We start from the raw sequence: 68,923 nt of genomic DNA, 5'->3' as shown, positions 1-68,923 counted from the left end.
GTCCTGGGGTAGGAATCTGATACTGAGGGGAAACAATACTGTTTGCTTTCTCCCCGTGCCTGCTGCTCTGCAGTAATGCTCCTTGTGTGGAGCTGCAGTCTGAAGCCGGAACATGAGCAGTGACTGTCAGAGAGATGCCCTTCCTGGCCCTGCATGCTGGCGCTGAATTAATGTGCATTACCTGGTGTGCTGCATCGTGTGCCATGTGGCAGTAAGTCACCGAAGGCCAGGGTGTAAATTCCCCAATCCCTGTGGGTTTCTCAAAGGGTAGAGTTTGTTTCGTCTCTTACAGCTTTGGGAGGGGGCATTAGCTTTCAGTCTCATTGAAAATGCCCCAGTTGCCTCCCCTTGGCTGCAGGGGCCTGTTCTGATGCCTTTTCCGTACTGTAACATGGGTTTCGGTGCCGCACACCCTCTTCCCATGACTCCAACCTGGCAACTGTCCTTGCAGACAGCATTTTGCAACACCTCAGTGCGTTTCCCATGGTGATACAGACTTATTTACAGCGTCACTTGTGACCTTGCTGTTGTGGTCCCAGGGCTGTGCAAAACCTTCTAACTCTGTTAAAAAAGCACTTTGGCCAGGCATCTTCAATCCGTGACCGTGCAATGATGCACCTGTACTCCTGATATTAGTAAGCGATCCCTGCAGCCACAAATCTTGCTCACAGTAACAATACACGCCTGTGGCCATGCAGCACAGGGCATTTTACTCTCTGTTAACCCCACTACTCTATTCCCCATTAACCAGCGTGCACAGTGACAGAGGGCTGCTATGTCTTCAGTTACAAGAAACCCTACAGCTCTACTGGGTTAAGGTGCCTCTTGTGACAGGCAGACAGTCTGCCACCTACCCTGAGCCTTCACAGCCTCAGAGCTGCAGTCTCAGGCTGGGACTACTCTACAGACCTCTACTGGCTAAACAGTGCTGGTCAGGGATGCTGTATTTCTGGCTCCTGAGGGACTGTGAGACTGCCTGTGCACGTGCATGTGTGAGGCTTTTGGAACTGGTGCAAATACTTACTCCCTTTTCCTGCTGCTCTCCCTGCCCTCCAGCACAGATGAACGTACTCGGCTTTCCAAAGACAAAATGTGAGTGCAATAGCTGGTACACAGTCCTTCAACAGCAGAGCTCTCACCACTCCCACATGCTGCCAGTTTGGATTTGCGTGGTATGATCTGTTCCTCTCCAGCCTGTTCCCAGCAGCGTGCCCCACAGTTACTCATGGTGGGACAGTCTGTAATGAAGTTAATGTACAGAAAATGCCCTGCTACCATTGCCTGCTCAGATTTCTGACAGCAGCGCTCAAATGGAATAGCCATAAAGCTTTGTACTGGAATTGGACCACTAATAGCGGTACACTCTTATTTCCACGTGTTTTACTAAGAAAACAGCTAGTTCAAAGCATGCATATGTCATGTTCATTTAGGGTCAGCTAGGGAAATCAGCTTTCATTTGTTTTGTTGTAGATCAGTTATTGCTACTTTGATGTCTTCATTCTGCAGTTCAGAATGTCCAGGGTCTTTCCTGTGCTACATCTCAGAAGCACCTGAATATTATGAAAGCTGCAGCAAAGGACAGTTCCTTCCTCAAATAGTTTACAGGTTAAATAGACAGGGCAGGCAAAAGGTGAAGGAACAGGGGTGGGGGTTTTTTTGCCTACTGTAGGTGCCAGCTCACAGTTTCACTGGCATTCTGCTAAGCTTAAATGGGCACGTGCCTCTGGCGTATGTCTGCAAAGGCTATTTATTTTGCTTCATATTTGAAAGGTGGTGACCCGACACAGTAAGTAACTGGTAATATGTATTATCCGGGTTGGGCCCTGAACTGATACTGGACGCTAAAGAGGATTCACTTAATCTAGCTGTGACAGGTCCTTGCTGCTGTGACTGCAGGAGAGCAGGTAAAGGCACAAACCAGAGCTATGTAACTGCTCCTAGGAGGCTCCTCTGTGCTTTAATGTGAACTGGTATTAAATGCAGGTTGTTCTCCCATGTGTCCCTGCCCGCCTGCCCTTAAAAATCAGAACTGCAGAGTGTTTGCTTTCTGCCGGCCTGTAGGCTGCTCCCTGTCTCTGAGAGATCTCCAGGATCCTGTTAGGACTTCGGATACACCATCAGACGATTGGTGAGAAGACAGCAGTCCTCCAGGGGTTTGGGAAAGGGACCCCTTCCGGGGTCCATGTGGACCTTGGGTGCTTAAACAAGGGTGTAGAGAGTAGCAGGAGGAAGGTGTTCTTCCCATCTGAGCCAGGGAGCTCACCTCAGTGTTAGAGACTCTGATGTTCAGGGGGAGACTGAAAGGGCTCAGCTGCCTCAGGTGCCGAAACAGGACTGGGGACATCACTTGATTACAGGTACAGAGAGAAAATACCACATGCCAAAAGGCCCTAAATAGAGCAGAGAAAGACATAACCTGGCTGGATGCTGAAAGCAAATTCAGCTACAGAAGTGGAAGCGTTTCTACCATGGGGGTGATGAGCCACTGAGACTAGCTAGGAGACCACATTAATCCCCTGTAGTTTGATGCCTTAACGTGCTTTCCCGCAGCATTTGCTTTATCCAGCTCAGTGCCACATTGCTGAGTAAACGGAAACCCCTGTGACATACAGGGTGCCCGAAGAGATGAGCCCCGTGAGTCCCTCAGATCACCACCTTCTGCGTCCAGCTCACTGATGCCTTGCAGACACCTTGCTGCCTTGCGCTTACTCGCAATCAAACCCTGGGAGTTAACCAGCACCTCATTTCTTTCTCTCTCACTTTATGGGATGTGTGAGACTTGCTGCTTTAGCCTGGGACTTGGCGCCCAAGCGGGCAGGGAGAGGGAAGGTGCCGGTGAGGGGAGAGAGCTGTGCTTCACACGGCAGCCAGCGGCACCCCCCACCACCAGGCCAGTGTCAACAGTGGTATTTTTGTGTGAGCTGAAAAGGGGGGTGCTGGGAAGCTGGTTCAGGCTTGGGAAAAACAGTTGGCACGGTTGTAATTGGGCAGGAAACAGGAAACGATGTCATGAGGTAACAAACAGGAAGCGATGATGGCAGCACAACGCGGCCGGTTTGGGCTCAAACTCAAGGAAAGCGCTCCTCCGCCGCGAGGGGAGGTGGCGGGAGTGATGTCTGCCTCTGCGCGCCCACATACCACTGTTTGGTTTGCCCAGATGCTGTTTACACTGAGCGGCTATTTAAACAATAAGACGAGACCGGTAAAGGCTTATTTGCACTTCCGCAGCCACAAGGAGTCTGAAGGATATGAATGAGTCCTCGCAACATCCTTCTGAGTCACATTAGCATTAACAACTCCATCTCACATGTCAGGAGAGGGGAATGGGCAGCCGTCGAAAGGGATGCTTTCTCAAGGACATGTAGGGGTTAAGCGTCCACATCCCACTCCCTTCAGAGAAGCATTGCCTGCTCCTCAAATTCACGCCTAAGGATGTCTCTTGCACAGCCCGAACCATCTTAAAGGTAGTTGTCAGGTTTCAGTTAATGGCGTTGACCCTTCCAAGAGTCACCCTTCACTCCCAGTTATTTCAGCTGCCTCTCCAGGTGAAAATGCTGGAAGGGTCTACCTTTCTCCGTGAACCCTAGATAAGCCGCACGGTTGGCTTAAACTAGATGCTTCATGCTTGGATGGCTGCAGTGAGGTGAGATGAACCTGTGTCTGCTGAAGATGTCTGAGAGCAGATTGTGGAGCAACTGCCAGAATGGCAAGGAAATTCTTCCTCCCCATGTATTAAAAATGTGTATCTGATGTAAAGGCTTCTTAACCATGCTGTCTCCATGACAAAGGAGCTTTTTGCAATTATAAGCACGTGGGCATTTCTACCTGTTCCTAGGATGTAAGTGAACTCTGACTCCAGAAGCCTGGCCATGCATTGTGAATTGTATCTAGAGTTTTGGAGAACTTCAAAAATCTCCTCCTAAGCAACTTATGACAAATGTAGATACCATTAACAGAGTGAAAATCAGTGTAGTCTTCATGAAGGGAGGGGGTCTGGAGGAAGAAAAGAGCCTCTGTGATATAAGGAGACGTGAGAGGAGAAGCTATTGATGAAGAAGCTAACACCAGGACCTGGTGGGCTGAACTGAAAGAGGGGATTAGAGCAGGGCCATATCTTTTGTAATTATCACACTTTTATCCTGTGTGGGTTCCCCCCCCAAAAAAAACATTTTGTTCAGATTGTCTTGTGTTTCTTTGCTGACAATCTTCCAGAGAACAAATGAGTTTATGGGCAGGAACAAAAATGCTTTGGCAATGCTTTGGCATTTTCTGCCAAAGCAGAAAATGTAAGGCAAATATTAAACAGTGTTAATAGAAAAGGAATTTAAAATGCACAGTGATTCATATTTGCACCAGGAATTTTGACCCTGCTCACAAACCGTCGTGGGCGCTGTGTGCCTAAGTACAGGGATCGTCAGAGATCTTGCATTATGCCAGGAATGGTCGAATCCTGTTCTGGCTGGTGATGGCCTCTCCAGCTATAAACCCAACTCTCAGCAGATCTGTTTGGATGTTAAATATGAGTTGGTTTAATTTAATTTATAAAAACAAACATGGTGCCGCTGTGACCTTCTAGGCGGTTAGTTAGAAACGTAGTCAACAAAACCACTGTGAAGCCAGCAACAACTCAACAAATAAGTCATAAAGCACAGATAAAAGATGTCATCACCAAACAGCCTCTCCTCAAACTGCATGTTTTCCTCATTTATCTGTGTATTTGCAAAACATGACTACGAACAAGGTGCTGTTTTGCACCTTGGGATGCTCCCTGGGAATGACCTGGTCTTCATGCAGAGCAGCCTGCAAGGGTGGGTTGGCTGCAGGGATAGATGGAGTCTGAGCACTGTCTCCATCTTGGTTGGCAGGAGGAAAGACATGATGCTCACAGGGGAAACGAAGAAGGATTAAGCCCTTCTATGGTAGTTATGTACTACACTGCTACCTATGTGAGAGGCAAGTCTATCACTATTGTACAGTATGTGGAAGAGATAAAGTAATCATGGGATCATCTGTGTTATGCAGGTCACATAACAACCAGGGTTATGTTATCTCCAGATGTGGACCACTCTATGTGCCTTAGCCATTGGGTGTCCCCTCTCACATGACATGTCAGTCAGAAGCCCTGAGTGACCCAGTCAGAGGGGAGGACAATGAGATGGAGACTTGGGGAGCAGGAGTTATTTTCCAGTCCACTCCATGCCCTGCACTTTTAAACTTTACCTGCTCTTCTTCCTGCCCAGGGGTGCACTCCTGCAGCCTGGAGAGCTGCACAGAGCCTGCCACCACCGAGTCCCTCGGGCACATGTGTGGAGGGTTGCTGGAAGGCAGTGAAGACCTCTGGGTGGCAGTGACTGCTGGGTGAGCCTTGTAAGCAGATCAACGTTGTGTCTCTCCCCCCTTGCATCTCCCAAGGGCTGAACAGCTCATTGGGGAGGACGACTGATCTACCTGTGGAGAAGGGAGCACCTATGGGAAGATGATGGTCTGCCATCAGATTAAATCAAGATTTAAAAGGGAAGGGACAAAGGTACATGCTGGTCCCCAGAATCAAATGCTGTGCATGGAACAATTGCTCTAGCACCTGAAATTATTGCTCTGTACACAATCATTTACCTGGTGAATCAGAGAGTTCCGTCCTAACCCTGCAGCATGATAGGCCACTGTGCTGCAGAAATATGCCCCAAAGCTGCACGGGGGAAAGGAGCGAGGATGGCGGTGGTGATAAGACCAGCAGAGGGAGGAGAAAGAGAAAGGGTAGTTTTATGGTGCTGAGTCACGGTGTTGCCCAGGCAAGGTCTGAGAGCAGAGTAGGCAGGGTTAGAGCAGGCGCAAGAGTCATCAAGGAGAAATCTCACTGCTTTGGGCGTCACCGGCCAGCAGGGTCACTACCTGCAAGCTCTGGGAGCTGAGCTGGCAAAACTTAAACAGAGGGAGTGTGGAGGGGGGAAATCTTCATGTTGACTCTCCAGAGAGGCCGTAAAATTGAAGTTATGAAAATAGTGAAGCGTGGCAGAGGGCCACTGAGTTATGTCAATTCTCCACAACTGGAGTTTGGATTGTGAGCAAAATGAGCTGGGAGTGTCATATCTACTGCGTAAAATGAGTATGTATTTATGGATCAGGTATGTGAGATAAGGGAATGACAGGCAAACTTAGATACATAACTGTCGCTTAAGCCACTATAGTACGTTTGTTAGTGACCTGCTGTGCCTTTCTCATTTTAGCATGAACTGATTAAAAAAGACTGAGGAGCAATGAAAATACTTGAAATGCGTTTTTACAGAGATGGTTTCTTCTGTTGGACTAGATGGTTGCAATTGCACAATAACTAATTTAGGCTTTCTCAGCAGCTCTTTCAAGGCTGAGAGCTGTTGCTGGACAAGTATTGTGCATAATAAAATGCATTCTGCATTTTATCCCATTTTAGGCACATCCTGTATCAAGCCTCATTTCTACAAGCATCCCTCATCTACACTCACCTAACCGGACTCGTGCCCTGTGCTGCGCTTGCATCAGCACAGTCCTGCTGCATGTTGTCTCAGCACCAGTGGGTGCTATAGTTACGGGTATATCCCAGCATCTGTTTCCCCTAATCAGCGGACTGTTTAAAGGGGTAAATGGTGAGGGGCTGGAGCCGAACATGGAACAACTCAAGCGAAGCGCTGCACAGAGCAGCACCCCTCTCACTCAATCCAGCTCTGAAATTGTTTAGACTGAAGGGCTCTGCGTGGCTGTGAAATAGTTTCTATCAAGTGCTAATACAAGGAAACGCCAAAGAGTTTCTCAGAGTCAGGAGTCCATTCTTAAAATTGTTGTTTTGTCACATTGCTTTTAAGTGAGTTTGTGCAGTCTTTTAAAACTGAAAGCCAAGTTTAGGTGCAGTCGTCGAGCCAAATCCATAATCTTGCCATAGTTGGTGAAAATTATGCTGAGAGAAGTTAGTCATACAGTTGGGTCTGAGAACTCCATAAGCTTGTTAAGAGAAAAGACTATTTGTCGGTACATTTACAGTCCTGGCATCATCTGTGGCCCTCAAGAGGAATCTTTGAAATTCAGGTTGAGTCTTCACAGCCCAGAAGGATCTCAGAGCTCCTCCTGTTGAGTTCATACACTGTGGCTCTGAGATGCACTCACTTGGCGGGGCAGGCTGGTGAGCAGTCAGTGCACAGCAGCCCTCGGTAAGGAAATTTTTGGCCAAAGATGTGGGTTAAATCCAGGTCATATTATGTGTTCAGCTAATTTGCTTGTAGTTTCTTTGGCAAGGACTTGGGGATGTGCACACGTGCATAGATTCACATACGCTTTCCATCTCCTCCTGTGTGGAAGCAGGCACCGCTCCTGTTTTTCCTGTGTAGGATCTGTGATCTATTGTGGTAGCTGCATAGTGCGGTACTGCCTCCAGTAAATATTCACAGATTTCCTTGTAAGCTGATGCTTTTTTTTCTTTGCTCTCTCCTGTGTGGATACACAAAGGCATGTGTTGTACCTGCTTTACCCTGTGGGATCTACATAATCAGGTCCACGGGTTTTAACGGATTTCAACTCCCTTCTGTCTACGGATACGGTTTCCTGTCTCGTTTTGAGCAGGAAGAGCCGAGTCTTTTTTGGTCTTAGCATTCCTGCTTGCCTAGGCTTTGGGAAGAGTTCTCTGGCTATTTTCCTGTTTGATTTTTGTGCGTGTTTTGTTTTAAGCAGGACAGAGTGCATGTGTGTATGTAATCCATGTGCTCAATTAAGAGAGGCATCTGTTGGGTTTGTTTCACATTGCCGAGGAAGGACTGCAAGCAGGGAGCATCTGCTCGGCTTTTTGTCAATGGCTTGTTTTTCATAATTTGCTCTACGGGGTGAACGTTTGGGGAGGGGGAGGTGGCTTTTTATTTCTGAGTTTCATCTTAAATTTATTTTTATGGTAGCCAGGGAAATTGGCTGGGATTTGAAAGCTAATTTCGCTAAGAAAAGAACTGAAGAGGGAGAAACAAAACCATCCAAAGTAAATAGTATTTATGTAACCTTAATAATACACGAAGAAGGACCCTTATAAACCATTATTTGCAGTATTTTAATGACAAAGTAAAAATAATTTGTTATGGTGCTTTTTTAACACCAGTGGGGATTTTTGCTTTGTGTTTTTTTAAAAACTAGCAAATTTTGGTTAGATTTTATTTTGGGGAAAGATAGGAAAGGCATCCAACACTAAGATGCTTTTTTGGCATTTTGTCAACAACAACAACAAAAAAAGTCTGGTTTTAAAATAGAGTAGCAGTGGTTTCCTGTTCTTACAGTTTTTGCTTTTGTGCATTCAGAGGTCGGCTCTATTGCACCTAGCTGACCTAGTGAGAGATTTAATTGTCTGTAACGTATGTGCTTCAAAGGCTACTAAACCTGCTGGGAGCGTTTTATACGCGTGTGCTTTTTACACTTTTTTTGTGGAAACGTCCTCCAAAAGGGCTGTGGAGGATAATGACTTTGTGATGCCCCGGGAGGACACGGCTGCTGGACTAGCGTGCGGAACTCAGGAGGAGAAAGCCTGAAATTCCCCCTGATCCCACAAGTGAAAGACAAATCTCACCCATCGCAATCAAACAAACAAGGATACAATCTTGCAGGTGTAGATGTAGACGCTGTGCAAGAGTAACCTGACTAGGGCAAGATTTGGGTCTTACTGAAAGTATTTAAAGAAATGGGATTAAAAAAATAGTAATCGTATCTTGCTCTGCAAGTGAACCCCAAGCCAGCACATTTATTAAGCCACAAGCCACTCTGAAATGGTATTAAATCTGTATCTTCCATGCCACAAGTTGTCATGGAAGAGGAAGAGTGAAGCGTTAACAAAAATAACTTTCCTGACAGTTCAGTCCCACTCCATAGCAAGAGAATAATATATATATTATATATAATTATATATAAATATGTAATTTAAATATTATATAATATATCACAATATAAATACGTGTAACTTTTCTGTCAGATGAATGCCACGCAGCTGAACAACTTTGTTGACATCAGTTAATGGTTATAAAAGCAGACGACAGCAGTCGGCGTGAAAAAACCTAAGTGTAGGGCTGACTGCAGGGAGCAGGCAGACAAGCTTACTTCTGGGGCTTCAAGTAACCTTGGCTGTCACAGAATCATGGAACCTGAAGTGTAAAAGGACAAACCACAGTAAACTCCGTAGTAGCAGGAAAGTATTTTCATTGCTTGAAAAAAAAAATAAAATTCAAACTTTGTCATCACATTAAAAACATTACATGAGAAGTAATAAACATATTTACACTTCTGTTTTGATTATAAATATACATTATATACAAAATAATGTTATAAAACGTAGAAAGTTCAGTGCTTCTGATTTTTTTTAAATTACTGAAGTACTAGTCTTCAAAATAAACTACAAACAGACAAACTAAACCCCATATTATTGATTTCTGAAGGTCATCTTCAAAATGGTCCTATGTGGTCAGAGCAGAAGGTCAGTAGTGGACATTATGAAGGGGTCTTGTCTGCACAGTTCAAGGCAGTAGATGGGCTAGTCCAACAACAGGATTTACAAGGGCAGGAATATCGCTGTCCGAGAGATAGCACGGTCCAGGTTTCTTCGAAGAGGTCTTGTTTCCTCCCTCCTCATTCTGCCCCACCCCACGGTCTCATCTCATTAGCGGCACAGCACTTTCCACTGGGGTGTCCAGTATTATTGCTGTAAATACGTATATAAGAAAAGAGTTTCTGCACGCCTCTGCTTTCCAGAGGCAGGCTTCCCCTTTTCCCTGTAGAGGTGGGAGGGTACGAAAGAAACAGGACGAGCCTAGACCCTTCTAACTCTAATCTCCACCTGTCTTGGCAGAGGGCATCTCAGTGGGTGCTTCGCTATCGGGCATTTGGAACCGGGATGAAGGACAGGAGCTGGAGTTTTGCAACCAGATGGAGAAATGGGCGGGGTCACACTGCTGCTTCTTCAGAAAGTAACAGCTGCAATTTTGAGACTATTTGCAGTAGAAGGTGTCACCTAATTCAGAAACATGACATAAACCCCCAAATTTGTGTCAAAATAAGGCAGGAGGGAGAGAATGAGGAAGGAGAAGAAAAAAGTAATGTCTATTCACAATCACTGGTAGTGCAAAGGGCATGAAAACAGCTGAGACAGCTCAGCACATAAAGGTTCTAGGAGCTGATTGATTTTAAACGCATTTGTAAGGCTTTAAATAGAGCTGGGATCACGCCTCCTCCTTATCAATGGGGAAGAGGCAGTACACATTCCTTATCACAACTTTTCCTTCTCCAATGTTTAAATCCACAAAAATCCCGTCCCATATTGTGGCTTGGGTCAATCAGTTCTCCAAAGCATCACCATATGAGATGACATGTAAATTCGATATTCCTCTTTCCTTCCTCGTCTCGCCCCTTACACAGTCCCCAGTACATGCAGCAGGAGAGAGGAGACGCACGTAGATGTGTAGCAGGAAGTATCAACCACCCCTGCCCAATACTGTTCAGGTAACTGCAAAAAGAGCAGTCAAGTCTCTGTTTGGGCTTGTTAGATTCTCTTGACACATTTTAGGCACTTTTAAACCCAGAAAAAAATGGAGACCTCGTTTATACTGTATCCATTATCTGCACAGCAATGTGTCTTTCTTCACACCTTCCGCGGCAACATCTGTGATAGTTAAGTGCCTCCTCATCTACCGGCACCTCCCATAACCAGAGTTCTGGAAAGCCAGGGGTCTGTCCATGAGGAACTGGCCTCAGTATCTTTTGAAAACAAATTGAAACAACAACATTTTTAACGCCTCTCTCTTCCTTCTGCCTCCCCTCTTCTATAGCCAATGAGATTCTGGTATCAAACTTCAAACAAGGGCAGTAAGAACAAAAAGGTGTATTGCATCTTTCAGTAAATTCACAGTCTGTCCAGTTCACCCAGTTCCATCCTCCGCCTGAGAGCAGCAAGTTGCATGTAATTAAAAACAGTCCAATCCAGTTCTGAATTGTAAACAATGCAGCAGGAACGTCCATCTACTGGCATTACCAAATCTGAGGTGCAAATGGGCTGATCTTCAGTCTTATACCTGTCAGGATATAAAATAATACCAGGAATGAGAAGGAAGCACAGCATACAGAGCACTGCAGAACTAACGAATTGTAATTCAAGTATGTGAAACCAAAGCAATTTAAGCCAGACATGACTGCAGTTTAACTATCAGCGTTCAATGTTTTTGCCTGTGTCCAGAGACAAAGAATCACCAGCAAAAAAAGTCATCTGTATGATGAGCAGCCTCTCTACCTGGACTGAGGGGAAGAATGCTTACAAATCTGGGTGCTTAACATTAGGTCTCTGTAAAAAGCATATGGTGTAGTTAAATAGCTTGTGTTCAGAAGCATTAAGCCTGAAGGATGTGGAGAGAGGTTTCAGAGGCTGTCATTCTGAAAATAAAAACACTTCGGAGATGCCTGAGGTAAATCTGGGAGTCTAGCTTTGCTCAGCAAGATCTTCAAAGGAAGATACGGTATTTAGGTCAGTTAATGGGAATGAAGCGTCTAGCTGTCATTTGTATCTTTGAAAATCCTTTCACTTAGTCTTAAACTTTTAATATTGTTGGTTGACTTGCATTCCGGCTTGCCTTCAAGAGGAAATCTGATATCCACCCTGGCAAGGGAGACAGAATCCTGCAGATCTGACTTCACAGATCACTGCTATATGGCACAGCAAGCTTCTCTTTCCTGGAGTCTGAAACTAGTCCTGAAGATGGCTACACTGAAGAAGGCAGGTACTGGTTAATGTCAAATTGCCTTTAACTTCCATTGAGCCTTTTTCCAAAGGGTCAGTAATTCTTCAAAAACTGGTTGGTTCCTCAATAGCTGCTTTTTAAAGTCTTTAAAGTTCAATGCTAGGCCCTTCCTTTTTCGTGTATCTGTCCTCTGACTTTTCAATATAACATCAAAATCTAGATGTGTTTATCAATGACAGCGTTAACTTCTGTTAGAGAATATATAGCTGGAGCTTAAACGCCAAGAGGTTGAAACTACCTTATTACAGGCTTCCTAAATGGCTGTTATGCCTATCCACTAACACACGCAGCTACCTTCCATCTTTTGCTGGAAATCTATAGCTTTGCCTGTTTCCACAGAACACAGATTATCCATTGTAGTCATGAGAAAAAAACGTGGCTTTACATCAATGGGTCTATGAACGATTATTATTTCCATTTTTGCTGACTACCTATTTAAGAGGAAATAATCCTACAGTGTGCTGAATTTTTATGGGCTGATGTTCCATGCTTTCATCTCCCGCTGACTTATCTAAGCTCAAAATCTCTGGTTTAATAAAATCAGAGCTGCTAATTTCTTTATTTTCCCCACTGTATGTTCCGTGTGGGCCACAGGAGAGGAGAGGGGAATGCTGGGAAGCAGTAGGATCCCTGGAAAGAGAGTAACCTTCTCAGATGCAATTCTAAAGGATAATTTACGCCTTTACTTTGTGAATTTATGCCTGTACACCTGTGTACTTACTTACCTCTGTGGCTATGATGCACTCATTCCTTTCTTCTGCTATCACAAAGACAGACTGGTACATCGAATCCCTCGGAGAGCATATCGCTGATATCCTACATTCCGGCTTTTCACTAAGGCAGGGCAGAGAGAAAAGAACATTAGTTGACTACTAACAAGCCTGACTCAAAATCTGCGATGAATATGGAGGGGTGGAATGAGATAGCCGTGAAGGTGTGGGAGGGAAGTGCAGAGGATGAAGTTTCACATGTTCTGTATGATGGCAGGACATTATACTAGAAAAGTGGAAGCAAGGAATAGCTACTGTCTTCCTATGCTTCTGCCATGTCCAACCTAACAGTGTGCTCCTCAGATCCCTCAGTGTAACAGCTGCAAGCAGATCCCAGACAAGACTTTCAGTACATGCATCAGAAGACTGATCAGCCAGTGAACACCTGCCCTTTTCTTTTTTTGAAAAAGAGTAGTTATTTTTACTTTATCGTTCTTCTCAGTAAGCAGATCATTTTGCCTTCTTAATAAGCAAAATACTTATTTTTAATCGCTATAGGCCTTAACTGTTCTTCCTCCAAGATCTACCGAGAAAGACACTTCTTACTTTCACCACTGACCTAGCCACTCCCCTTCCCCTTCACTGTACCCACACTAGCAGCACCCTGCACAAACACTCAATTTAATGGACTTAGCTAAGGATACCACTTGGCCATGACACGCATACTCCAGTATGAAGATTCCTGGCTTTGCTCTGGTTTGTGTTGTATATTATCTGCTCGAGGTTTCTTTTTTCCCCATATTTTCTCATCTGCTTCTAGACCGGTATGAAGATGAGGGGCCTTAAGAAAGACTAGAAGGAAGACTGGATTCTCACCTGTGTAGTCGGAGGGGAGACTTTTCTCCTAAACACTTTTCACTTTTGTAATATTTATCTTCCTGTGTCCCTCTACTTGTCAGGTCTTTTACCAGATTGTAGTCCAGTTTATGATTCTTGGGTTTGTAGTTTGATTTCTCCAGCCCACAGTCCACTTCAAGGTCTTTATTTTTATTGGTGTTTTTGAGCTGGGAAGCTGGAATGAGATTGTCCTTCTGGAAGTCAGACAGGTTGTTCATTGTCTCCAAGTCCTGCTCTGGGTGCATCCTCATCTGCCTGATGACCATTGCTATCATGCAGAACAGTATGAGCAAAGCCACCAGCCCCACCCCCATGGATATAGCAATCCAGGGGACTGGTTTAGGAGGAAGTGTAACGGGCACTGAATAAACTGGCAATTCGCAACGGTTGCCCATGAAGCCAGAAGGACAGTAGCAGACAAAGTTGGCACTATAAAGTCCGCTGTAGCACGTGCCTCCATTCTCACATGGCCCAGAAGCACACTCATCTCTGGTTTTGATGTCACAGTTCCTGCCACTGTAGCCTGGCAAGCACGTGCAGGTGTAATCGTTGATCAGATCATGACAAGTTCCCCCATTGGAACATGGGTTTCTGGCACAATCATTGATGTTTATCTCACATTTCTGACCAGAGAAACCAGCCCGACAACGACACACACGAATCTGACCAAGGTAAAAACAATTACCATCTGAGGAAAAAAAAGTAAAATAAAAAAAATTAGTCTGCAATGCACTTGACTTGGAAACCTAAACCTCTCCCCGGTTAGCATTTTATACTATCTCAAGAAGAGGGAGGTTATTTTACAAAACAACCGCACATCTAAAAGTTCCTTCTAGTTTACCTGATTGTATCACCATGCCTTAAAAATATGCCCCTTCTAAGTATATAATAAAGTTAATTTAATTTACTTAATTCTGCCATCTTCCCCATCACATGATAAACCTTGTGCATTGTTTTGTTGCACAGAAAATGCCAGTGAAAGCGCCCCCCCCAGCAAGAGACTAAAATTAGGGTAGACGTGAAATACAGTGGGGGAGAGAGACTAATGTATTAGAGGAAGAGTAGAGGTCAGATTGGATTTCTATCACTTCTGCACTGAAAAGCACAAACGAGTCAGAGACACGAGATTTTTTTGATAAAAAGACTCACCATTTGCACATGGGTTGCTTGTGCACCTGTCTACTTTTTTTTCACAGTTTGACCCTGTGAAGCCGAAAGGGCAAATGCAAGTGTAGCTGGCCCCTTGTTCTTTTTCCAAGCACGTGCCACCGTTAAAGCACGGCGAATCTACACAGGTCAAAGCGCTGTGCTCACAGTGAGTGCCATAGTAGCCAGGGGGGCACAGGCAGTGATAACCATTCTCCATGTCCTGCAAAACACAACATTAGGCCACTGTTATTTGATGGCACCAAATGATAGCTGCTTGCATGCTTATTTTTGGTCGGCAGCAAGAGCTGTTCAGTCCCTTCTCATCCACACCCTGATGTGGCAAAAGTGACATTTGGAGAGTAAATAACTGCAGGCTGGCCTGTGAGGGATAGAGCGGTGAATCGGCCGTACTTAGCATTGTAGGAGTAATCATGCAGCTACACAAGCAGAGCAGATGCAGTTGTAGGGAGCCTACAGGCAGCTAGACAAAAACATTACTAACACCACTACTGTCTAATGGGATCCCCGAGGTCCTCCCAAAGCAGAATGGCATGTGTAGACCTACACAGCTGTGATCAGGCCATTTATCCTTGGCATAAGAGCCCTTTTTTTCTTTACAAGGGCTTACGTTGCTTTGCCATGGATAAGTCCCACCACTTAGATCATGACAAAACTGTTTCTTCTTTCCAAGTACTGTATGTCCAAGGCCTTGGGAGAAGGGAGCTACGGTCTTGCGCCATTAGCTTTAATCTAAACATGCATCAGATTACATTTGAATCTATAATCGATCAGTCTTTATCAACAGGTAGAATCAATCATTGACTGGGTCCGAAAACACACAGAAACACCAGACTGCAGGAAACTAAAAATGCAGGACCCTGCTTCACAGAAAGTGTTTCAGCTGATTGCCCTCATATTGTCTGACACTACGCTCCCGTAACAGAAAGCGGAAGTTTTCTTTTATTTGCTATTAAAATGCAGACTTAGCGCATTTCTGTATGAAGCTTGGTTTGAGAAGCTTTTTTTTTTTACAGATCTGCTCCCTCACCAACCTTGGATCTTGCCAAGCTCTCATAATGGCTGCCACAGAAACCTAAGGATCAGTTGACTAGTTCTAATCTAGATGATACATCTCCTCCTGTAACAGACTTCCTCCCCTGACACCTCTCGGGAAGGGTTCAGTATGATAGTTGTGAGCGTCAGTAATGAACCTGTGTACTATCGAATTCCCATTATGCTGTTACAGAACCATTTCTGAAAAGGTATACCGGGGCTTGCTTCACACAAAGACTTTACATTTAAAATGCCCTTACCGTGCAACTACCGCCATTCCTACAGGGATTGCTGTCACACTCGCTGATCTCGTGTTCGCAGTCAACACCGGTAAAGCCAGGTTTGCAGGAACACGTATAGCTGCCCTGGCCAGTGTTCATGCACGTTGCTCCGTTTTTGCATGGTCTGTGGTGAGTGCAGTAGTTCAGATCTGCAAAGATACCAGGAGTTAGAGAAAACATCTCTGACAGCTGGGAAAGGACATTCATACAAAAACACTTTAGACAACAAAAAAAGACAGAATTTTCAATGAAGTATTTCATTTTGCTATCAAAAGGAATATTGGAGATGATTATCCAGGCTATTATCAGTAATAATCAGATGTTTCAGATTATCATCGATTTTAGATATTTCTCTACGTCCATCACTGTAATACATGAGCTCTGAATTTTGAGAGACCTGGCAAAAATTTAACTTTCTTAGTGCTTTGGTACACTCTCCATTTTTTGTGTGCACCCGTTAGCTGCAATGGGATTTAAATGCCAAGTTGGAAAACTTACTTCCTAAGTGTGTGTTCTCTGAAAGACACGCCACGGCACTATAGACACTTTGTGCACAACAGAATACATACTAAAACAGTGAGCCCCATCTTTAAAAGGTGTGCTCCGAGGCACATTCTGGGGAGGCAGGAAGGAAATAAAGATGTTTTGGCTTGGAGATTTAAACAAACACTAGAAATCTTTTACTGTTTATTTACCATGCTCTCTTGTTATGAATGTTAGTAGTTTAAACTGTCTAAATGCTCTGCCAAGCTTGGCGGTCCTTTTTTTTTTTTTCCTTTAAATTTGAGACAGAGGTTAAGCACACAAGTTCATAGGACACAAGCAGAAAATCTTTATTATCTCTATAAATACCACAGAGTAATTGGAATACAACTGGTTAATAGATAACTACAAGCAGAAAAAGATCTGCAACTTTACTTTTCCGGCTTAATTCAGACTTCGCCATCTTAATCCTATAACTGTCTCGAAAACACTTAGCTTGCTTTGAGCACTTGATGATCTCAGTGCCAGCAGTGCATATATGGCCTTGAGGACATGACTGCTCAGCTGGCTACGGTTCAGTGATTCAATGGGTTGAATAGGTGGAAGTGGTCTGGTGTACCTTAAAATGGAACCTGTACTTTTCATTCTTGCTTACATGATTTTTCTCTCATGCTCCAGACTTATCACATGAGTTAACTTCCTTGTATGCAAAATAAGGAAGGCCCAAATGATGGTGTTTACTGCTGCTGGAAACTGTTTAGTAAATTGTTATAGTTGTACAGGGAATAAGTTAAACTTGGCTTGAGCAGGCAGAAAACTTGCCTGTTCAACACTCATCCAGGTTGTTGGGTTTTTTTCCAAGAGAAAAACTTTTTTTGCAAGAGAAAAACTGCAGCTACCAAAAACGTTTGCTTGTTTTCAGACAAAATCACTACAAATACAAGAATTGGTATCTAAGACAGCGGTGGTACAAACTGATGCCTATGAACCTTGCAGAAATTTAATTCTAGATGGAATGGGTCAGATTTCTTGGTCCAGTACTGAGGAGTACCCAGCCTAGAGCCATAAGCACAACCTTCAGAACTAACCTTGATCACAGAAGAGGCCACCCCATCCTTCATCACATATGCACTGCCATTGTGTTTTACAAGTCCCATGGCGGCAGCCTATATGGGGAATGCATTCATCACAGTAGCGGCCTTGCCAACCGGGACGACAGCTAAAAGAAAAGTCAAATTAAAACATTAATGACATGGAAAAGAGTTTAAGTTTCTATTACAAGACGACATTTTAACTGAAGTTCAGGTTGCAACTGCCATCTACTCACATGCACTCTCCAGGCTTGTTGCAATATCCATTCTGTTCAGTACATCCAGACAGACAGATGGCTGTAAAGAGAACATAAAAAAGCAGAAATGTTTAGGTAAATACACATGGCACTATGGAATACACTTTTAAAGGGTAAATGCCAGCTTTTAAAAGAATACTTTGAAAAACAGTTTTGCACTTTCACAGCTTTGTTTTAAAAATTCTCGGTACAGGGAGTTCTAGAGCAGGAGGAAATGAACAAGGAGAGCCAACATTTGACAAGTTGTCCTTTAGTTTTTCTGTTTATACAACAAACGTGAACTCTTGCAACTCTTGCTAGAAAAGGAGCAAGAGGAGGCAGCTTTGGCTTGTGCTAATGAAAGACTGAAAAAACCCAACGGGACCCTGAGCCCACAGCAAAGATTTCCACTACTACACCGCAACACCTGTCTCATCTCCTCTGGCAGCAGGAATGGTGGAAGCGTTTGTGTGGGCAAGCTGCTAGCATTTTAACTTGGAATAGATATCGCTGATTCAGGGATATCAGCCAAGATCCTTTCCCTGCTAGCTCTTTCTTTGCTGCTAACGCTCGCAGAGGTGAAGCACAGCATTGGCAGTTGCAGCCAAAGGGGCCAAAGTCCTCAGCGTGGAGCCTTCTCTCCCCAGGCAGGGAGTGGAAAGGTCAGCATGAAAACATGGCCCCAAGGGCCTACCGGGTAACCATACACAGCGCTTTGTTACCGTGCTGTCTCAGCCACCCTATTTTAAGGGCTGACCGCAAAGATGGCTACAACCAGGGTCAGGCCAGCTGGCGGAACCGGGCAAGGGGACGTGCTTTTGGGTCCCAAGTCCCTTCATCAAGTAAGCTCCCCGACGGTCGTGTTTTCTCGAAGGCCTCTTGAGCGTCACCCCTATCCCACGCGAACGCCCTGTCAGCGCAGACGAGGGCCCAGGGAAGCCAGAGCGGGTGATGTTCCTCAGTGCGCCGAGGCCTCCGCGAGCTTGAGGCCGGCCTGAGGCCCACGGAGACCCCGGGGCGACGAGGGCGGCGTAGGGGCGCGCGGGGCGCCCCCTCCCTCCGCCTCGCGCGGCAGCCGTTGCCGGCGGCGCGGCGCCCCGCCCCGCCCCCGCGCGCCCGGCGGCGGCGCGCACAGCTGCCGCCCCCCGGCGGGGCACTTACGCTCGGTGCAGTACTCGCCGGTCCAGCCGGGCAGGCAGGCCAGGCTGCCGTCCGCCTCGCAGACGTAGTGTCCGAAGCGGTCGTCGCGGCGCTTGCAGAGGCGGGAGCAGCTCTCGCCGTAGTAGTTCTCGCTGCAGACCACCCGGTAGGAGTAGCGCAGCTGGGTGAGGGGGCCGCTCTGCACGTCCTGCGACCAGTCCTCGCCCACCGACAGCGACCGCTGGATCGACATCTGACTGATGAGCCAGTCCTCCGAGGGCGGCCGGGAGCCTGCGGGAGAGCGGCCCCCGCGTCAGCGGCCGGCGGACACGGCCCGCGGCGTCCCCCCGCCGCGAAAACCACCCGCCCCGGGCGGCGAGGCACCCCCCGCCCCGCCGGAGAGGAGGGGAGCGGGGTCCCCCCGCTCGCATATACGTACACGTACGGGTGTATATATATGTACGTAAGGGTATGCCCCGCGTACAGAGGTGGCCGCCGGGGTGTGCAGGGCGGGAGCGCTAAGCCCGGCCGAGGGGGGCTCAGCGGAGGGGCCTTTGAAAGCGAGGGCTGCCGTGAAATATCCTTTTCCTCTCCGCTCAGAAAAACATCCCAAAGCCATTATTCCTTTCCAAAGGGCGGAATTCGAGCAAGGTGTAAAATACAGGAAAAGGCGGCCGGGGCTCGCTGGCAGCCTCCCGGCTTTCTCACCGCAGCCCGCCTCGCTTTCCCACGCCAAAAATAAACCGGAGGAAACGCAATTGTGTTGGAGATTAGGCCGGGGCAGAATCAAAGCGGCCCCTGATGGATATCGTTGGGGGACCGGCTCCTGATGGCGGGATAAAGCCGGCCCTGAAGTTATAGTATAAACAGCTGAGCCGGGGGCGGCCGTTAACCGTTTCGGGATGGGGGGGGGGGGGGGAGGTGGGGGTGGGGTGGGCGCGAGGGGCGCTCCCTCCCGCCGCGCGGGCGCCCCCTGCCGGCGGCGCGCGGCCGTAGTCACCTTCCGGCAGGTAGTTGGCGGGCGCGTGCCAGGCCTGGATGATCAGCGAGAAGGTCCCCTGCGGAGGGGGAGAAACCAGCGTCAGCCCAGCGCCCCGCCGCGGCCCGGCCCGGCCCGGCCCGGCCCGGCCCGGCCCTGCCGAGCCGCCCGGCACCCGCCCCGGCCCGCCGGGCCCCGCATCGGCACTCTCCCCGCGGCTACGCGCTTCCCTCTCTCCCTCCTACAGACCGCGGATCCACCCCACCCCACCTTTGCTTTTATTTCTCTTAATAACGTTTATTATCCCAAGTGCTTCTGGGCTGGGTGCGCTTTTTCATAGCTTTTTTTTTTTTTTTTTGCTTTTTTTTTCTTTAAAGGAAGTTCTGGAAATAAGTCTAAAGGCGAAAGTAGTTTGTTTACATTACAGATTAACAGCGCGCTGCGATTAGCCTTCCCTTGCCGCCCTCCTGCCCCACCGTCGCAATCGGGTCTAAAGCGGAATCTCACCGGCCACGTGAAGTTAAAGGGCAACTTAATGGGGCTGTCAAATCTCTCCGTATCTTTGACGCTGAAGGAGTTTATTCCCAGAACCGGGGTGATGATGCTGCCGAAAGTGCAGGAGCCCGGGGAGACCACTGCCTGAAAATGCTTCAAACAAACGCGAAAGAAGGTCCTGCAGTGGGGGGAGCAGGGCTTCCCGCTGGCCAGAGACCCGTGGCTATTCACGAATTCGTGCAGCTCCAGCTGGAAGACGCCAGAGCCGGACACCCTCTGCACAAAGGGGAGACACACAAAATAGCCAAATCAGACCTTACCCCGGCTTTGCCATGCAAACTTGCTTCCATCACCCACTTTACATTTCGCGAACCCTTTTTTTTTTTTTTTTTTGCGACGTGCGATTACCTGCTGCAAAATCATTAACAGAAACGTCAAGCCAAAGATGCGCAAGGCTGTCATCCTTGTGTTATTCAAGCTGCCAGTTCTCAGTGGGTTTAGTTTTCCTCCTGTATTCCTCGAATGGTCCAAGGAAGCGCTTCTCGGTTGAGGGAGAAAAGGGAGGCGTCACGGCGATTCTCCTGCAGCAACCTACTCTTCCAAATATTCCCCGAGCGCCAGCAGAAATCGGAAGGTAAAATCCAGGTGTCGATCCGTCCCCTTCTGGGAATTAATCCTGCAGCCAGCCGCCGACCTCTGATCGCTGTCGTCGCCTTTATAAACTCCAAAGCCGGGTGGGTTTGGTGAGAGACGCGGAGGGGAGTGCTTAGTGTGGAACCGCTCCTCCTTTAACCGGTGCTAACAGCGCTCAGTAAATGGAAAACTTGCTTCCCTTCGAGCTGTTTATATAGTTGCCTCGCATCCTCACAAGCTCATTATGTAAACTGTCAGTCAGACTCACGGGCGATCCCTCCCCTTTTCCATCTTTCCTTTCTGGAAAAAAAGAACCAAATGTTGCGGAGAGCCCTCATATCCAGAATTAATACCCTGCTGCCGCCGCCGCCGCCGCTGCCGCGCTGACCGCCGAGGAGCCGAGCTGATTACGAGCAAGCCAAGCATCTGTTGAGATATTTACGGCGCTCACACTGGGAGAGTTCCCTCGAAAATCAGACGCCTCTCCACAGAGCAGCTTTCCAGAGCGGCCGAACAATAGAGGACGAAATGTTTAAAAAACACGCTTGTTAGTTTGTTTGTTCGCTTCTCTCCCCCCCGATCGCTACGTGTGCGCCCGCCCGCCCTCGCCCCGGCCGCTTCCCGGGGCGGCGGGACGGGGCAGCGCGGCGCGGCGCTGCGCCCCGCGGCCGCGGCCGGGCCGGCGGGCAGAGGCTGCCCTGCCTGGCGAGGGCTGGCCCCGGATAGAAAGTAAAAGTAAAACGGTGCTCGCTCGCTCGGCGGGCGCCCGGGACGGCCCCGCCGCCGCCGCCGGGGCGCAGCGGCTTGCTCTGGGGGCGCCCGCGCCGCAGGCCCGGCGCACCGGCTGCCGTCCCCGGTGTTATTCCTGACCCCGGCTAACGGCGGTGCGCCGGAACCCACCGAGGAAGGGGGCAAGCGGGGCGGGCGGTGGCAGGGAGACGGGCACGGCGGGGATCTGCAGGCGCTCGGTCGCCTTTCCGAAATCGGTGGCAAACGAGCGCTGAAGCGAGGTGGCCGAGGCTGGCTGCCAGCGGGGACGGAGCCCGGCTTTCCCGCTGCTGCCCCGGCCCCCCAGAAACACGGGCAAGGGGGGGACTCGGGCGCTTGCAGGCAAGCGAGGCGGGAGCGGGGGCCGCGGGGGGCCGCGGGCCGTGTCAAGCTGCTTGGCAGTGGCCGGTGCCGGGCTGCAGCCGGGCTGCGGTCTGGCGTGTGCCAGTAAAGCCCTTGGCCTGATTGCAGCGTGCGCTTATTGTTGGGTCGCGTGTCCCTCATTAAAGCCAAGCACAGAGAAGGCCTTTCATGTGGCTTTTTATTTCAGCTTGTTAAATGGATGGGAGGCCGGAGGGGGGGGAGGGAGAGATAAACCCTCAGCTGTATGATAATGAGGTCTTGCCACCTTTATGCCAGCGCCCGGCTCGCAAGGCTGCGGACCTTTCCGGCGTGGATCACCTGGGGAGCAGCGCCCAGGCGCTCGAGCCCTTGAGCTGCTGTGCTCCCCCAGAGGGTCTTTTCTCGCGGCGTTAATTCCCCAGTCCAGGCTCTTCTGGGGGGAAATAAAGAAGGAAGGCCGGGGATCGGGCTCGTTTGCAGGCGAGGCAGCACGGGGAGGGCGCACCCCGGCTAAACTTCCCCGGCCGTCCCGCTTCCCCGTACGTTTCCAACGAAGCGGCCGCTTTCCCTAGAACCCGGCCTTGGTCCGGGGTGCGGCTGGGGCCCGTGTGCGGCCAAACGCCTGGGGTCGGGCCGGGAGGGCACGGCGCGGCTTCCGCGGAGGAACAGCTGAGCTTTCCGCGGGGGAAAGCCACGGACGCAGCCGCCACCGGCTGCCGCCGTCAACGGTGCCATCGCACCAACGCGCGTGGGTGTGGGCGGGTTTGGGGAGGGGGCCAGGCCAGGAATCGGGGTCGCCGCCGAAAGGGGATTAAAACTTGTCCTGGTCCCCGCTGCGCCGGGGGAAGCCGGAGCCGGGGGGCACAGCGCTGGCAATGTCGGGGGCTGCGCCCGGGGCCGGGCGCCCTCGGCTTGGCCCCGTCCAGAGTGGCCCGGCTGTCGCCTGGGGGGTGCGTGCCCGTGCGTGTGCGCGGCCTCGGCGGGCAGGGACGGGAGCCGTGTCCGTGATGGAGACGAACCGCAAGGCAGAGGCACAGGCGAGGAGCTCTTTTGTCTCGGGCTCGTAAACAAGTGGGAAGGAGGAATGTGTCGCCGCTGATGAACTCGGAATTTTGCAGCGATCCGCCCGGCCAGATCCCGGCTTTACCAGCAGCAGCGTCAACTGTCAAAATCAAATCTGATGCTAATAGCTTCGGTACTAAATAAAATGAGAGGCCAGATAACATCAGTGCTTGATAAATGGTAATGAGTGTCTAACCTAGGGGAACAGAAGGGCTGTGGGGCTCTTTAATTCAGTATTGAAAGGCTAGCTGGGTACTGCAGGCTCTAGCAGATGTTAGTATGTGTGTGTTTTGATTTTTGACTTGTATTGGACGTTTATTAGGCTAACCAGAGCCACCCCACGCATGGCCACTTGGTCCAGGCACCATCTGGCACAAGCAGGGCGGCGTGCAAGAATAGGGCCTCGCTTTGGTGCCGAGGATCCACAGGCAGCATCTACCATATGGACCCGGAGCTAATGTAGGTTAAAGCAAGACAAGCTGATCTCTGCTTTTCACAGCTCCGCCAAACCTCTCTGCCATCCTGGCGGCGTGCACCTTGGCGGCTGGGGAAGCGCTCCCACCTCCGCCTTCCCCAAAACCTGGCAAGAAGGGTGCAAGCCCCCCAGGCGCTCCCCGGCCCGCTCAGCCGCCCTTGGGCGGCCAGTCAAACTTTGCACCTAGTTTCGCTCGTTCCCGGCAGGAACGGCAGTCGCTCCAGCTCCCCACGTGTCGTCCCCCCAAAAAACAAATATTTTCAGAAGCTCGAGTGAGTGTTGCAAAACAGACGTAAAATCCTCCTCGAAACTCCAGGGCATTATTTTGATTGCAGCTATAAAAAGAGCCCGTAATAAAATAACCGTGGGATATAATAAACCACCTGCTGCATGTTGACACACACGCACACGGAGTTCAGATAAAAAAAAAGTTGCATTAATAGCATCAAACATCTGAGCCTGAAAGTCGACCGAGAGCAGATTAGAAGCGCAGCTCCCGCAAACCCTTTCCTGTGCCCAACGCGCCATCCCGGGTCGCTTCGGGGAGCAACAGCGCAGCGACCTCCCTCGAGAGCCTGGGCTCATTTCGAGGGGCTCGTGTCCTCGGGGCGGGGGGAGCCGAGCCCCCAGAACCCCCGGCTTTGCCGGGGGGCGGCAGCGGGGTGCCCGCAGCCCCCGCCCGGGGTGCTGGGCAGTGGCCGGACGTGCCCGGTGATCGCCGCCTCCCCGTCCTTTCCACCCTGCTCCCCATCTCTCCAGCTCGCTCACTCCAGGTCAGGGCGCTTTCCCCCCCCCTTTCGCGCCCCGTTTGCTGCCGGTTTATCTCCAGGCCGGCCCGGCTCAGCATACGCGTGGCCAGGCCAACGAGATGCGTTTGCATCTCGCTAACGAGACAACGTTAATTAATTCCGGGCGGGTGAAAGTTGCCAGCCTGCCCAAGCCTTCCCTCCCACCGAGCCCCCGTGCCAGGCTGCCCTCCTCCGTCCCGGGGGCGGGGGGACACGCACACACGTCCAGCACTCCCCCACGGGACGTGCCCGAGCCCCCCACAGCTCCTTTCTGCCACCCGTGTCCTGCTGCTCTCAGGCTGCGGAACCCGGGAAGGGGGGGGGGGGGCTGCGAAGGGCTCGGTATCGCCCGCACAAACCCATCCAGGAGCACCTGCGTGGCGCCTCCCGCCATCAGCCCCGCTTTGCTCTCTCGGATAGCTCCGTATTTTCCAACCTGCCCGCCCGCCCCACGGGGGAAGCTCCCGCGGGGGTGGGTCTGTGCGTGAGGGGCTCCCGGTAATGTCGCAGCCACCGGGGGCTTTCTACATGGCTTCTGCTGGGCTGCTTTCAAGGTCCTGCAGATACAGAGCACCTGTACCTGCGGCCGGGGCAGGACCTGCCTGGTGCTCCGGCCGCGCCGTGGTTCCACCCGGGGTTTTTGGAAGGGGACACGCCCGAGCTGGAGGCTGCCCCTGCCTCCCCGGTGTCCCCGGGGGTCCCCGAAGGCAGCACGAAGCCACGGCCAGGCCGGCCTGGCTTCCCGGCCGGGTCAAGCTTGGCTGGGGGCGTCCCGCGTCTTCCCCTTCCCCCTAACCTGGGGGAAAGAGCCCCCGGCCCCAGCCCTTCCCTGTGCCTGGGAGCGGGGCGGATGCCTGGGCCCCCGCGGGGGCACCGCCGCTCGCGCCCCCCACCCTGCCCTCGGCGCCAGCCGCTGCCCGCCCGCCTCCCCCTTCTCCGCACTCATTTTGGAGCGGATGGGGGGGCCGCGGGGGCGGGGAGCAGCGCACCAGCACCTTCGTGCCCTGCAGCCGCCTCTCCCCGGGAGCCGTCCCCTCTTCCCCCCCGGGGCCGTGGGCCGCGGGGCGCCGAGAAATCCCTCGCAAAGCGGCTGCTCGCAAACCCAGCGCCCCGCGGGCTGCTCCGAGCTCGATCAAATTCGCCGTAACGATTTTGTCGCTCGGTAGAGCGTCCCAGCGCCGGTAGAAGTGGGGTGTTTTATTGTGCACCTTGCGCGCCTTTCTCGGTGGCGTTTCTGCTTTCCGGCTCTGCGTTTTGGGGCTGGTCGCCCTTTTGATCCCTTAGGTAGCGACTCGCCCATTTATTCAGTGCTCGCCAGCCCCTCCGTGTGCACAGCCCCACTTTGTCAGCCGGGTTCCCCGATGGCTTTTAAACCCCTTAGCTCGAAAGTTGCGCATCGATTCAGCGCTGACACACACCGAGAGCCTCTAAGGAAAAGGGGGAAAAAAAAAAAGATAAAAGAAAAGAAAAAATCCCCCGTGCTTGTTTTGTTTCTGCCTAAATGTCCATAGCGCGGGGCATCCCCCCAGGGAGCGCCGCTCCGAGGGGTGTTAATGTGGTCGATTTGGGGTACAAATGTTTGGAAATGTTTCCCGATTCGCACAGAAGGAGGGGGGATTTGCAAACTGTTGCTGCCACATGGCTCCTCCAGCCTGCCCATTCTCATTGTAATGAGGCCGGCGCGTGCCTCATCTGCCGCGGGGGCGCTGCCACGGGCCGGCCGGCCACGCCGCGTGACCGCGGGGGCGGCGCGGCACCGCCACGCAGCGCCACGCACCCGCGCCGCGCCGGGAACCGGGGCGGCGGCGGGCGGCGGGGCGAGGCCGGAGCCAGCCGCCCGTCCCCGCCGGCGGGCCCGGGCCGGGCGCCGGGCCGCGCTCCCCGCGGCCCGCTGGCCCTTCGTCGCCCCGCGCCCAGCCCGTGAAAATAAGAACATTTCTATTAAAGGCTGTAACGATCACTATTGAGTCTCTCGCTACAAATCGATGGCTTCTTTTCCATACAAATGCCCGCTTATGCCTTTATGTTCTCCATCTGTTTGTAGCTAACACCTGCCATTCAATAAATCGATTTGGCCATTTAATGTAACAGCTTCCCGGGACATTTTTTCATGCCAGATGCCACAGCAGCTCCAACCCTCTACCCCAGCCCAGCGCCCCGCCAGCACAGCCGCCCAGCCCGGGGCTTCGCCTCGGCAGAAACCCTCTGCCGAGGCACAGAGCAGAGCTGAAGAGTAAAGAAAACATTAAAAAGTGGTTTGGTTTTTTTTTTAAATAATTATCTTTAACACTAACCGCACTGATCTCGCCACCTTCTTTAACGCTGCAGTTTCTGGGCGCCTGGGGAGTGGTATCCCGGCTGACCCACAGCCCACTGGCAGGTGTACACATGGTGCTGGGATTCTTGCGGGTCACAAGCATCAGGGCAGCTTGTGACATTTTTGGTTCCCTTTTATTTTACTCGCCGACAGATACTTTGCATGTTTTAAGGGATTTCGCGTTTTAAGGACGCAAAGACACTCTGCCTGCCCGGTTTATCACCCCACAGGCATGGGGCAAGGCTGGCTTGGGCCTCCCTCACAGGGACCTTGTGGGATGAGGGGCCCCATCCTTCTACTTGCTTCGGGGGAGGGGCAACCCTCCTTGAGGGGCCACTTTGCTGGGCGTCGGGGCCGAGCACCCCCGGTCTCTGAGCTGCAGCAATGCTGCGGTCCCCAGCAGCAAGAGCAAAGAGAGGTGGGTGCTTGCCCGTGTGCCGCTCTGCTCCAGGCCAGGGCAAACCTCGGGTTTCCCTCTGGCTACCCCACAACACGCTGCGCCAAGCTGAGCTGAGGGAGAAGGGTGGGTCTCTCTAGATGTTGCCCCGCAGGTCTCAGGGGAGGGAAAACAGCATTGCTGGGGATATGAGAAAGTGGAGTGAGTAATACAGCACAGGGAAGTTACAGGGCAGTTTCCTCGTGGAGGAAGGGAGCAGCGCCGGAGTGGCCGAGTTCCTCTGCAGGAGGTGATTTCGGTACCGCTGGGATTTTGTTTGACTGTGTTTGTTGTATAATTTATTGTGCTGGGAGTGCCTAGAGCCTTTGAAAGGTGCCTTTGAAAGGCACCTTTATTGCTTTAAATCTGAATAAATACATAAAATTAAACATGTAATACAAAAAAATAGTTATAAGTATGTACCTATTTCAGCTATGTGGGTCTGCTTCTTTCTTAATTAATTCAGTGCAGGCCATGGATACCATTTGCAAATGCACCTGGCTGTAAAAGCCTAATTTCCTTTGAAAGTCAGCAAGAGAGTCATGCGGTCATTTGGCACTTTTACCTGAAATAGCTGGATAAAATTGGGATTTCTCATAAAAAGCACCCCTGGAAGCTATGGCTAGAACTGAGAGTAGGTACCTGGGAGATGACCGAATCTTTCTCTTTTTTTGAACCTGAGAGTTGTGGGTGAAATTGGCAGGGGAGAGTTGAAGAGGATGGAGATGTCTCACTTGGAGCAGAGGTTCCCATGTTTTTGTTCATATACAAGTCGTGTATGGGTCAGCGTTCATGGATGGGACACTGGCCTGAAGTAGCATAATAAAACAAGTACAGCCTGGCTTCTTAAAGGGGAAAAATTCCCTTTTGCAGGCTCCATAGTAAATGTCCCATGGGCCAGGCTTTGGGAACTCCTGCCTCAGAAGGTCCGTGTCTTCAAACAGATGGCTGGGCAGCCCTTGGCTACTTAGAATATGTTTGGGGCTATATTATATAGCACTGACTAAAGAGATCTGTCACAGAAAAACAGTAAAAGGCAGTTTTTAAAGTAAAAGGCCCGGGGAGTGGCGTGGATCCATGCTCCGCCTGTGTGACCAGTCCCTCCTCTCCCGTCCCCCATACCGAGCCCACGGGATGTTTGGTAGGGGCCCAGCATTGTGGTGCTTGCTTCAGACAGTCGGAGGAAGAAGCCTCAGACCTCTGGCATGCGAGATTTGGCAGAGCAAATCCCGGAGTCAGACACGTATGGCCTCGGTGCAGCCTCTGTGCAGGCTGTCCCAGCAGGGCAGGACCGAGAGGAGAGCGGAGGGAGGTGTTGGGAAGTGCTTCTGGAGCGGCCGGAGATGCATGGCATCCAACCCTGCACCCAGCGGAGGTCAATGACATGCCGTCACCCCAGTGGTATCTACCTCCTCTGGGCTGGTCCCTTGTAGCAGGGGGTGTGCTGCCATCAGGTGTGGTGGCTGCACCGCGTTCTTGCTGAGCTCTTCTGCTTTCTTCACTCTCCCGGTAGCCTGGCGTTGGGCAGAAGCTGTCAAATGCCCAAGACTGAATTTCTGGAGAGATGTGGAGGCCAGTGCCGGCAGGAGAAGGTCTGTGGGACTCAGTGGAGTTGCACCTGCTTGTGCACCAGGACAAGCTGCAGCAAGGCAGTTGTAACTTCTCAGAGCTGCACACTGGTAAAAGTTAAAGGTATTTAAAATACAGCTGGCCACCTAAGTAAGAAAATCCATTTTAAAATCCCTTCACTGGAGGTAAAACTTGCTAATGACTGAAGAGAGAGAAAGACCATCCTGACTTTTTATCCGTAGCATTTATATTTATTTCTAGTAAAAAAGATTTTAACCAGGAGCAGCTGCTTCCACAGCCCATCAAAAGCAATCCTAGATCGTCCAGATGGAGTCACTCAAGACAGAGACATGAGTGAGGGCTGCCACCGGCTCCAGGATTTCTGGGTTTGTCCTATTTTAAGAAGATCTCACATCCTGCAAACACTGCTTATGGGAAATGATTGGATGCAGAAATCCTAGTGGGGGCCCATCAGGCAGCCTCATGTGGAGATGTGGCGATGTGGCATGCTGACATTTTGACATAACGTGGTGATGATTTTATGCTAGCATCAGCCCTCCAAGAGGAAAGTAAATATGTGACATATTGTTCAGGGAAACAAAACAAACCAGACAATGAGGTCCTGTGCCCAGTGACTGATGTAGCCTCTGCAGGCCCATGCAAAACCTCTTTTCCTTTGTGATCTGAGGATGCTGGGAAAATGAGTGCATCAGGGTATCCAATACCCATCCCTGGCCCATCCAGCCCTCCTCGCTTTTTGTCTTTGTGTGCGGCCATGCAGGGAGCAAACACAGAGCACCCGCTGCGTTTCTATTGTTTCTCCTGTCTAATGGCCCTACTTAGCCATGGAGGAGCGGGATGGATTTGCGCCTTGAGCACATTGTTCTTGGGGTTCAAAAGAATACTTAAACTAGAGCAGTAGTTAGTATGACAATGGAATAGAAATGAACATTCACTCCAGTGGCTGTGGATGGCACAGCGGCTTAGATAATGGGACAAGGGAGAAGAAAATTAATGAATCTGTCTGTCTGTCTGTTGACCCATCAGCATAAGTATCTTGTCAGTCATATGTGACAGCAGATCTAGTTGGCTGGTAAGAGCTATGCTTGCCCCGGCTCCCGGCTGTATTCTTTAGATCAAAAGTTTCATCAGGTAATTTAGTAGACTGAAGAAAGCTGGTACTTGACCACATAGTGAGCCCCAAATGGATGAGCAATAAACGCTTCATCTGTGAGTGTTAAGTGATGCAAAACAATGGTACACTGAGGGCACAGCTACCGATTCCTTCCTCCCGCTCTGTGCCCATGGGCAGGCATGGAGATGCTCCTTCACAGCCGACACAGGAGCCTTTCTTGAGCTGAGCAACTGTGGCAACTCCCCATCAGGCTCTTTAATGCTCTTACGTAGGGCTGTGCTGCCACCCTTAGCCAGCAGGGAGGGATCAAGAAGTCTTCTGTCACTGGGTGCCCTTTGTCAGAGGTTGCTTAAGGGGGGCAACCACTAAAGTCTCCCCAGGTGACCAGATCACCTGCGGGAGGGCAGACAGCAGCATCCATCCCATCTTAGAGGAGACGTAGCTGTCATGATGGAGGGATTAAACAGTTGAGTAAAGCTCATGTGCCATTTTGTTCAAAAGCCCAGGGTGAGGCATGGGGCCATTCTGTGTGGTGGTTCTTGTACGTACACACACAAACCCAGGGTGGGAAACCCTTCTTCTCAGAGCTTAGGATGGGATTTGTCTCACCTTACTTTAGCTGCCTATATACCTATAGGTATATAGGCTACATTAATTATCTACATTTCCTCTTGAGTCAACACTGAGAGATGGGACCATATCACTCATCATGGGAGGGGACTCTCTGCTAGACAGGATGATTCATCATCTGCAGAAACCCTTCTCTCTCCATTGACTCCAGAGGAAAACTGTATGACTAGATCAGGTGAGACCCCTAATTTTTAGAAAGCTAAAGCGAGGTGAGTGTGCCTGAGTAGAGCAGGGACGATGTGATTTGCCCTGATGCACAGCAGCCTGTGGCAGAGCTGGGAGCAAAGGGTGGTGTCTCTGAGCATCAGCCACTGGCCAGTGCTTGGGATATCTGGCTGAGATTAGGATCGGGGGTGTCCCAGTTCTGGCAAGAGCACCATCCTTACGACAAAGCTTGCAGAACTAGCTACAACGTATAGAGAAATACAGCCTTGTAGATTGCTTGCATTTTGACACTCTTTCCATTGAAACCTTCCTTATGCCGCAGCAGGACACCTGAGTAAAAGGCATCGCTACAACCCAGCAAAGGTGCAAGCTGGGATATCTGGATTAAGCCAGGGATCTGTACCACAATCATAATGCTGAATGGATTAATTGGTTAAATCAGGTTGTGCACTGGGGGTTGGATTTTGAGCACCCTTTCAACTTTGGGGGAGGGAGAGTCTAATGCAAGATTCTGTTTTAGGCCCATTCCTAACAAATTCTGGAGCATTGCAGCAAAGGTAGAGGAAGGAATGTTTCAAATGACATATACCGCAACTAACGAACTCTTTGTCGGTTACAAAGCATTTCCATCTTACTGTTTATACATTCAGAATGCTCCAAAATAGATATTGCAATGAATCAATAGCTTTTAAAATATGTCTGGGTTTTATGAATTCATTAGGGGATCTCATAGTTAACCCTTGAATAATCAGCTTAAAAGCAGAAGGCAGATTTACTGGCATATGGTTTTACATGAACATTTTGCTGGTCAAATGCCAAGATATATAACAATTTAGATGTCTAGTGTGTTTATTATCTAGGACCTAGCAGAGGCTTTAGCCTTCAGTCTTGAAACGTACACAGTGGCAGCTCAAGTCTTTGGAGAATATCACCAAACTGGGATGCTTTATCTCATGTACTGGGAAGCTTTTTATTCTGTTCATGATGAATTGTCCGGTGAAGGCACTTTACACAATATATTGTACAACTGCTTATTTTGGTGCCTGCTTGTTTTTCCGTTTAAGGGTTTTGGCCACATTTTCATGTTGTGTTTCATTTCATGCGTGCTGCAGCCCCCCTGTGGATGAGTGCTGCTTCTTGTCTCATTTTAGAAACAATTCACAGCTGATTAATTTCTGCTAACTCTTCAAATTGATGAAAATAGTGAGCATTCATTTGCAAGGACTAATTCCAGCTTTAAAGTATTCCTAGATGTAGCTTCTTTATTTGAGATTTTTGGCAAGGCCTTTATGAGCCTTTTTCCCAGTTGTTTCCCATTCCTTCTCCCATCAGACATGGTAGCAGGAATCGGAATCAGAGGGTAGTCTATGTCCTGTCGCCTTGAATTTTAACCACCATGATATCTGCTTTTTCTCAGACCAAGTATAGAAGACAGGGCAGAAAAATCACCAGGGACAGCTTCCCCTACGTTAGCTCTCCAGCAGTGACTGCCACCAGTGGAGCTCTAGCAGGGAAGCAATGACAGAAGATGCTGGAGATGAAAGTCTGGCAAGGATATGACTGCTAGTGCAAATTCTGCTTGCTCCCTCCTGCCTGCTCTTCTTGCCTGGGGGGGGGGGGGAACCCACTTCACTGGTACACTTAGGGCAGGTGGCACAGGAGCCATATAATCTCACAAAATATCCTCTCTGATGGACTTGTTTCAAAGTATCTCTTCATCCTGTGAACAGTGGTGAAATGGTTAAAGATTGGAAATATATTCACCTGCTAATGTACTTCTGTGGTTCTCATGAGGCTCTATTTAATGAAGGTGGCATCACTACGTTCACCTGAGGCAAGGCAGCCCTGCCAGGAAGCTCTTCCTAAACCCAGATGCAGGTGTTCCTCGTGATGGAAAATACTGCACTGACCTGAGCTCTGCTGTTAGCCAGCACTATAGTAGGATAAGAGTGGCGAGTTGGAGAGAGACAAGCTGTGTAACAGGAAAGAAGCTTACCCTTGGTCTGTTGCTCATACAGTTTTGCTTGGAGTTTGCAGTTGAGGTCAGAGATTGTGGGATGTGCTGGATGTTTAAGGGGAGAACAAGCACTGGATAGGTAAGGTGACATTGCCTGTAAAGATTTCAGCATAAATAACGAAGGAAAGCTGAAAAAGAACATAAGAATAGAGGAAAAGGTGAAAAAGTATGGAGGTACTTTCTTTGCATGGTGCGGAGAAGGAGGTGGGACAGAGGACGGGGGGCTGGGTCTAAAGAGATGCCTGGGAAGCCTGCTTTAGTACGCAGACCTACGATATCCCAGATATGGGTGTATCTGCCCTTCTGAAGGCAACAGTTGGGGGAAAAAACCAACCAACAACTGCATGCCTCTGCTGTGCATTGGTTGGCATCAGTTCTCAGAACAGGTTCTTAGCTCTGACTCTTGTTTCTCTTCTTATTTACCAGATAGGCAAATTGGCAAAATCAAGCTCGGTCTTAAAATTGCTATTCACATTACTTTCATTCTTCTAACTGTGCAGTCATTCAGAGGCAGCCAGCAAGGGTGATTAGAAGATTCATAGAAATCGTACTCTGAGTGACTGCAGCCTGGATGAGGAAATACCGACAAAAGCTGCTGTACAAGTACAATACTTAAAGAACAGGACCTTTCTTAGCAAAACATAACAATGATCACAGTATGGTTGAGGTTTGTGGTGTATCAACACCAAAGTGGTTTCAGTTCACTCCTAAAATAACAGAGATTGATAAGTTTTGTTGCTTAGAAATCTGCTGAAGGGTCTAAGCCTTGTATTGCTGTGGACTCCAAAGCACCTCTAACAACAGACTCAGTACTACCATATTTTTTGTAGTGCTTTGTGTAGAGCTTAGCTAGCCTGGAAATGTGCTGCCCATAATCCTGTCAGATGCTGTTAAACCAATGAAAGCGGCCACCAAATTCTGTGTCAGTGGGTCACAGTTCAGACCAGGTTCCTGTGATACCCTAAACTCATTCTTCTTGAATTCAGTGCTGCTGGGAGATTTTGGACACGCAGCTTTACAGGCTGATACTTTCTTTTACTAATGGATTCACTACAGCACAAGCAGCAGCAGTGCAAGCTATTCTGTGCTGCTCATCTAATGTTACTTCATGCCAATGTGGAGGGGTAGCCAGTAGCATTAGAAAGTTTGTACTACACTCATCAGAAAAGATGCTTGCAGGCTTTGCATGTGGATCGGTATCCATTGGCAGTGAGGCAGAAACCATCCAATTCATTGTATGTGAGACAGGTAGTACCTATAGATGGCAGTGACTTTTGGTCACTAACACGTTGGGTGGTGGCCTGGAGAGAAGCCACAACCAGTTCCCTGTGCCAGCAGGCCCTGCTGGTGATTTTGCCAGAGACTGCCGAGTTGCTGATTTCCAGCAGTGGTTAGGCTTGGGGGTTGTATTCCAGAAAGCCTCAGGGTTGGATGAAACGTGGAGCTCTCAGTTGCTAACAGACAAAAGTGAATTTACATTGCTTTGACCTAAAGGTTAGTAAGTCACAGAAGTCATTGCTGTGTTAGAAGGCCTTGAAATTTGGAGTGCAAAGTTTGTATCCATACCTGGTAAAGTCATGTAGGGATGGTCAGAAGGTACCTAACTCTCTTCCTTTCCCAAGTTGTTGTCTCTCTTCTGCCCTAATGCAGTGCCACAGTAATGGGAAGAGTTCCCTTGGCTGAGCTCAGGGGAGTGTTCCCCATCAGGATTTGCCCTGTTAGATCCTATTACTTCCCGCTCCTCCATCTAGGTGAGATCTTACTGTGTTTGGGGTGCTGGACTGCCATTGCCTGCTGTTGGGACATCTGCAGAGGTAAGGCATTTGGGCAACAGGGAACAGAGCAGCACCAAGCAGGGGGTAAGCCTAATTCAAACATTCAAATCAGGATCAATGTTTTGCATTGATCAGAGGGGTTTTTCTGAGGTTTGGAAGAAGTTTTCCATAGGGACCTAGCTCTTCAGTGGCTGTGAGTAAGTGCTGAAAGCTAGTCTGGTGAAGGAAGCTATTTCTGTGGAGATGAGATAATGGCTGACCAGTTGTGCCAGCTCTTTATCAGGAAAGCAGCTCACAAATCAGAGAAAACTGAAGTATGAAACTCTGGGAGCAATGACTACTTTGCTGTGGCCACTGCCCTGGAAATTGTGTGTGTGGACATGTGGGAGCGTGCATGCCAGTGTTCAGATGAGATTTCTTGATTAGACCTATCGTTAAAGTATGCTTTCTCTCTCCCCAAACCAGGGAGTTGCTTTAATAAGTTGTCAAAGGTTCTTAGATATGTGATGATTTCTGTGGAGTTTGGTTGTGAGCTTGCTGGTAACACCTAATGCTGAGTATCTGTCTGTTCTCGATGATCTCTCACTCCAAACTCAGAGACCCTCACCGCATCGATGCCATGTACGTATCCACACTGAAAACTCACTGCTCTTCCAGGACACTACTGGATACTGCATGGTTATAACAGTCCTTCCCTTGCTCTGTGCGCAGGCAGGGCCTGAATCCCGGGTGACACTTGATGGCCCCGTCTTATGCAGAAGGTGGTCACTTCTGCCCACCGAATCTGTGAAGCTCTCGATAGACCAAGCTTTCTCATGCTTGCTGTCATTTTCACGCCTCCCTTTGTGGATGAGCAGGTAGAATGTCAGAAGATTTTAGGACAGGAATTGGGGATGAAACTCAATTGCCCGCAATTCGGATCTGCAATATTGTAATCTCTGGAGCTCTGCACAGGGCTCTGGTCCCTCCATCCATAGGAATGGGACAGGAAAGGGCCACAAAATGTTTGAGGACATGGAGTGGTGGCTCCGTCCTCATCTACCAGCGGTTGGGTGAGGGACCTGTGAGAACACACTATCAAATCCAAAGACAAGGCTTGAACAATGCAGTTACTGGCAGTATATATGACCTTGGACTGCTAGGATGAGAAGAAGAGCCTGTTTGGTTAGCTGAGTGGCATATTTTCTAAGTAGACAGTAAATGAATGTTTAACCGGAATTATATCTTTATTGCTTCTGTCCATCTAGAAATCGAAAATGTAGGAAACCACTGGAATAAACAAGAGCCACCCATTTCTTTGGTGCATTGCCACCCACGCATCTTTACACCCACATGCAGTCATAGGCTATTCATCTTTACAGCAAGCTTCCTTTCACTCCCCGCCTACAAGCCGTCTCACTCAGCCCATTAACCTGATTTTTTTGAATCCCACTTGTGGCGTGATACAGCTTTTTTAATAATACCTGTAGCTGTAGAGACCTGGTATTATCTTGAGATTATGGACCTGTTCTTATCATCTCGTGAGTCCACGGCAGAGTTAAACTGGAGTGCAACTTAGAGGAACTGAAAGTGAGCTGTATGCAGTCATTTATGGTACATGAGAAGTTTGCTGAAAAAAAGGTGGATCATCTGTGAGTCAACACCTTTACCTGCTGTCCTGGTGCGTCACACACTGGTATCTGCCTGGCTGTGCAGGAAGGGTTCTGGGAATCCTTGTTCCCCTTACGATTAAGAGAGCTGCCAGCAGGCAGGGTAGTACTGAAATATGTCCCTCACTTGGCTGTGGTCCTCACCTGTGTGACTGTACGTGGGAGGGTTGCAGGAGCCGGGTGAGTCTCACTGCTCCCGTCTCTCTGCAGCACTGCCATCCTGCTAGCCCTGCCCTACGTGGGGGCTGCCGGGGTCTGGGTGCTCCGGTGCCTCGGGCTTTCCTGCTTCGCCTGAGATCAGGAGTGTTAACCTGGAACCACTTTCCTGAAAATAACCTAGGGAAATAGCCCAGTGCATAAGCAGGATTGCACAACGTGTGTCCTGCAACGTGGTCCCGTGGCCAGAGAAAAGCCACAGTGTACAGCTTTCTCCAGCCTCTAGGAACAGGTACAGGTCCCCCAGCCAGAAAGGCTGAGTGCCACTGCCTGATGCACCCTCAGCCCGTGCCCAGGCCAACAGTGGAGCTTTTGGGGGAGATGAGCTCTTGCACATCAGCTATACAAAGAGGGTTATACTGACATTGCCGTGCTGGGAGCAGAGAAGAAGTGATGTATGTACAGTTGATCAACGGATGTGTGGTAACCTTTTCTGCTTTTTAGCTCTACCTCCAAGGAGAAAATTCACGCTTTTCTTTTCGCAGTTGCAGAAACACAGCCGGCTCGGCCAAGACCCATCAGAATATGGTTTTGTTGACTCAAGATGATATTCATTTAGCAGATTTCCGTCAGAGCTGCTCACAAATGTGGGAATTGCTGGGTTAATCTTCATAAAAGATAGAAAAATTGGCAGCAGAAGGAATTTTTGAAAAAGTAAATTAAAGTAAAGGAAAGAAGCGGGTGTGAAGTAAATTATTTGCAGTGGAGTGTTTTCCTTTCTGAGCTAGCAGAGAATGTAAGGGTATTTCCTGGGTTGAAGAATGTCACATTTAGAGGTGTCCTTCCTTTGCTAATAGAGAGGTGAAAATCCCTAACAGTTAAACATTTCCAGCTCAAACATGCCTATTACTGGCAGAAGAGGCTCTGTGATTAGTATTTGCTGGCCCTTTGCTTTAGTTCCCACATACATTTAATTTGCTGCAAAGAACAAAGTTGAAGTACAAATGATCAAGGAAGTTCTTCCAAATCGTGTTATTGTTTTGCATGTGCCTGAGTAATTCCTGCAAAGAAGGAAACATGAACTAATATAACGTATTTATCACACAGCTCAGAGAATGCTGTGGCCGTTGCCAGAGATTTCTGTTCATAAATCTGCCTATTGGATTTTTCACATGAGAAAAGATTTTCTAGGTGGCAACTCGGTTCAGCGCCTTGCCCCGTCAAAGTCACTTTGAGAGCAGGTGAGCCCTGGGGAGCAGAGTGTGCCGCGCTGCTCTTGAGGCATCCTGAGGATCTTCATGCTACAGCAGGAGCTTTGGGTCCAAAAGGACAGAGCTGAAGCAAAACTTCTGGAGGGAAAGGGTCAACAACATATGAAATTAACACAGATCAGTGGATCTCTGTCATCTCCGAAGTCTGAGCAACTAGGTCAGGGCATAGCCTTTCTGCCAGACTCTTTGAGTCTGGTAGACCCCTGGGTATTTGCTATGTCTCTTCATCCCTTATAATGCAAGGAGAAACAATTTTTTTCTGTCATTATAACAACATTCAGCTCAGAACTGGCTTCAGGACCTGGAGGAAGAGATGCAAGGAGGTTCTTTGGGTGTCTCCCAGATGTAGCTGATATGCTTATTTGAAGAGGGCAGACTCATATCTGAAGAGGGGTTTTAAAGCTTTTGGCTTTCACTGCTGCAGCCAGCTGCTCTTTCTGGTGGGCTTGGACAAGTCTAGCCTCAGCTTAGTTTCAAGCCTAATTTGCAAAGAAAGGGCAAAATACTTACCGTCCTCCTTAACAAGAAGGTTCTGTATGTTCCTAGGTCCCTCGTGTCTTGCAGCAGGTCTGGCTTTTTTAGTATCGGGAGTCTTTAGAGATGGCCTATCACAACTTGGAATGACACTGCTTGAGAAATGTCTCCTACATAAGGTGTCCAGTACTTTTGACTCCCTTCTGAGCAAAGAGCATCATGAGAGCAGTTTTTCCCTCAGACCTGGAAAGTGTAACCTCTGGTGTGAGCCTGCCTTGCGTTGTGAATGTGACGGTGTGTGTCTGCGTGCGTGCAGGGGAGCAACACCCTCAAAACTTCTGAAGTTGAAGTTTGCATTGAGCGTATGGAGGTCTCTTATTGAAAATCACCCTTGCAATTTAATGAGTTCAGCAGAGTGCTGCACAATCTGCAAAGCTTCTGTCTCGGTCTGGATGTCCCTCTGACTGAGGTGCTTTGGGAGCTGAACTTACGATTGTGCCCATTACAGAAAGATCATCAGCTGAGTGGTCAGGGCTGGAGCCGGACAGTGGCGGGTTTGAGCAATGTTGATGTTTGGAGGTAGGACCAATTCAGATTCCAGGTTTCAAACACTGGGTGTGGACTGTGCAAGACAGTTTTTAATCAGCCTTCTGTCCATTGTATTTCTCTCATTAATCCTTCAGTGCAACTAACCTTTGCAGTAGGTGAACTTTTTCCTTTTTCCCTTGTCACACATCTAGGTCCCACTTCATACCCATTCTAATTATTAGTGAAATACAGCATCTTTATGATGCCCTGGTAGTCCAGAGACTCCAGTCCGGGGCAGGAAATTCCCATCATTAAGGGTTTGCTGAGCTCTCTCTCTCCAGAAAATGACATTTACTAATTACATCATTTTGATGTATATGATACCCAAACCAAACATGTTATAAATTAGCAAAAGCTCATTTGTTTCATGAAAAGTATTGTTCTTCTTTTATTCAATGACCTTTTTGTTCCTCTACATCCTGGACCAATCAAGTGCCGGTGCAGTCGCTGACTTCTGAGCACAGACAATAGCTTATTCCGTCTATTCTGTTCAGATGACTGTAGGAATAGGCAGTCACTTTGTCATGTGGAGACTGGAGGTTGTATAAAACCCTTTTTCCCACCATTTAGAGAGAGTCTGAATCCTGAAAGGAAAACCCTGTCATAATAATAATAATAATAATCCAGAAGATAGAGCCCATTGAAGTTTTCTCAGCTTTATGATTTGGGTGGGGTTGGAATGCAGCCCTCCCCGGCCGAGGCTCACTTGAATTTTGAGAGCTATAGCGTGGATTGGCTTTCTCTATGTTTCTAGCAACAGGTTGCGGTTTTTTTTCAATGAGTTTTATATGCAGTTTCCACAGCGAAACTCCAGTGCTCGCAAATGTAGCAGGTCCAGGGGCTGACTGGTGGAAGCCCATTGCTTTCTCCTCCAAACCTTCTGGAACAGGGAGTGCCCTTCTCCTGTGTGCTTGTCAAGCAGCCCAGCACAAAGGTCCTGGCTGGAATGGATGCCCTCTGAGCGGCTGTCATGCAAACATGCAGCCATCATCGGCCACCTTCACAACCCTGTGGTGTCTGTTGCCTGTTACCGAGGCATGGCAGAGGGCTCTGCTCCACATAAAGCATCCCGTCAGGAATTCCCCCGGGAAGGCTCCGGGCCAGAGGACAGAAGGAGCAGGGTGATGGGGGAGCTGTCACCGTAGCAAAGTCCTTAGGTGCCTTCTGCGAGTGGCCTCAGCGAATGCCACCGTGGGACTGGAGCGAGGGGAGTCAGGGTGGTGGGGAAATGCAGGTGGATGATGGCAGGGGCCGCTGCTGTGCCAGGAGGCTCTGCCTGGCAGTGCTTTGTACCATCCTCGCACCGAGGCACCTCGTCTGTGAGATCCCCGTGGCCAGCCAGAGAGGAGCAACGTCTGGTGGGAGCTCTTGGGCAAGGTCAGAGCTCGTGGCTACCCCATACCTGCAGCCTGCGCAGCCCCAGCCCACAGCAGCCCCTCGCTGTGCCACAGGGTCCTAGGGAGCAGGCAGCGACAGAGTGAGGGGGGAGCAGATGCAGGAGGAGGGCTGAGACCTCTGTAAACCTCAGGAACAGCAGCAGCTCTCCAATGCTACTGCTATCCACAGGGGAAGCGCCGAGACACGAACTGAGAGGCGTTACATGTGTTTGGTGGGGCTAGGAGAGGGCTGAGAGACCTCATTAGCATCATTCATATATTTCTGAGTGGTCATTTAATACTGTTCTTCTTCCTACCGGCCCTTTTGGAAGGCAGCGTGTACCATTCACAACATGTGTTTATCTTCCAGCTTTAAAGACAGACGTCAGAATATTTCCCTCCTTATTCATGCTCCATCTTTTCTCACAGCCCAATTATTCATGACATCACCACCTTTTCCTCCTCAGCCCCAGACACAGTGTTTCTGTGGCTACAATTTCCTGGACAAGAGTTTCTAGTTTGCATTGTTGGGGGGGGAAACAGGAGGGAAAAAAAAACGTTGTTTCGTGTGGAAACATTAAATGAGAAACACAGCCACGGAAAACTCAGATGTGCGCACACACACACGCATGCACACAAGCAGAGCAACAACCACCACCACCAAGGTTATTATAATTAATTTAAAATCTGTTTAGAAAAGGGTTCCTTTTATGTTGGACGGGCTCTTTAAGCGGCTCAAGAAGTATGAAAAACAGGAAATCAAACTGCCTCATTAGGAATTGACTCTGCTCAGTAATTAGAGGCTAGAAAACAAAACAAGGAAAAGCAGGTGGTGAGTGAGCTCCAAGCAGGCAGCTATTGTATCATTTCAATGTTCTGTGGACTAACAACGTTAATTTTTCAGAAAAGTGTTACTTCCATGGAGAAATGATTATGAGAATCATCTGAAGTTTAATGGGAAAGTGCTGCTTGCTCAAACTCAATACGGAGGCTGCTAGCTTGCCTCAGCCTGGAGTTTAATTCATAATTAGGCAGTATTTTGCTGCGTTTAAAAAGACAACTCTGTTCTCCAGCATCGACTGCTCTCCCACGAAAATCATGTTAAAAGTAATTACCGAGCGATACCATATTTTGCTGATACAATCAGATGAGATAACCCTAGGCATTAATATCAATTATATTTTCTAACAATAACCTTTGCTGAGCAAATGCTGCCAAAGATTTCCAGCAAGTATCTGTTTATGTTTTAGTCATGCTAGAGTAAGGCTTTGCTTGCTGTACCCGCTTACTCCTTCGGTTTTGCAGGAATGTGCTCTTTGCAGAGAGCTCACTTCCAAATGCCACCCACAATTATTTGCCAAAACCGAATTTGAATTGTGTGAGCAATAGTCACGCCAGGGGTGGGTGTCCACTCTGCCTGTGGGTGATGGTCGCAGGGCTTTCTGACTCATTTCACTGCACACTGGGAAGGCACACATTGCAAGAGGCAAACACTTGTGGGGAACAGGGATAGCTCTTTATTGATCCATAAAATAAGTTTGTAAATAAATCAAATCTTTTTCCAGGAATTAAGCAGATGCATGAGAAAGATCTAAAAAACCCGACACAAACATCATCAAACTTTTTTGTGTGGGGAATAACGATGAAGGAAATGGCTTTCTTCGCATGGCTCTCCCATGGCTCTCCCGGGGGCAGAAAATAGAAGCTACTTCTGTCATACGCATATTTTTTCAGTGGGAATTTTAGTCCAGGTCTCTAAAAACAACAAATACTAACCGATGATAAAGCATGAGTATTTACCTACTGTTTACTGCTGACATCCTGTCAGGATATGGTGCAGCTGAGTGAGTGCGTTTCGGCTCAAGATGGGCCTGGTGGCTTTGCAGGATGAAGCCCTCGATTGGGAATGTTGAGCAAACGGAGACTCGTAGGCAGCAGCGCCGGGCAGTTTATCTCCTTGCCAGCCAGGGGCTTCATGGCCCTGTGGTGGCCTGTCCCTGCGGGCAGATGGAGGCTGCGGCCAGGGGAGGGAGGGCAACGCTTCCCACAGTGTCTGCAACAAAGGGTTAGGTATGGTGCCAGGCAGGTCTGGCGGAGGCAAGCAGAAAGCCAGCTGCAATCAAAGCAGGTTCGCTGGTGTAAACAAGGTGTCAGTCAGATTAAAAATCAGCCTTCCTGTGGCCGAGCTGAGCCACGAGGCCAGGGAAGAGCTGCAATCGGCACCAGGCTGGCTTACGCCGAGAGCGGCACCGCAGGAGGGACTGCGGCCGATACAGAGGCTTGTGGCCTCTGTCACGTTTCTTATCCTGTAACAAAACTCAGGTGGACAAAGAGGGAAGCATCTGCCGGGTGTTCAGGTTTACATGAGCAGCCGCCAGCCTGCTCCCCACAGGGACGGCGTGAACATGGCTGTGCCCTGCCCGCACCCTGGGTGGGTGGGCTCGGAGCAGCTTTGTGCCCCGGGAGCGGTGCCCAAGGGCAGGACATGTGTCCCAGGTCTACAAAAGCCATCAAATAAAAAAAGAAATTCTATCGATTGTTATTAATAATGACTCCTTAAATTGCTTATTCCTTCAGGCAAAGGCTTCTAGCAGCTAGGAGGGGACATGGCTGAGCCTCCACAGTTAAGAAGGGAGTTCCCTGTCCTCCAGCAGAGACTGCATGGCCCTTTTCTGCACATGAGTGCTCAGTTTCAGGCTGCTCCCTGCCCTGGACAGGCTGCTTAGGAAGGGAGAGGTTAGAGAGGGGATGGAGCAGTCCACAGCCGGCCCAGAGCTGCCATGGGCTGCATGTTGCTGCCCATGCCCTGCCTTGGGAGGGAGCTCTGTGACAGGCAGCTTTTGAAATCAAACCCTGGGCTGCTTTTTTGTCCTGAAGACATTTTTCTTGTAAAAGGTGGTAGGGACAAATCTTCTGGTTTGCATGCGTGGAGGCCCCTGGAGTGTAGCATTAGCACTGTATACAGCACAGACATGCCGTATTTTGCTTGATTTATCCATTAAAGAATTTCTTGCCCCTGGCCAGCAGCCTGGCATGATGGATCAGTCCGTTGGTGGAACACGGGCAAGTGCTGTGTCTGGTGGAGGAGGAAAGGTGTGCGACTGTCACCTTGCCAAAGGGTGCAGGTGAGCGTTAGGAATGTTTCCAGACGCCCACATGCTGCACGCCCAGATGGGAAATGTGCCCCTTTCACCTGGTGGCTACTGGCTGCCTTGGAGGCTGGCTCTGGGCTGCCAGGAACCACCCTGCTGAACAAAGGGACCTTGTGCTGGCAAGGAAGATCAGATATGCTGAAAGCACCACAGATTGCCAACCTTCCCTTGGCGGAATGGCCCCAGAAAATGTGGATGTGGATTTGACTGGGCTTTTCTCTCCCATCACCCTCTTCGGGGGGTTTCCTTCAGTCAACAGGCTTGCATTTCTTTCCCATTGTGATACATGTGTTTGCTTGCAAGGCTAGAGGTTTTCTTACTGGCAAGTTGAACCCTATTCTTAGATCTGTTGACATTTACTATAAGTGCTTGAGCTGGGCAAATAATCCATGAATATATGTTGACATTTCTAAATTGATTTGCTTTGGCTAGTACTACACCTGTCTAGGGATTACTCTTTGCAAACATTCAATGGACTGACTTCGCCTGCCATAAATATTCACAGAAAGCGTGTTTCAGCGTCTCAGAGACCACATTCGAACCCAGTGTTAGGGTTGGACCTGCTTCTCTGTGTATTTATTAGGGAGCAGATATAATTTCATGACTTAATTGCCTGATTGCAACCAAACATGTTACTTAAAACTGGGGTAACTGTAACACAGGAGGCCTTCGAACTCTACGTTGCTATGCTTAATCTACATGGCCAAACATTAGAAACTGCATAAATCAGCATCACAGACGAACTTGTGGAAACCATAAATAACTATAAACAACAAAAAAAAGCTCCTAATACATCAAATGTGAATAATCTGTTGGGATCCAGAAATTCTTAGCAGGCATGGCTAATGATTTCCTGTGGTTTCACAGTGCGGTGGCCGAGAGAGGGACATGGGGGGGGAACACCACGCCGCCTCCCGTATTGTTTTAATCAGGCGTTTGTAGGTGGAATTTGTGAACTCATGAGAATGAAAGTTTCCCAGCCCTGGCGGGGATCCAGGCAGAGTTTGAGCAGACATTGTGCAAACTTCCCCGTGCATCTCCAGGGGCTGATTTACCACAGGATGAATGGGGTCCCCAAGCCTCCCCGCTAGCATGGCCCAGCATCGCCCGCATCTCCCAGTCGCAGGGCAGGCGAGCGGCTGGGCTGCACATCATCGCGGCTCTGCCCCCTTCCATCCCTCCCTTCTGCGAGAGGAGGAGGTATCGCTCCCTCTTGCAAACCAGCCTTAATCCTGATTTGCATCAGGCTTGCTATTTCAGTACTGGGAACCCCAAAGTTGCCGGATTAAGTTCTTTCGTTGTTTTTACACATGTCCCTTTGGGGCTGGGCTGAGCTGTTAAAAATAAGGCACTAGAAAGACAAATGGTTTCCGGGGGGGAGGAGGGAGAAAGGAAGAGGCTTAGGACAGCTGTAAAACGCTGCAAGGTTAAATAAAATATTTGACTGCTTGTATAGTTCTTCCTCGTGTTCCTGAAACCACTGACGACCTGAAGAAGCTGGAGGAATCATTCTGCTTGCTGCGTATGTTTTGTTTTTTTTTAAACTTGTTACACAAAACATTGTTTTTTCAATTTCAGGAAGTCTCTTGATGCCCTTTGGTTGATTTTGTTTTGCTTGTTATCTGGACAACTAATATTTTTTCCTGTTAGGGGGAAAAAAAGATTTTCCCAAGCAGATTAAAGATGTTTTTTAAGTGTATGAATGGTGACATGGTTCACTTTCATTGCTTTGTTTATTTTTAATAATGAAAAACACCTTAATTTATCGTAGCAAGACGTCCATCCTGGAGTAAACCTTGAATTGAGTTTTCGCTTGTTGTTTCTGATTTGTTTGTGGCTTCTTATCTAAGAGAAGGCTGCGAGTGTTTTCTCATGCTTTTGTGAAACCGTGGCATGTGACAGAATTTTCTTCACAGCACATCAATGTCTGCCAGACAACAACAGCCACATTTGTGAGAGGGGCCGACTTTATTTGGTGGTTTTGAAGCAATTTGTTTATCCTAAATGGGTTGCAATTAGTTTTAAGAAGCTGGGTCCATCCAGCCCCGATATTAGGAGGATTGTTCGAGGTGATCTCAGTTCTTTTTTAAAAAGAATAAGAAAGAAATGGGCTCTGTGAGTGAGGTGCAGGCCTGCAAAAGGGCAGCCGAGGTACAGCTGACCAGGCTCATTTTTGGGAATGAGGACCTTGTCCCCTTCTCCTCCGCAGCTGAGGTTACTATTCAGTTCTCTGCAAAGGCAGCAACACTCTCGGTGCCTTCAGGCTGGTGGTCTATTTTGCACCTACGTGAATATGAGCAAGGCAGGGGGAAATCAGGTTGCTGGGCTTTAAAGGAGAAAGGCCAGAATTATGAAGGGAATAGGAGGGGGGAAAAAAGTCATAATTGTATATTCTGGGTATAAGCCCCTGAAGCTGTGCTGTGCACCACCGATGAGCGGGTGCCAGAGGAGCATGCTGGCAATGGGGGGCAGACCTGTGGGGACATCCCTCCCAGCCACGAACCCGCCACCTCTCCCAGCATCCAGGGCCACAGCCAGGCTGGCCACGAGGGCTGAGGGCAGCCCGGACCCTGCACGGCGCTCTGCTGGCCCCGGGTAAGCCCAGATGCCGCTGGCGAGTGCAATGGCCGCTGCTCGGCAAACGGCCGCAGAGCTCCACGCTGTCAGGCGGGTGTAGGTGGGCAGGCGGCCGGCTCCAAGCACAACACGCGTCCCCGTTTGTCCGCTTACCCACCAGTCTGGAGGAAACCACTGGGGCTGTCCTGCCCACCGACAGCACGGAGGAAGTGCGGCCAAGATATTTTTCTTGGCGCCGGGACCTCCGGCGTTACAGGCTTGCACGTGCCGCCTGACCCCAGCGAGCTGCCTCCTCCGGCGGCCGCGGCTCGTTTCCTCCTGCTCCGAAGGGGAGGCCCGGCTGCTCCCGCATGCCAATGATGGCATTAGGATCGCACGCACGTGGGTCATTTTCAGCTGAATAACAGCATTATTCTTCCCAAATTGCACTGTTCCTGTCCCTGCTGGAGTCACCAGTTTTTACCTCCTTCACGCATTTTTAACAACCTGTGCAAATAAGAATTCGAACTTGTACTAAGGATCAAAAGCACATGGAAGATGAGAAAATCTCTTTTTCTGGAGAGAAGTGCATTCTCTCCCTCTCTGGTTTATCTGAGTTACTTGCCAAAGCTCCTATAGGTATTTACATCGTACTCACTGCTGCAGTGATCTGCATTTTCTTAAGCCAGCCTACATGCATGAGGCAGGTTAATTCATACTGCCCATTTCAAGCGTCCTGTAGGTAGAAGGCAAGTTTGGGCAGCAGACGTAGATTAATTTCTTTGCAGAGCTTGCAAGAGAGGGACTTCCAACATGAGAGCTCACCTAAAAGCAGAATTCAGCTTTTGCCTTTTCTGACTAATAACAAAACTGGCCGTGCATCTTGAGCAGGTGCTTTCAAGGAAGAAAACCAAAATCTGTAAGCAGGATTATGGAACAATTTCAGCAGTAACTAAAAGGATCTGGGTCTGGTGGTGAGAACCTAGAGACCTCTTGGACAAACAGCTGGACCAGACCCAAAGGAGGGCTGTAATTGCTGCCTTATTACGTTAGCCACCAAAATGTGCAAGTTGTTGCGCACAATCTCTTTTCCAAATGATGATGGTATGGCTACTACTATTTTTATAAGCTCTTATTGCAGCAATAATGGAAAAGTCCTGGTCAAGACTGGAAACCCAGCGTATTAATTTCTGCACAAATGTGGGGAAAAATATTAACAGAAGGAAATTATGGAAAATGAAGAGGGGCAAATGTCAAAAATCATGCTGTGCCTGTCTGTGTGCAGATGTGTGTTGCCCTTGCACAAGGAGGACACACCGCTCCTGTCCAAAGGAGGATCCAGCTGGTGACCGTGCCAGGCCCCGAGGGCACCACAGGGCTGTGATGGCCCTGACCAGCCTCACCTGGGGCCTCCCCATGCTCAGAGGCTCTATTTAAACTCAGCCCAGGGCCCTCAGCCTCTTAACTTCTCAGCCTCTTAACCTTCTTGTCTTAACCTCTCTGTCAAATGCATTCGGAAACTCATTGCCCTGTTTTCTGCTGCTGACTCATCCAGCCTTTCATTTGTTTGACCCTGTGGCAAGCGTTGGAAAAAGCTGAGAAGGGAGCGATGGAGCCTGGGTGGATGGGGGAGACGGACAGAGAGAATGCAGAGGACGTGTCCCAAGCGGCAAACACCTCGCTGGGGTCTCATCGCTAACGCAAGTGGTTAATTAACGGGTTTGCTCTACAGCACTACTCATCCTCAGAAAAATGGACCACTCGTTCAATAACAGGAGAATAAAGATTGAGGGAGGTATGGCCAGCACCCCAGGCACATAAAAATCAGAAAGGAAACCAAAAGGTTTTTGATGAGGTTTAAATGTGGGCCTTGTAACTGTGCTGGGAAATGATGAAACATCCTAGGCATCCATCATTACCCTGATTTCAAGACAATAGGTCTGAGGGCCCACTTGGTGCAGGGTTAGGTCAGCCTTTCCTGCCAACCTTGCAGCCGCAGTGAGCTGTGAGCCCGAGGAGCCCCTTGCCAGGGGCACAAGAGGAAGTGCCGGGGTGATGCGGGGAGTTCTGTGGATGACAGCTGAGTTGGTAATGCACAGCCAAGGGCTTTGAAGTGCAGGTCCTGTTCCTGGCTCCTTCTCTGCTAGGTGTCTGTAGCTGACTGGCTCAGAGGGATGGCTTTGCCCAGAGGACCGAGGCTGACGGACCACGCTGTTGGCCCAGCCTAGTGCAAACCCTGGAGACCCGGGGCAGAGACTTGCTACGCTGCTCCCAGCACTGCTGTAGTTGCACTTGACCTGTCTCAGGTCCCTTGTTTGTTAAGCAAAGGTGATTACTCTTGCCCTTCTCACAGGACTGATGAGCTGTTGATGACTATAATCTCATTTGCTCGGTGCTGCAGTGTCACTCTGTGTGGACAGGGAGCTCTGGGGAGTTGCTCGCCTTGGCCAGTGTTCCCTCATCTCCTTGTTAAAAGAAAAGCCTACTTGTTGATTCCTCCAACTCCCTCAACACAGACATATGTGATAGTCCACAGTGAGCCTTGACTTTGCATGGTCACCTTCCCAAAGGGCCATGGAGGGGTGCCTAGCCCGGAGCAAGGCTCAGCTTTTTCAGTAGGATTTCACAACAAGTTATTTGTTCTTGCCATACTCTGCTGCTCGTGGTAAATGAGTGACTTTGTGTAGGATGCTGTGACACTTCTAGCTTGACCTGGTGCTCAAAACATGTACCCTGCAGCCAGGTGGCTTGCTGGGTAGGTGATGACTAGGTCAATCTCTTTTCCTCCCTATACCTCCCTGTGATTCTTATTACCTGTGCATGGCACTTTGAGTGCTCCGGATGGAAACCTGCACAAGGAGGTGAGCAGCTATCACTGTTCCCCTTCTGCTCTGGTGTAGGTAGCATCCAGCACAGTGATCCCCATGTGAGTGTTTGGCCCTGCCCACAGCACCATGCCCTGCTCAGGGAGCACGAGGGACACGTCTGCGATCAGCACTGCGTTCACTCTGTATGAGGCAGGCAGAGCAGGAGAAGCTTTAGCCAAAATTTTCTCTTCCATGAAAACCACCCACAGGGCTTCACAGAGCTGTGTGTGCGAGTGTGTGAGTCTAGAGACAGAGGACGCGTGTTCCCACTTTAGCCATTCAAAAGCAACAGTGTAAATGGGCTCCCCAGGGAGCCCTGGCTGCCTTGCTGCTGGAAGACACACAGCTGCAAAGCATCATTCAGGAGGAGAAACCAAACATAGGAGAAACAGAGGTTGTCTCAGATGCTTTTAAAAAGCTGGTACTATTGAACTCAGAGCTACCGTTTTCAGCCTAGTCTCCTATTTGATTTTGTGGCAAAATCACATGGCTGAAGTCATTGATCACAGCTGTGCAGCAATGTCATTTTTAAGGGTGTAGGGCTCTGACTTATGATCCTGTGAGATCAAGTAGAAAGAAAATCTTGACCTTGAAGTGGGGAAAGGCCTCTAAACTCTTTGACCAGCTAACTGCAAAAATAGCCAAGAGAGCTAGGAAAAAACCTACCCAAATATATTCCAGTATGTATAAATAGGCTCTCTTTTCTCCCATGTTCTTCACTGCAAAAGGAAATGTCATGTTGAGTCAACCTGTGACCCAGATGAAATGACATGCATTTGTTTATTTTACTTATGCTCCTGTTTACAATATGTTGCACTTGGTGGACATATTTTTGTGCATGCTGTTGCATTCCAGTATCAAAATTATCAAAATGCATTTTCGTATTTGCTGCCCAAACTCTGGCTGAGGAATTATGTTTCTGGGTATCAGTCGCATAAATGAAAAAACTCACTCTCTCTGTGTGCACACTTGCTAACTAAGAACTCATTGCTCTGCAAATTAAACCTAATTATGCATACAGAATAGTGATGAAAGCCTTGCTGCTTTTTATCAGCTACATGACTTTAAGAAGGAGGAGGAGATGGGTTTGCTACCTGGGCCAGTTCCAGGAAAGTGTTTTGGTGGACACTACACTGACATTTTAACCCTTTGTTTTAAGGTCTATTATTTATAAGGCAACTGTAAGATACCAGTCCAAGGAATATTTGGGATGATCCTTTTCACCCTCTGAATGTGCTTTTGTTGCTCTGGACATGTCTTGCAGGTAGTGAGTGTGAACGCTTTGGTTGATGGTGGATTTTGTGGGCCATGGAGAGTGCTTGCTGCATTGCAGCTGGCCGCTCCTGCAGCATGCTTGCTATGCGGCATTGTTTCGGACTCCTGTTTGGGTGATGTATGCTTCACAGATGGGGATGCCTTCTAACTGCTTGGGAATCATCAGTAGCTGTTTGTAATGCATTACTTTATTTGATAAGAAGCTATTTTCTCACTAGCCACCTGGATGCTTCCCATACAAACTGCACATGCGAGGGTCTATTCATGTTGGCCTACACAATGGATTTCCTTTCCATGAGCATTCTTGGAAATAAAGCTTTGCTCCCCAAATGTCTGTGAATAACAAGGTTTATGGATTCCACCTAAACAAAGCAATGGTTTTAGTAGCAAGAACACTTGTTGATATTGTTGTGCTGCATTTTCCCAGCTCCAGGTTATTTCAGCAGCCCACCAGCGGCTCCAGCTTTTGTTTGAGTGTTAGCACATATGTACAGAAGGATGGGATTGAGAGAAGGTTGCGGGACGGAGACCAGAGCCCTGGATTGTTTTATTGCAGGAATCGGATTAACTCATATGAGCTCATTCTCTGCTCTTCATTGCATTGTGTTTGGCAGTTCCTGCAGCATGATTGCATCTAGGTTAAGTGGCATTGTTCTGGAGTCCGGCAGGGAACAATCCTCTATTGACTAAGCGTGGGGGAAGGACAAGATGATCTCATAAGTTTTCACCATTTTTGGTACCTGTGCTTCACTTGTATGTCCATTCTTTTAGCTTTCTTCTCTGCACGAAAGTGGTAATTCTCCATGTACAATGGATGGGATTTCTCCATGGAGCAGCGCAGTTTGGAGCCTGTGTGATCAACCAGGCTAGTGCATTAGGCAGAATGACTTGCCCTCCATTAACACTGGCCGGGAGAGACACTCATCCCGTCAGGCACCAGATTACAGGTCTACTTTAAACAAATGAAGGACCTGGCTTGCCCAGCCATCAATGCTTGTACTTGTCAGCATTAGCTCTCCTGCTTCCCACCGCCTCCACTGAGTGCTGCTCTCCCAAGGGGAGGTTATAGGAAAAGCCACAGTGCACCAGTGCAGAAAAGCCTCTGACTGTCCCAAGTATCATGCAGAACTTGGAGGATTGCATCGTTCCGGCTCACTGAGGTCCATATGAGTGTCTGCTGAGCAGAGCTTATGCTGTACGAGCTGCCCTAGGAGTTGGACCACTATCATTATGGACTTGGACTTCCCTGGAGAAAAAAGGACTGCCCAGACCAACAAAGGTGCTTGGACAGCTAATGTCAAAGAAAGTAAATTTCTGACACTATGAAACTCTGGGTCTTGCTTTTTGCTATTGACACCCAAGCACTCTCCCTTAAAAGCCTTCATTGGTTAACAGTAAAATGCAGCTTTCACTGAACATGTTGACCATGCGTCATAGATGTGAGTACAGATCAGGGGCAAAGACTTGGTTAAAGGCCAGGAAAAATCTGCCTTGAACAGGAAAAGTAGGGAAGCTTATTTTTGACTTGGAGCTGACAGGAACTGAAAGATCTCAATTTTTTCTTTCCTTTTTGGAAATGCTTCTTAACCTCAATGGTGAGACTGTTGTAGGAGCAAGAATGTAGGATGGACAAGAGAGACCTTCATATATATCACTCTTCCAAAAGCAGTGTTGGGTTTCCCCCAAAGATCTGGAGGAGCTTCCCCACATGACTTGTTGCTGGTGCTGTGTCTCCTTGGTTGCCCTTTTTGCATTGAATGGGAGCATCTGTAGCTCTTGTAGGGTGGATGTTACAGAGGAGCTGACAGGCAATGGTCTTGGGACAAGCAGGGTATGTGCAGGTCTGGCAAAGGATGTGGAGTCACTGCGTGAGTGCCTGAGCTGTTTAAATGTACTGAAAGACTGCTCAAGCTGCAGGAGGGGAGAGCTACCCCCAGGTTTGTCAGTGGTGTGAGAGGCTCTGGTCATCTGCCTGTTATGGTGATCTGGGAGACTGCAATCTGCACCCACCACCCCGGTGGGACCTGCAACACTCGGGCCTCTGCAGCTTTGAAGCACATAAACTTATCACTGAATCTTTTGGTCACAAAAGAGATGAAATAAGCAGGAGTGTTTCTATTTGACTTAGTTGGAGGCAGCTGTTGAGGGTGGATAGGCTCTTTCAGTCCTTCTGAAATTGTTTTATAGGAAGAACTTTCTTTGCCACCAGGACCTCCTTCCTCCATCTCAATTTCTGTCTGTTAGCATCTCTTTCTGTGCAAATCACAGTTCAGAAGCAACCAGAGTGGCTTCATCCCTGTCACACAGATTTTATTTTATCATCATGTTTTATGCAGTACTTCCTACACACCTGTGACACTCAGCATCTAGGTGACATGTGGTGTATGCCGGGCGCTGGGAGGGGTCTGGGAGGGGTCCCTCTCCTGCCAGCTGCTGGACAGGAGGTTGCACAGGTCTCCCTGCAGCTGTGTTTTGTGAATCTGCATTTCTGTGGCCTGTGTGCAGGTCAGATAAACATGCTTGTGGGTCAGAAGCAGCAAAGGTCCCTCTGGGAGCTGGCTGGATGATGCAAAGCAGGGTGAACCTGGAAGGATGGTGAGTCATGCTTGCCATTACTGGTTTGGGCTGTTCTAAGAGGAGTTGGGTGTCAAAACTCTGTACCATGGCAATTTTAGAAAGATTTTTACTTTCTGCTATGGCAGTAGCAAGCTCCAAGGATGTACCATTTTGCCTGTTATAGGAAACTATAGATGCAACTTCTCATCCATTCATGGAGGCTTATCTAGCTTGTGCTTAGCTAAAGGCATCAAAATACTTCTGAAAGGAGACCAGTGTAATTTCCATGCTCCACTGAGGGAAACTGAGGCACCAAGCGATGAAGTGATGGATTCAAGGCCACCTGAAGACCGGTTGCAACTTGAGCTTTAGGTGCACGTACTCTTCCCAGCACGGCCCCCCATAGCCTCGTGTAGCAAACCCCAGCACTCCTCCCCTGCTCGGAGAGGGGGGCAGGGAGCTGAGCTTGTCAGAGGCATTCCTGCAGAAAGGGAGAGGCAGGTTTCCTCGGGGTTGAGTACAAAAAATACCCTGGCAATGAGCAGTAGGTGCTGTTGCACAGGCATGTCAGAGAAAAGTCTGTCTGTGCCAAATACATTGGAGAAATTGTTTTGGAACGGTTCATTGGTGTGAAGATATGGCCTCAAAATAGTGTCAGGAGCAGAGGAACTGTAGCGATACGCTGGGGACGTGCCAGCTGTCTGCATTAGAGAGGAGGGTGATAGATTAGGAAGGAACATGAGTGCATTTACTCCTCCACATTTTTCCCCACATCTCTTTAAAAAAAACTCCTGCGGGAGAGGACAGTTTCCTAGCCATGGGTGCTTTTCATTACTGCACTAAGGCAAGGTAGGGTTGTACTGCCACTGGGGGAGCACGACAGAAATGCCGCTCCCCATGGGGCTCCCTCGTCTCTGGTGGGCATCAGAAAGTGAATGGAAGACACTGGATGGGAGATGGGACTGTTGGACTATATGGAGCTTGAAGAAGCAGGTGAATCCTGGGGCCTTGGGGAAATTTCTGACCCCTTTCCTGATTGCTCAGGTGGAATCAAGGCATGCTGTGGATGTAGGTGAGGGGAAGGGCTGTACAGCTACCCAATAGTCCAGCCTTGGGCACACCACTGCCCTTCCTATGATGGGGCGATGTGGCTGGAGGAAGGAGCAGGGTTTAGGAGTTGCAGCCACCCTGCCTCCCTCCTACAAGATCTCCCTGAACACTCCCCTCATGCACAAACACACAGTCCTCATTGGCAGCGTGATGCTGCAGCTGCCATGAGAGATCCAGGCAAATCTGATAATAGGGGGGTGGGAAAAAAAAGCAACCCAGGAGTGAAAAGAGCCCTCTGTCACGTGCGGGTCATTTTCAAAGGATGGCATTGCTGTTTTCCCAGGCAACAGCAGGCTGTGAGGCGACTTGGGTGGGCAGGTGATCAAGGCAAAGAGGAGAGCTACCAGCTCCAGCCGAGATGGGGATGCTGTTTGCAATAAACAGAAAGATATAAGAGGAGGGAGTGACTGCGGAGAGGGAGCTGGGGAGATCCCATAGAGACAGATAACCTGCTGCAATGGGTGCCCTCGGGGATTGGCACTGACCAGGTCCTTAGGAAGAAAAGCACCTGGCATGGGCACGGCAGGATCCTCACTGCACATGCCGCCCGCAGCGAGTTGGAGCTTTCCAGGCCTGCTATTCAACACACAAGAAAAATGGCATTGAAACGACACTGAGGTTGGGACCCAAGCCATAGAAAGCCAAGAAATTAAAATAGTGCAGGCCAGCTGTTTGCTCTCAGCAAGGGGCCCAAAGCCCTGGGAGGAGGGGGAGTGGGCAGAGGAGAGGGAGGGCAGGGAGAGGATGCTGCCTTTGCCTGGGCTGACAGTGCAGTGGTTTTCCTTGTCTCTGAGGGTGGCATAAAGTATCCTCTCCGTTTATACTTACTGTTGTTATTTTGGAGCAATACTTGAGAGTGTGAGAGATGCGAGAATAGAAAAAGAGACTTTGCTGGAGGATAAAGGACTAGATGGTAATTTTGTGATTTGCCCTGAGGAGGGGACAGCACCTGTTCCTCTGCCTGGGGATATGGACAAGATCGCTGCCTGCTCCCTGCCTGCTCCGGGCCCCTCGGGAAGGCCTGGACTAATATCTGTGGCTGAGCTCTGATGGCTTTGCTTTATGGCACTGAAGTCGAAGTTCCTCCCTCCCTCCCTCCCTCCTTCCCTCCCTTTCCAGCCCTGGGGAAAGTGAGGATGTGTGCCCTGGCGTGCATTTCATCTGTTCATAGTTTGGGTTCATCCTCTGTCACTATCGTGCCTGACCATCCTGTAGCCATTGTGCTCTGCAAAGGGGAGGGGGTTCTGAGGCTGTGGTTGCTCAAGGGCAAGACTCAGGCTGCCTACTTTAGGGTCTCAGAGGGTATCTGCACAGTGAGAAGACCAGGCTCTTGACCCCAAGCTTACTCACAGCCAGCACGCTGCAGGTACACCCATCATCCTTGGGTTTAGATATTCAACCCCACTTTTCCTGAGGAAAGTAGGGGATGCTACCAGCTACTCCTCCTTTCCAAGCTGCAGTGCCCTCCCACACGAAGCGCAAGATTCATGGCATTAGAAGCAGATGAGACACAGAGCAGCTGTACTTGGTAAGCCGTGGTGCTTGTCTGGCAGGCGCACATCTGAGCTGTGCTGCACTAGCATTTGGGACCGTCCTGCTTGAAGGAGGAAGGGACTGAGGGATGCAAGGCTGCAGTTTCCATTTGAACTGGTGCAGGAGGGTGAAGGGAAATGACAGCATAGAGCCAGCCCTTTTATCTTCTTTTCCTAGAGCTGGAGTGTCAGCAATGCATACGATGAAGTGATGGTATGGGTTGTTCTCATATGCCAAGTGCTGCGTCACACGGAGATGGAAACCACCGAATCCACCTAGCATAAACAAAGGAAATGGGGAAGTGATTTACTGTAAAATTAATAAAAATGCGATCCATCTCAAAAGGGAAATGCACAGACCACACTTCAGGGTTTGGGAAGGGTCAACAAGACAGAAGGGGGAGTAGGCTGGAGAGAAAGGTTTCCTCTGCAGCCTTGAGCTGGACTCATCCAGCGCTGTTGTGCTCTGGGGTCTCTCTTCCTGGGAATGGCGCAGCAAGCCAAGGAGGACAGCCCTGGGGAAAGGTGGCTTTGCTTCACATCCTGAAGGTGTCATTGGGCTCTGCCTCTGTAAGTGAAGTGGAGAAGGACATGCTTCTTCCCCCTCAAGATATGTTTTTTTAACCATTTCAATGACCTCTTGGTATCAGTAAAAGGGAGCCCCAGGGACACTCAGGGCCTTTCTGAGGGGATGCTGCTGGTGGAGAAACCACCTCTGTGGTATCAGCCCTTGCTTGCCTTCCTCCTGGGCACACGGCACAGGGGAGCCGGTTTGGGAGCACACTCTTGTCGTGTGGGGATGCGAGAGCCAAGGGAGCGTCCGGCTGTTTCGTGAAACCGTCCGACCAGAACAGGAGTCATTTCCCTTTTCCCATATTCCCTGCAGGAAGCGGCGGGGTGTCAGCAGGTTGCGTGAGGTTAAACAGTCACATCTGAAGTGTTCCTCTGCCGTGGCATGTCTAAACCTCTGCAGCCCCATGCCTGGCCCTGCACTCTGGCTGTTGCCAATAGGGGTGTGAAGAAAAGCAAAATACATGGAGGAAAAAGAAGTAAAAATGATAAGGGAGCTGCAGGGACAGACACTGCCTGACTCTCCTCTTTCATCCACCAATTCATTTCTCCTGAGTCAGGCAAAATTTCTCCAGATTTATTCCAGCAGAAGTCAAAAGGGGAGTGAAGCCATGAGAGAGACAATTACAATAATTAATTACAATTTGTATACTTTGCTGTTAGCTTGGCTAAATGATGTGTAAGTATAGACTGGACTGTTTTCAAGATCGCAAAGAGGATGTGTTGAGATGGGTGATGGAGGTTAACAGTTCCTCCTGACATCTGACATGCAATGTATGGGTCAGTTTCAGAAGGAGAAAGGTGTTGGTGTCATTTAAAACTGCTCTGGTGGAAATATTAAAAACTAGTGTCCAAAGGAGTATTACTGGGTTGAGACGAAGCCACTTTGTCTCAAGATATTTTCTGTCTCTAATTTATAAAATTCTTGGTAGCAGGAGGTGATAGAAAGAGTGGACATTTCTTTAAATGTGCATAAGACAGATAAAGATCAGGGAGGAACAGAGTAATACTCAGACCAGCCATTTATGTCCCTTTTATGCTTTTAACAGGAGCATCTGTCTCTTCATCATCCTTCTCTTTGCATTTCTCCCCCTCCCACCATACAAATTCCACCTCTTAGAGCAGCCCTCAGCAGCTCTCCTGCCACATAGAAACTTGCAGGTCAAGATAAAAAACAAACACACACACACACACACACACAAATGCCAAAACCTAGGTCCTTTTGTTGCTTTGGTAATGCCTGTGGCTAGAGGACAATCAGATCTCACCCTTCCAGGCATCCTCTGGCCAGAAGAAAATTGCTTCCCCAAACCAGCCATCACACAGCAACAAAGTCTTCCTGAGGGAGTTTTCCTCTGAGTCCCAGGTCTGTCAGGCGTGGGACACCAGTGCTAGCGGAGAGATGGTCTGAACAGAAGTAGCAGTGGGAGCTGCCCCCAGGACTAGAATGGCTTTTGGAGGGCATTAGTCTTGACAGTCATGTTATGTAGCCCAGATGTCCCCTGATTTTCAAATGTTATCTTCGAAATCTCCCAACACATTTTCATTCTTACCACCATGACAGTCCTCTAGGATCCTCCTCTTTGGGCTATTATGAAGAAAAGCTCCATAGGGGGAACAGAGAGGGATGAAAGAATGGCCAAATTCGAATGGATAGACTATTTCATGAGCAGATCCAAAGCAAGAGCAGTAGGCCACTGGTTCAGCGGAAAGGCAAGACTCGGGAGATGTAGTCAGCAGTTACCTGAATTACTGATTTGCATTTTCCCACGGAGCGTCACTTTTCTGAGCTCTGGCATTGCATATAACCTTTAAAAATGACAGTTATGTACACTAAATGATTAATAGACCAAAGAATTTTTACATTATTTTCAACATGATGTTTCTTTTATGAAGCAATGCCAGCTACTAACACAGGCACAACTTCTGAAAATGCTGGATAAATGCCTGCTCTTACCGGTTTTCCACACAGCTGGAAAAAATTCCTTGAGTGGAAAAGTCCCTGGGCCGACAGCATATATTAAAAAAGATCCTCTGTGGATGCCGTATGAGCATACTCATCTTCAGAGCCTTTCCCAGAAGCAGGCTGGACCTGGGGAGGGTGCATTTATGGGGGACCTGGCTCTGCAGCACTTGCACAGAGGGGCTCAACAAAGGCTGGGGCAGAGCTGGGCTGGCCTTTGCTGAAAACAAGAGCCGCCCACAAGTGGCCAGGCATTGTCTTCACAGAGGATCTTCCACTGAAGGTATTCCTTCTCTTGAAGGACATCTCCTTTGGTGCTTTGGAGACAACCTGCTCCCTATCCAAAAGGTCTCCCTGCAGCTGCATGAGGTCATGCTGGGGTCCGCTGGGACCATCCATGCCAGGACTTTGCTTTTCAGCAGGCTTGGCCCTGTCCACCATCCTGCATCTGTGCGGGGAAGGTGGCATCACAGATGTGTGCTTGTTGTGTGCATCACGGGGAGGTGAGTGGGTCTTGGGGTCACCATGGCTGCTGTGAGCTGCGGGGCAGCCGGGGCCTCAGGATGGATGTGCACTGCTGGACTGGGAAACAGCAGGATCTGCCGTGACTCTTCCTCAGGCAATGAGGGAGATGCAACAAGTCATGAGTCTGGATGTGATTCATGCCCTGCCCTGGGAGATGCTGGCTGTGGGCTGCCCATCCTCAAGCTGTAGGGAATCGCTCCCACCAGGTAGAGTGATTCACATAGGCCCCATTTTTTTTTTTTAATTTCACCCTCTTCTTTATTTTCAGAGTCTCCACAGTACCAGAAATAGTTTTGTTGAAGCATTTTGGTAGCTTCCTGACCCAAAGAGCCTTGAAGCAAAATATGCTTTACTAGTTCAAAATAAATCCATTGCTTCTGAGGCACAGGGGAATAGATGGGAGAGGCTATCTTTAGTAGTCTTAATGTATTGTAGTCTTGTAGTGGTTTTGTTCATTTAAATGTAATTTGGCATTAAATATAATTTCTGCACATAGTGTGGAAAAAATGGACACTAGGATTCTTTTTCAGTACAGAGAACCTTAGATTAATTGACCAAAAATTGTTGCTTGCACATAATCTTTTATTTCCAGACCATCATATTTTCTAAAAATATAAGCAGGGCCCTGTGACAAATTGTAATGGCTCCAGACTAGCTCTTGTAATGAAGCTGAGGCGGTCTGTTGAGCAAATCAACTATTTCATCAGCCTGTATTTATATTATAAGAAACTATACTGTAGTATGATAAATTCACCATCTGGTCACTTACCGCTCTATACATCTGTGTTGTATTATCGGTTCAGACCATGATGGTGGGATTCATCCCTTTTGTACTTAGCGGATAGGTGTTTAGTCTAAGTCAGTTGTCTACACTTCCTGGTAGACCGTGAAGGCATCTTCAAATAGCAGTTTAACCTCTCCTCCCACTGCTAACACCATTTGTCTTGGGATGGGATGAATTATCCTTTGGAAATACCTCTCTTTCTCCCACCATTGACTTTAGAGAGTGCAAAGATGACTGGCCTGGACCAGACGAAAAAGTGGTAAACAGGCTTGGGCTGTATCGACATCTCCTCTGGTTCTCTGTGCAGTGAATATGAATATGTGAATGTGAATATAAATATGTCTGTTAATATCTGCAGAGAAGGATGCTTTAAATGCACCCAGCCAGGCTCAGACTGTCAAAACTGAAAGCCTATATCTAGCAACCGAAAGGTTTTATCTAAAATATTAAAATACTAAAATAAGAGCCTGGCTCTCGAACTCAGCAGAAAGGTTCTCACTAATTTCTGGCTGGCCTGAATAAGTATTATGGACCAAGGAGTCTGAATTTGGCCCCATTGTAGAGTCATTTCCTGGCAGTTTTCCTTTCGTTGTGTCTCTCACAACGCTGAATATCTCCTCAATTTTCTATATTTACTTTCCTTCCCTCCTTTTGTGGAGTACATTGTACAAGGCCCTGGTTATGACAATGTCCTTTTGTTTCAGGAAATGCTCTGAACATCGTACCAGAGCAGTTGCTGTTTGGTGTGGTGCTGTCATTTCAAGAGAAAGGTTTTGCAACACGTGCAAGGTTTGTTTTGCCTGGGGCCAGGCGGCCAGGTCTGGGAACTCCAGTCAGACAGGGCACACAGGGAAATGCCAGTGAAACCTGTGCAGTACTGAAGTCTCCTCAGTAGGAGGAGTGAGCAGAGTCCCTCAAGAAGCGGATGGAGTCGATGCATTGCCCAGGACCGTGCAGTATGGAAAACCAGTTCACCTGGAAAGCACACAGCACAGAGCTCAGGCAGCTTGTGCTCTATGGGCAGTCATGGTCCTGCCCACTAGGAAACAATTGTCTCAGTAAAATACAATGATCAAGGTAAGTTTTCTTAAGAAGTCTAAGTTTGATTCTTGCCTTCTGCCATCAGTGGCTAGTTAAACAAAATGATTTGGCAATATCCTTGTTCTTTAAAACTGGTAAAGGCAAGGGTGTGAACATTGGGTCCCTGAGTATGGCTGCCAGGGATCTTGTCTTCTGCGTTCAGAAAGGTTATCTTAAGGCAAAACTAATAGGGGAAATATGTGGCATGCAAGCCTGGCCATAACAGAGGTTACTGAGTGCATGTGGCCCATCGTGAAAGGTTCCTGTCCTCCATGGGGCATTTGTAGGAAAGCCCCACCTGACTGTGACCGCTGCTTCCCTCCATGCATTCATTCTGCCCATGCTGGCTGCTCGGCTCCTAGCTCCGTTAGTAGAAGACAGGCTTTCAGAGCAGTTTAAACAAGCCATTAAATGACACAGGCCATTAAAAATGCAGAATTTGCTGTGGCGGTGACTCTTACCCAGCCCGCAGTTTCCACGAAAGGAAAATTCTGGTTTTATCAAACTGGTACTTGTCTGGCAAAGCACCATGCAAGAGGGATCAGCACCACAGGCTGAGTGGAGATCCTGAAAAACAATATGGTTTTCCCAACAATGAACAAGACAGACACACAGATAGATCAAACTGGAGGTATGTGAGCATATATTAAGCCTTGACTAGATTGAATGGTGCATTTAGTGAGACTCACTAGAGAGTAACACATTATCTCCTGCCACTGAGGCAGGGAGAAACTCTTCTTCGTTGTTTCAGCAGCCTGAAACATTTACATCTGCAGTTGTGCATACCTTTCAAAATCTGGCCCATAGTCTTTATCTGAGCCTGTCTGCCCAAATTTGCAGAAGTTCAAACAGGCAGAATCTGGATTCTCACCCAGGGAGCTGCGGCCACGTGGAATGGGATGGAGCTGCCAGCGATGCCTAATTCAGGGCTTCAACTGGTAGAACTTGTCACTTTCAAGTTATAGCTAAAATAAATACAGTATGATGAAGCTAAACAACAACAAAGCCAGCTTCTGATGCAGCTGAAAACAAAAACAGGCCAACTCAATTTGGAGAAACCCAGAGGGTAAGGTACAGCCTTATTTGTCTCTGGGTTTTCCATCTGGATCAGAGAACTGAGCTGAAATGTCGCTTCTCTATGAGAAACTGTGCCTTCCTCTGCACCCCCAACAACAGCAAAGCGAACAATGCTTCGTATTTGTTGCCAAATCCTATTGTAGCGTAGTTTATTCTTGTCTCTGTGAATGCACTGGCCTTCTCCGTACTTCCGCAGTGCAAGGCACCAGCGCTGCTGCAGGCTGCCCACCAGCAGTTTAGCACCCTGTCATCTCATTTCTTATAAGCAGGGCTCAATGTGATGATGCAATAAAAATGCAGCTGCCTGATGCAGGGAGCCCGGGGTCCCTCGGCTGCAGCTTCTCCTGCACTGGTGCACAGTGCTCCCGGAAAGCCGAGCGCAGGCGCTGTCTTGGTGCATCACCATCGAGAACCCCTTGGTGTGGACGTGGTCAATACCACACACTGGAAAAGGACCAGCTCACTTTTCCCACATCTCACTTCTTAGTGAATCCAGTTAAAACTTGAAATGTTTCCATCAACAGCCATCTCAAAAAGTTTATGGCTCTCCAGATAGGCCAAGGAAGTTTATAGCTTGCTCTGATAAAAAAGTTCATGAGCAGAGACAAAAATTCTGCATTTGTTGCGGACGGTTCACAAACAACAAAATTGATTTTTATGCATCTATGGGGTGAAGTGAGGTTCCCGCACAGACTGATCAGTACCTCGGCCAACCCTTGGAGTGTTCCTTTAAACAGCTTTCTGAAATTCCCAGAGCCACTGTCTGAAACCAGCACTTCAGTGTGTGACCTTTGTGAATTACAGTAGTATTAGGCACTGGGCCACTCTGATGCAAGTTCCGCGAAACCTCAGACCATTTCTGAACTTCCATATTGATATATTTCCTGGTTCCACTGGTGCATAAAAGAAACAAACCCCAGAAAGCCCCGCTCTGGATTTTCCCTTGCTCTTTTGTGAGTCTTAAATCCATCATGTTATTTGTTAGTAGCGCCTGTGCTATCACACAGGTTCTGTCAGGTGTCCAAGAAGAGCTGCCCACCTTTTACTTGCTGATGCACTCAAAGCCCAGGAGGGAGTAGCTGAAGACAAACTTCACCATACTTCCTTTGCAGAGGTTCCATCGCAGTGACATTTTTTTTTTTTCTCATTGTCTGTACATGGCAGGAGTTGATCACATTACGTTTTGTCCCAATTCAGTTTCCTGAGGTGCCTCTTCATCAGTTTTATATTGAAGAAGGACAGCTCTTATCCTTCCCCCCACCCTGTGCCTTTGCAGATATATTGCATCTTTCTGCCTGCACAAAACATCTCTGATGCCGATGAGCTCACTCAAAGGAAGACTTGTCCTGGCAAAGGATCCTTTGGGGATGTAATCTCTATGTAGAACTTCCTCTACTTCTCTGGCAAGTATCTGATAGCCACATCTTTGTGTCCTCATGACTCCCAGTGGCCAGATTAGCCCTCGTGAGCATGAGTAGCCAGCACAAATAGTGACCAGTCAGGTACCTAAATGGCCCAAAGGGTGAAAGAGCACAAATCCTGTGGTTCTGCTGTGTGCCCGCTCATATGTGGGTTCACATAATTCAGCCACTAATGTCTTTTAGGCATTAGTGCCACATCTTTAGCCTTATCTCCTTCTTCCTTTGCACCTCCAGGTCCTTCTCCACAACTTCAGGTCTCAGCTCTCTTGTGGTGCATCTTCTTCTGCGGTGCCCCTAGCGGAAGGGGTCCATAGAAGGTCCTCCATGGCATATGTGAAGTTAGGTGTGATGAATGAGGACCTTGCTTACTACGTCCTTACCTGCTTGGCACCAATGACTCCTGAGCCTAAGTAGGTGGATGAAGAAGCTGCAACAGCCCAGCCTGAAGCTCTGGGAGGGTTAATGCAGCTGCACATGACTTGCAAAGAAATACGGTAACAGGAAGAGCCACAACAGTGACACACTTATGCATGGGGGACAGATGGGGATGGAAGTACCGGGAGAGGCCATGCTGGGGCTGAGGCCAATATTGCCTTTGCTACCACCTCATCTTCCCTAGAAGGTCAGACCTTGCCACAGCTTTCAACACCACCGGTGTTTAATGACTTGAGTTGTCTACAAATGAGGAGGTGGGGAATGGGAAAGCAAACAAGTCCTTTCTTCACCCTTTGTACCTCTCTTTGACCTCTTTCCTGACCTTTCTCCTGAGCCTCATCTTCCTCTGCAGGTACGTTTCAGCATGGGCAGTGACACTCCTCGCCTCGCTTGGGCTACCCTTGGTGTGTGAGATGTGCCACAGCCACCACCGGCTTCCTCTGGGCACCGGCTCATTGCAGCTCAGTGTCAGGTGGGAGCAAATATCCCCAGGAAGCCACACGGGGTGGGCGGGTGGCAGAGGAAAGTGCTCGAATAGTACAAAAGACAGATGTTTTTTGCACATGGTGGAGCCTCTGGAGGCCAAGTGTACTGTGAGCACCGAGGGCGTCTTGTCCTCTCCTGTCCGCCAAGCTCCCCGTGGGACACAGCACCTCTTCCTCAGTTCAGGGACTCACTTAAACTTTCCCTACATCACCTCTGAGGCCAGCAGCTCTCTTGTTCCCTTCGTTCCTTCCCTGCTCTGAGGCATAATGCCATTGCTGAAGAGCTTTTCGCTTTGGCTGTTTTGGGAGTAAATAGAAAAGTATTAAAGGTTTGCAGAAGTTTCTGTTTTCTAACTCTCCCCTTCCAAAAAAAAAAAAACCTATGAAAACCTTCTCAGTGGATATGTTTTTGTTAAAAAATTGCCTTTGACCAGTGTCCAAAACAGCAATCCGCAAAGAGAACAGTTCAGCGTTAGAAGTGAGCGAGTACAGAGGGCTAGGATTAGTGCTGAATGCATGATTTCTGGTTATCACCCAAGCACACTTACATTGTCTGACAGTTTACCAGGCAACCCCAGATGTCTTTGCTTCTTAACTTTTCACAGACAAAACTGGACGAAAAAGATTAAAAGTCCTGGATCCCTCTTTTCAGCTGTGGAAAGCTTCCTTCTCACTCTCACATTCCACCGAACATGAGCGTTCAGATCCCTCCCTGTCCAAGGGAGCAGTGGAGCACCAGCTCACTGCTGGCTGGGAGGCATGCGGGTCCTCCTGCCTTGCTTTGGATGTGTCTTGCCGGTTCTCAGCCATATGCCGGAGCAGGCCTGTTTGGTGCACGGGTATTGCAACAGGACGGGCTTTCTCTGTATGAACCCAAACTGCAGTAGGAACAGAGCTGGAATTTCTCCCAGAGTTTTCCCAGCCTGCTGCTGAGCCCTAATTGCTCCCAACAGATGTCAGTGCCTTGGAGATACAGTCGTGGGCAACTACTTGCGCGTTTCTTTGTAAGTATTTTCTCTCAAAGTGTCTGATATTTGCTACTTAAGTTGTCTGTTTGTGGTGCTTGGTTGCTTTCATCGCATGGCGCCGTTTCTGTTCCCTAACCGGAGGAGTGAGCCAGCCTTTGCAGCAGGACTTCTAGGTTTTCAAACCTAGAAATTGGTTTCCATGAAGGTTTACACCCACAGTTTCAGTGCCAGGAAGGTTCTTGCTAGCAGGACTTCATCACAGGACTCTTCCCAAACTCCGCAGGGGCTCAATGCCAAATAAACCAAACCAAAACCAAACCAAAATCCCTTTTTTTTTGCATCCCTTTCCAGTTAGGAAAGATGAGATTTGCTATGACCTATGGACTTTGCAGCGTGATACCCCTAGAGCAGGCAGGGAGTCTCTCCCCACCCCAGCTTCCCCGACTGCCAGTTCTTCTCCCCTGGCTCTGCCATTCTCTTCTCCTCCCAAAAATGGCTGTGATACGAGGCTCCCCCTTTTCCTCTCGCCCCACCACCCAGCCAGCACCTTCCCGCCCCGAAAGGTCAGGCAGTCTGAAGGCAGGTGCCTTGTGTGCTTGGAGGGAGCACAGCGGCACGAGGCCGTGTCGGGCAGGAAGCCTTTTACTCTAATTAGTCTTTGCAGAAATTTGGCATTTCTCCTCGGAGCGGTTTCCCCACTGATGAGGAGCACGTATCCAGCTCTTCCTTCTCACCTCGCACGTCCGAGCCTCCCGCCGTCTCCCGCTGGGCTGCAGGGGTTCAGTCGTGGATCACGTTGCTTGGAGGAAGCAGGCAGGGGATATGTGAGGAGATAAACACTGTTCTGATGCTGGGAGGAATTTCTTTCAACTTGGCCATGTTCGTGACCTGAACCTGGATCATTTTTGCTACCCGCTCCCCCTCGCCTCCTCCCACCTGGCCCAGGCTCGCCAGGCTTTTGTCTGGTTAATCAGTACAACTCCTTCCAGGGCTTCCTGGGGGCTCTTTGGCCGCTGGGTTATGAAGACCCATGAGTTCATTGTTTAAATTAAGTTCTTCTATATGGAAACACCACTGGTTTCCCATATGGTCTTGGCAAAGCCACCATCCGCTCCCCACCTAAATTAAATTTCACTAATTGAATTAGTTACCATTTTATCAGCTGCCGCTTTGCAGTAGTTTGCGAACCCCCAGGGGCCCAGGCCACGCGCAGTCAAGAGCTTCCCCACCTCACTCTCTCATTTATCATTGTGACAACATGCAGCGCTGGGAGAAGCAGGGGGGTGGAGAGTACCCTGTCCTTCCCAAGCATCCCAGCCATCTCTGAGCATCCTAATGATTGACCTCTGTGAGCAAAGCAGCCCTGTGCTGACCCCGGGCTGCTGAAAGGAAGCATTCTCCCCTTTGTAAAAATCCCCTTGCGACGGCGGCGCGGGCCAGGCTGAATGCAGGAGTGTCAGAAGGGAAGCCCCGCGCGTGGGCAGCGGCGTCCTGGGACGTCGCAGCTTCCATATGCCAGGGGACTAACAGTGACAGGCATGGGCTCAGGGGACAACGCTGCCCCGCTGGCCCGCAGGTGAGAAAGGGAGAGGGGGACACGTGGAAAGGGACGTCCTGAAATGGGTCTGCCAGCGTCTGGCAGCAGAGCATGAAGCGTGTCACCTGCTCCAGCCCCCGCCTTCCCTCAGCAGGCACTGGGGGCTCGGCTATTGTTGTATCCCAGCGGGATGCTGGGGATGCGGCGCTGGAGCGGGTGGCGGGCGCCTAGCACTGCCATGGGTGCTTCTGGCTGCTGGACTGCACCAGGCTGCTCAGGGCTGCAGCCGTCCGCAGGTGCTGGCGATGCTTGGAAAATGTTTGTTCTCGTGCTACAGCTTTTGGGGGGGCTCGGGGAGAGGGAAAGGTGTGTAGAAACATCATCACCCCGTGCTTCCCGATCCGCTGTTGCTGCATTATCATCTCCTCTCCGTGGGGGAGGAGAGGGATGTGCAGAAGCAGCAGGCAGGCTGGGGATGTAACCCTCTGGACTCAAACCATGAGGAAATGCTTTCTAGGGACACATCAGCACTCCCTAATGCTTAGTGGTGTGGGAATCCCTCTGTGGTGGAAACCAGGGATGGTAAGGCCAGCAGGGCTGCGTGGGCTTAGCAGGGTGAGTTTATCAACCACATCAGTTTGTATTTACAACCCTTGCTGAAGGTAGACACCTTCACCCAATTTAGATGCTGCCAGACCGGAGTTTGCTTTGCAGATGAGGCAGAGACCCACTGGTAGTGATGATCAAGTTAGGTATCTGCAGGATGCACCTGAATAAAAGCTGCTGGCTCCTATAGCCAAACTCCACTGCTTCCAAGATAACCTGTCAAAGGGTGACCTGGTTTTCCTCTGTGGACCTGTGATGCAGAAAGCACATAGACGCCCGTGAAGGGAGGGAAGCCAAACTTGAGAATGAAGCTGCTACTCTAGTGTTGAGCAGGGCCAGCACCCTTCTGCCCACAGCCACCCACCCACTTGCCTTTCTGGGGCATGTACTTGGAAACAAAACAAAAAAAAATCTGTTAAAAAATGATCAAAGCTGAATGTGCATTTCACTGAAGTCTGGCTAACACCCAACGTATCATATGTCCTTGATAAAATGCCTACTCCTTTCAGAAACCCCGCAAGGGTGTTTGAATATCTGAGAAAGAACAGTCCCAGGAGTACTCACCAGTCTTTCATGCTCAGCAAGGGGTTGGTGCTTCATTTTTAGTACTAGTCACCAATTTATGCCCCCTGACCAATTTTAACATTTCCTCATAAATCATTCAAAAAATACATACAGAGGTCACAGTAACAAAAGAGTCAGAAAGTGTTCAAAACAAATTTCTTGGATAGGAAGCGGGATATCTCTGAGCCGATTACCGGTTTCACCCTTCTAAGTCATGCTGTAGGTTTTCACCTGGCTTTCTGCTAAGACATATCTATTGACTCCCATTTTTTCCCCTGCAAATAGATTTTAACAAAGATCAGGTATTGATTTTCAAAGCAGACCATGACTGCATTAGTGAGGTTATGAGATGATGAACAGAAGCTGTGAAAATGTGTGAAAAGTCCAGCACTCATCAAAGCACTACAAAAGCAGAAGGGCTGAAACCTCAGCATGGCCCAGGTCTACCAAAGTGGTGGGGATGGCAATATGGAAGTGTCCCAGCTGGTGAGGGATTTGGAGCAGCAGCTGCAGCACCAGCATGGAGCAGAGGGTGTTGGGCCAGTGGTGGGAGCAGGGAGCTGGGGTGGAGGGAACAGGCACCTGGGGAGGGACAGCTGGCTGTGGGGTGCTGAGCAGGGGTGGTTGGGACATGAGGCACTAAGGAGAGAAGGTGCGGGATGTGTACTCCAGGTGGTACTGGGGTGTTCAACCGGGCTGCCTCACAAGACACTGTTGTGAGCCAGGGGTGGAGATGACCTGTGGGTCTGTCACCTCCACCACCTTCTAGTGCATAACATGCAACAGGTTTAAATGTGACTGAACTTACGTGCAATCTCTGGACACCCCAGATGCATGTTTTAGGGCTGTACTGCACCTCTGCTCTCTCCCTGTCCATGCAGAGCTGGTGTTGAGCAATCCCCCAAATGTTTACTTTGCATTTGGAAGACAATGGAAATTTACTCCAGAGCTTTACCTCATCGCTGCTGGGACATTTGTGGGCAGCAGCGTTTCCAGCACCGTTCTGGTTCTTCCTCTGTCTGGCTCCTCCTGTACCAGAGGCAGCTGGCTTTGCAGCAGTGTTATTTTTTCCCCAATTTCATTTGAATCCATTGCCTCCAGAACTTCTGTGAAAACTTCATTCACATCTTCTTCTGAATTTGCATGAGCCAAAACGTTAGTCATTGAAACCTCTTCTCTTCCACGCTTAACAAAAGCTCTCCTTTTCCATGGAGGAGCCCTGAGGAGCCAGGGGCTCTGCATGGGATCACATCCCCTCTCCATGTGATGCTGGCTGCGGGGCACCTCCAGGAGGGAGGACAGACTTGCCAGCATCCATCCGCTAGCTCCATCTAGTGAGAAGACTACCGCGGCGTCCGTCAGCATGGGGATGGGGGGCCAGGCTCCCCAGCCTTCCCGGGGCCCCTGCCAGGATCACCCTGGCTTCTCCAGGTCCCCACATGGGCTGCACTGGAGGATGTGAGGCTGGCTGGAAACCTGTGAGCAGAGAGTCACTGGGGCTGGGGCTGCAACAGGAGGTGGAGAGGAGGCGTGGGAGCAGGACAAGGCATGGTGTGCTGGCCCCATGGGGTCCATGATTTCCCCCCTGAGTGAGGAGTGAGCTGGAGTATCTCCTGTTGGGCTGGGGGCCAGAGTGCTCCTTCCAGACCTGTTCTCCCAGGAAGGTGCATTTACAGTGTGGATGCAGAGTGAATCTGGTCTTTACGCTGGGCTTGGACCTGCTTTAAACTGGCAATGTCTTCCTGCTTCTTGGCACCACGATTTTATGGCCATCAACACCAACCACTGCCTGTCGGATATAGATGCCAGCACTAGGAAGTTCATCCTTCCCCTGGACTGGCTGCTGAGGACAGAGAGATGAGTGTGGTGAACCTAAGTCCACATCATCTGCAAGAGAAAGATCATGCTTTAGTGTGAGTCTCTTTAGGTCTACACAGGTTGAA

The 68,923-nt window shown here is 49.1% G+C and overlaps 1 protein-coding gene and 1 long non-coding RNA gene across 3 annotated transcripts; one reads left to right on the top strand and one right to left on the bottom strand.

The window, feature by feature from the left end:
- Positions 1–9,175: 9,175 nt before the first annotated feature.
- On the bottom strand, positions 9,176–20,775 carry DLL4 (delta like canonical Notch ligand 4). 2 transcript variants are annotated; one of them, XM_076344607.1, is made up of 11 exons: positions 20,700–20,775; positions 20,304–20,567; positions 19,818–19,875; positions 18,839–19,108; positions 17,678–17,738; positions 17,439–17,569; positions 15,847–16,016; positions 14,534–14,753; positions 13,364–14,072; positions 12,503–12,611; positions 9,176–11,057 (listed from the first exon to the last, which is right to left on the bottom strand). In XM_076344607.1, exons 1-11 carry the CDS (start codon positions 20,751–20,753, stop codon positions 11,052–11,054), a joined length of 2,052 nt encoding a protein of 683 aa, XP_076200722.1. In that variant the 5' UTR covers positions 20,754–20,775; the 3' UTR covers positions 9,176–11,051. The 2 variants fall into 2 exon arrangements, with proteins under 2 accessions (XP_076200722.1, XP_076200721.1); XM_076344606.1 differs by lacking the exon at positions 9,176–11,057 and having other exon boundaries at positions 12,473–12,611.
- On the top strand, positions 18,235–21,466 carry LOC143163365 (uncharacterized). Its single transcript, XR_012995892.1, has 2 exons — positions 18,235–18,519; positions 20,224–21,466. It is a non-coding gene; the product is annotated as an uncharacterized LOC143163365 (long non-coding RNA).
- Positions 21,467–68,923: the final 47,457 nt, after the last annotated feature.

This window comes from Aptenodytes patagonicus, chromosome 7, assembly GCF_965638725.1.
Source record: "Aptenodytes patagonicus chromosome 7, bAptPat1.pri.cur, whole genome shotgun sequence".
Lineage (NCBI taxonomy): Eukaryota > Metazoa > Chordata > Aves > Sphenisciformes > Spheniscidae > Aptenodytes > Aptenodytes patagonicus.
The sequence above is the reverse complement of the archived record's forward strand: the minus strand, read 5'-3'. Positions and strand labels throughout refer to the sequence as shown.

Bases quoted from the DNA above. Each gene is read 5' to 3' on its own strand.
- DLL4 (XM_076344606.1), bottom strand. From the start codon at position 20,753: ATGACAGCCTTGCGCATCTTTGGCTTGACGTTTCTGTTAATGATTTTG. The intron at 17,570-17,677 runs GTGAGTAGATGG...CTTTTCTTTTAG, and splicing joins AACAAGCCTGGAGAGTGCAT to CTGTCGTCCCGGTTGGCAAG. The intron at 14,073-14,533 runs GTGAGTCTTTTT...TTTTTTCCTCAG, and splicing joins AAGCAACCCATGTGCAAATG to ATGGTAATTGTTTTTACCTT.